We start from the raw sequence: 69,604 nt of genomic DNA, 5'->3' as shown, positions 1-69,604 counted from the left end.
TAAGCGTCTGCCTTCGGCTCGGGTCATGATTCCGGGGTCCTGGGATCGAGCCCCACATCGGGGTCCTGGGATCGAGCCCCACATCGGGCTCCCTGCTCAGCGGGGAGCCTGCTCCTCCCTCTCTCTCTGCTGCTCCCCCTGCTTGTGCTCTATCCCTCTCTCTCTCAAATAAATAATAAAGTTAAAAAAAAAAAAAAAGATTCTCTCTGCCCCTCCCCCCTGCTCTTGCTCTCTCTCTTTCTCTCAAATAAATAAATAAATCTTTTATTTATTTTTTTTTAAAGATTTTATTTATTCATTTGAGACACAAAGATACAGAGAGAGAGAGAGAGCATGAGCAGTGGGAGAGGCAGAGGGAGAGGAAGAAGCAGACTCCCCGCTGAGTCAGGAGCCCGATGTGGGACTCGATCCCAGGACCCTGGGATCATGACCTGAGCCGAAGGCAGACGCTTAACCATCTGAGCCACCCAGGCGCCCCTAAATAAATCTTTTAAAAAGTGGGGGGGCACCTAGGTAGCTCAATTGGTTGAGCACCCAGCTCTTGATTTTGGCTCAGGTCATGATCTCAGAGTCCTGGGATCAAGCCCCACATCTGGCTCCGTGGGGAATCTGCTTGGGATTCTCTCCCTCCCTCTCCCTCTGCCCCTCCCCCCCCGCTTGTGCACGTGTGCGCTCTCTCTCTCTCTCAAATAAATAGACAAATCTTTAAAAAAAAAAAAAAGGAAACATGGGATAACTTAAGATGGGGGAGCAGGGATCAAGGAAGGTTTCCCAGAGTGTAAGGAGAAAATAGTGTTGGGCAAAACGATTCTGGGAAGATGAGCAAGCATCCAGTCATGGTGGTGTTGGTCATGTTAAGGATTTGGGCCTTTATCCTAAGAGCATTGGGAAGCCACTGACAGTTTAAGCATTATTAGATCATTCTGCTTACAAAGTGGAGAATGTTTTGGAACAGGGAGGAAGGGGAGTGTGGAGACCCCAGCAATGAGGATATTGTAGTAATTCATACTGGAGAAGATGGGAGCTTGGACTAAGGTAGCAGTGGAGAAGGTAGACAGAAGTAGATGGATTCAAGAACTATTTGGAAGTAAAATTGCCAGGATTTGGCTGTCAAATGTGGGAGGCAAGGGGCGCCTGGCTGGCTCAGTCAGTAGGGCATGCAGTTCTTGATCTTGGAGTTGTGAGTTCAAGCCCCATGTTGGGTGTAAGAGATTACATAAAAATAAAATCTTTACCAAAAAAAAATGTGGGAGGTGAAGAAAAGGGAATAGTCAAGAATGGTGACCAGGTTTAGTCTTAAGCTATTAGGTGGATAGCCAGGTTTCATCAGCTTAAGTTTAAGATGCCCATTAGATATCCAAGTAGACAGTTGGATATATAGCTCTAAACCTCAAAGGAAGGGTCTGGGTTAGAGATACTGCCATTTGGTAGGTCAGTAGATGTTAAATATTGGTAGTTTCGTATGTTTTAGGTGGTAAAGTCAGGGGAATGAATCAGACCCCCTAGAGAGTTTAAAGAGAGAAGAGCTGAGGGTCTAAAGTAAAGGCTTCTGGAAATTCTGTCCATTAATGTCTAAAAAGGACCTGAATTCTGATTGCAATAATTTTCCCCTTAAATTCTTTTAAGGGATGTGTCTTCCAGGAAATACCTGAAGATACAAAGGAAACAAATGTAGCTGGGAACATTGGCTAGTTTGTTGGAGTAGAGGCGATCATTTGTGTTCACAGTAGCTACAGCAGCCATAATAGAAGGCTGGTTAAAAGATACTCTCCACCTCTTTACCAGACTGACACTCTGAACCCATAAGAGTAAAATAATACTAGTGATGAAAGCTCACATTTGTTGAGCACTTACTATGTGTCAAATGCTTTTACTTAAATCATTATAATAACCTTATGAGGTTGATACTAATATTAACCTCATTTTATAGGTAAGGAACCTGAGTCTCAGAGAAGCCCCACTTTTACAAATGAGGAAACCAAATCTCAGAGAGGTTAAGTAACTGGCCTGTGGTCCTACAGGTAAGAAATGATAGAGCTGGGATTTGAGCCTAGGTGATCTCACTCCGGAGTTGTGAAACTTTAGGATGGCAGATGATTGGAAAAGTGTCAGAACCAGAGGGCTCTTGAAGTTATGTGTACAGCTGCCTTTCTTGTACAGCTAATATTTGGCACGCTAGAAAAAGTACAACCTTTGTGGCCAGCCAAGCCTGAGTTTGCCACTTCCTAACTCTGTGTTCTTAGACATGTGACTGTGCCTTATTTTCCTCACCTATAAAATAATGGTAATGATTCTCACAGGATCGTTGTGAGGGCCAGACAAAATTATTTAGTGTGTATGGCCTATATCAGGTACTTGGTTAATAATGCTGCTTTTTATTATAAGTATTATGGTTATAAGTTATGGTGTAATTGGCTTATAGTTGAGAAAAGTTGAGGATCAGAAAGTGGAAGGGATTTAGCCAAGATCACATGAAGGCAGAGCCAGGAGTCCAGCTCCATATCTTGGCTCCTGACCCATGCTCTCTACTAGACCATGTGGACAAAGACCACTTTGTCACTGGATCAACCATGGTAGTAAGAGAGGGTGTCTGTGGGCCCCAAGGTAGAAAGACATTAATTTTCGTAGCAGGCATTCTCATTATTACTATTATTGCAAGCCCAAGGAGAGTGACAGTTTCCCAGAGATCTCTCAGTGAAAGGCATTCTTAATGAGGCCACTTAGCACAGTTAGAAGGTAGAAAAGACAGTTAGACCAAATGTCACCTCTTTGTTCTGTCAGTCTTTTATTTACTCAACAGACCGCTACTCTGCACCAGGTCCAATGCTGGGGATGCTGCAGGGGATGAGGAGGTTCCCAACCCCAGGAAGTACATAGGCACATAGCGTGTGTCCCCATGAGCAATGAGGCCTCCGGGATTCTCATCAGGGCCAACCACCTAACCTCACCCCACCATCCGTCATCCTCAGAAGGGCATTTACTGTCAAAAGCAGCAGTCCCCGGGTCCCATTTTATTGGATAACTAAGCACCTTGATTTTTATGTGTGTTTCAGCTGGGAAGGGCTACCCCTGCAAGACGTGTAAGATAGTACTGAACTCCATAGAACAGTATCAAGCTCATGTCAGCGGCTTCAAACACAAGAACCAGTGAGTAATCGTCCTTTGAAATTCAAGGGTCTGCAACAAGAACTCAGGTCTTCTAAATAAAAACAAAGCCAAGTATTCCTTTGCTAAAATGGAATCCTGGCAGCCTTTTCTCAGTCAACAAAAGATCAATCAGTTAACAGAAAGAATTGTCTCCTCTTTAAGTTTGTCTCCCGTCAGCTTCTCTGCAGCCTTTGGATCTGCTGGGCTGAAGGTTTTAGTAGAGAAACATAGTTTCCTTGATGGTCTCCTAAAAGTACTTAGGTTTTCTGCCCTTTAACAGTCTGACTAGGGAAGCTTTTTTTGTCCCCACCACCGGGGCAAAGAACCTATTCTTGATTGTCATCAATTTTGTGGCAAGAGCTCCCTCTATGGGTTATTACCAAATATGACCAGGTTTGTTCATTCCTAGACCAAATATTTATTGAACACCCTCTGAGTGGTGGCCAGAGACCCAGGCCCTGCTCTCATGACCTTACATTCTGATGGGAGGAGACAAACAATAAACAAGTAAACAACCAATAATTACAAATTGTGATAAGTGCTTTGAAGGAAAGAGGTAAACAGAATCAGTCATCTGTTCATATAAACCTTGAAAATGACTAACATTCTTTGAGCCCCTATTCTGTTACAGGGCATATGCCAAGTAAATTCTCTCAGGTAGGGCGCCTGGGTGGCTCAGTCGGTTAAGCGTCTGCCTTCGGCTCAGGTCATGATCCCAGGGTCCTGGGATTGAGTCCCACATCGGGCTCCCTGCTCTGTGGGGAGCCTGCTTCTCCCTCTCCTCCCCACTTGTGCTCTCCCTCTCACTATCTCTGTCTCTCTCTCTCTCAAATAAATAAAATCTAAAAAAAAAAAAAAAAAATTATCTCAGGCAATCCTCACAACAGCCCTAAGAAGAAGGAATTATTACAGACAGAGGCAGCCACCATTCCAAGTGATAGTATGAGGCAGAGCCTATAATTCAAACTAAAGCTTGTCTGGCTCACAGCACACTCCTCCAAGGCTTCATGCTTACAAGGAGGTTGTGGCACCATGCGATATGAGGAGGCTAGGGCCTAGCCAGGGGAGGGCTCGCGTGGGTCTGTCCCTTCCTCTCAGAAGGGAACTGGGTAGTGTGGACAGTGTGCCACTACGTAACTTTCTGAGATGGGAATATCCCCATTTTATAGATGAGGAAACTGAGTTTCAGGCAAGCAAGTCTACTAAAATGATTTCTTTGACTTTGGTGGTAGGTTCCGTATTGCTCACAGAGCTGAATGAATTAAAGGTGGTGGAAACACAGAATATTAGAGTCAAAATGTCCTTGGTCCTCTCTGCCTGAAGTTTCCCCTCCCACATTGCAGCAGGTCTTCTTATTTATTTGTATATATATCTTAAATTGGGAGGACTCTTGAGGCTTCTTTTCGATATGAACTTGACACAAGCCCCTGCAATCCAGCGGGTGGGGCTCACTCCCATTTCAGCACACCCTCCTTGCAGCTTGACTGGTGGCAGTTTCAGTAGACCGCCTAGAACCAGCCAGAGCCCTACCCTGGGGCTACCCCGTCTTGAAAATGCTAGAGTTTACCATTTTCTTCCTACACTTTGAGCTATGGGACTTTGGGTGAGTCAGTAAACCTCTCTGAACCCAGTTCCTTTTCTGTGATATTATAGATACAATTTGTTGAACACCTAATTTAATCTCATTTAATTCGCAATAGCAGCTCTGAATTAAAGACACACAAACCCCCCTTTTCCAACCCAAGGAAACCTTACGTCAGGTAGGTTAAGTGACTTGCCCAAGATTGCACAGTTACTTGGAGTTAGACCCAGAATTCAAATCTTTTGATTCCAAAGTGCATTCATTGTGCTCTGCCATTCCAAGTGGAGCTTGACATGAAAGTTAGAGATAATGTATGTGTAGTGCTAGTACCAAAAAGGGGAGCTATTAGAGGTAAGCTTTCATTCATTCAACAAATATTTATTGAGTACCTATTATGTGCCAGGCCCTGTTTGGGGCACTAGGGCTACAGTAGGAACCAAGACCAGTAGTGTTCCCTGATCTTTTGGATCCCTATCTAGTGGTAGAAGCAGATCCTAAACAAATCCATAAACAGGGGCGCCTGGGTGGCTCAGTTGGTTAAGCGACTGCCTTCAGCTCAGGTCATGATCCTGGAGTCCCGGGATCGAGTCCCGCATCAGGCTCCCTGCTCGGCGGGGAGTCTGCTTCTCCCTCTGACCCTCCCCCTCTCATGCTCTCTGTCTCTCATTTTCTCTGTCTCAAAAAAAAAAAAAAAAAAAATCCATAAACAAATAAGACAATATCAGGTGTTGCTAGATGCTCAGAGAGTGGGATGGAGAGTGACAAGAGAGCCACTTTTGACTCAGTGTGCGGGAGAGAATGATCAGTCTGTACTATCCAGGTCATATAGGGTCATATAGGGCCCTGTAGGCAGAATAAATGGCTTGATATAGTGGAGAGACATGGGCTGCCATCCTGAGTCATCCACATTTTCAGAAAGCTTATGGGGCAGGGGGATTTTTTAGAATAACTAGAAACAACAATAAAAAGCTTACTGGGGGCAGGTGACTTAAACTTTCTGAACTCTAGTTTCCTCATATATAAAAGGGGGGTACTATCTCCCCCCCCCTTGGAGAATTGCCATGAGGATGAAATAGGATGCTGGAAGCAAAGCATTGTGCAAGGCATGCAATGGCCCTCAGTAAAGGAGAGCTGCCCTCCTTATTACTCCAAGGCCCGCAGTGGCCCTCAGTAAAGGAGAGCTGCCCTCCTTATTACTCCAAGGCCCTGGAAGAGCTGTACTCTCTTTAGAATCAACTACCTGGAGCATCAGCCCAGCCACCACAAACTGACCCTGTGCATTTATTCCTTCTCAAATTACAGGTCACCAAAAACAGTGGCATCACCCCTGGGCCAGATTCCAGTGCAAAGGCAGACCATTCAGAAAGACTCAGCCACCTTGGAAGACTAGAGATGTTTCTGTCTGGCATCCCAGGTTGAACCAGCCATGAGCCAGCTTCCCGTGACCATGGTCAGCCCTTGGCTCCCTCTTCCTCGTTTCTTATACCTGGAGAACATGTAGGCCTAAGGCAGGAGTGGGCCACAGGTAGCCTCTGATTGGTCCAGGGAAATCCACCCCTGCTTTTCCCCTTTGGAGTGGGCCCTGTAGGTCAGGACAAGGGAAGGGGGTGAATCCTGAGAGGACTTGGGGCCTCACAGGGTAGTAGTTTGGAGGATGGCCTTTCCCCTTCCCCAGCCTCTTTGGGCCATATGTCATGAGCCCCAGGCCTGTCTTTCCTCTGCAGGTCATTTTTGAATCAGTCTCTGCAGCTAAAGAACTGAGCTCTTCCTGGGCTCTAGGCAGCTCCAGTGAAACCTGGCGCTTTCACACCAGACCTTGGCCTAGGTGGGAAAGGGTAGATGGAAATGGCTGCTCCATGGACGCTTTGAGCTAATATGACACTCCCCTTTTCGCCAAAAAGTACAGGCTTTCCCGAGCCTGCGACCAGATGCTGGCCAGTCAGACAGCTTTCTGCCCACTGTGCAGTTTCCTCCTGGAGCAGTGATACAGTCCTGGCAGAGCAGTGCTGTCCTTCCTGCCCCTTCTCCACAGTCCCTGAATGGTGCTAAGGATCTGCAGCCGCTGGGGAAAAGCTAGAGCTGGAGGAGGCCTCAGTACCCTGTGGGGTCATGGAAAGCTCCGGGGGGGGCTTTCCCCTCCTCTGTCGGAGAGGTGCTCTGACCCAGGGGCGTGTGGGCAAGTCTCCACATGCAAAGTCCTTTGATGGTTCTGTGCCATGAAGGCAAACCGCCTCGTGCCAGCCCAGCTCTGAGGTGCGTTGCTGCTCCTGGCTCCCTAGCCCTCTCCTTCTCCTCAGGCAGCAGACCACCTGCCCAGGTGGCTGTGGTGCTAGCCCTCTCCCATCATCCACCAGGAGATTCCTGGGTACCGGGGAACAGGATAGGACCCCTAGGGAAAGAAAAGAGAGCTGGTACAGGTTTCTGCAATGAGGAAAAAGATGTTTCCCAGGCCCCAAGCTTCGATTTCTCCAGCTCTGCTGTGTTTTATAGCCGAGGACTTCACTGGGAGTGGATTTTTCCTTGTAGCTTTCAAGCAGGAATTCCAAGGAGTGTCACCATCATAGGCCCCTCTTCATTGAGTCAGAGAAGCCCCTAGCTGCTCTCATGGCCCCATCCCCCGATTGCCTGTCCCTTTGCCTGTGAAATGCCTTTACGTATTGTGTATGGGTGTGTGTGCGTGTGCTTATGCTCTGTCTCTTGGTCACTGAAGCATCTAAATAAAGAATTTCTCCCATGAGCCAGACTGCAACTTAACAGACCTGGGATTTGGTGCCAGATTGCCGTTGGATCTAATATGTGTGTCATGACCACTTACCCTCACCCCTCTCAGACTCCCAGGGCTCTAAATACTGATCTTAAGAGGTGGCACAGAGATAAACATCTAAATTGCTTGGCAACCTTGTTGAAGCCTTCCCAGGTGCCCTAAACTTAATACCACCTCATCCACTCATCTACTTCCCCCTGTCACTGAGGGCTTTATGGAGGTCTTTAGGGGGGTTAAGCTGAGAATCTACGTTGTTTGAGAGGATCATTCTGGCTGTTCGGTGGAGAAGAGATGCAGGGGAGCAGGACAGGAGACAGACGGGGAAGCCAAAATGGAGGCTGTGTCCAGTATGGCTCTCTCCAGGCTAATCCCTTCAGGGCTGAGACCTAGCCTCTTTCATCTCTACTTCTCTAATGTGGAGTGGTGTGTCATGAAGTGTTTGTTGAATGAATGAATGTATGAATGAATGAGGGTGTATAAGGAAAGATGGCCTTTCCCTACACAGCTCTTACTCGGCACTAGGTTTGTTCCATCAACTTATAGGCCTAGAGATTCTTGCAGGAAGCTTTTCTATGACCCAGAAATGAGCTAGGGAAGGAGTGAGTGTGATGGCCTCAGGAGCCCTTTGTCCAGTGTTTGTCTCAGACAGCCAGATCTGAGAAGGGTACCCAGGCAGCCTCAGCCCCCATTCTTCACTCAGCAAACTGTTCTTGGCACCTGCTGTTGACAAGCTGGGAAGGGCCCTACGCGGCCCCCATGGTGGGTTCCCAGCTCTCAGCATTCAAAGCCCAGGACTGTCCCAGCAGTTTCCCTGGAGTCCTTCTTACCTTATCCAGGGTGTCAGAATCAGCCTCATCTATCAGGCAAGGAAATGAAGGGCAGAAGGGTGGGTGGGCTGCCAGATCATGAGCCCTTGGCGCATAAGACCTCTTAGTCTGGATTCAGGAGTCTCTGCTAGCCGTGTGCCCAGCCCTGTTGGCAAGAGGGCACAGGGATGAACATTTTCTTGCCATTGGGGAGCTCACACACTATAAAGATCATTATGGCAATGGTCAGAGGATCATAAAGGGTGCATTGAGAATGCCCAGATGTGGGCACTAACTCACCAAAGGGTATGAAAAAGCTGGAGAAGTTGGGAAACTTGCATTTGATCTGCATAACAGCCTTTTGAACTAGGTAATGATATTCCATTTTATAAAAAAGACTCAAAGAGGTATAGTATTTTGCCCAAGGTCCTGCCACTAAGAAGCAACAAAATGGAGAGTGGAATCCAGTTCTCTAGATTGCTAGTCTGGAACCCTTTCCAAGCAAGGACCAGAATCCTTCCCACAGGACCCCTGGGCCTGTGCCACGCACCTTCTGGCAGGACTATGGTCTTACAGGGCAAGCAACCATAAAATAGATTGGACAAGGCTCAGTGGTTATTTTATATTCCAAGCCCCCCCATACTTCTCATAATTTTACCCAAGATTTCCAGTGTATTAGACTCCAGTTATAACTGTAATAAACTGAAATCAAAATGATTAGCTAAAAAGGAAAATTTATTGATTAACCAAATGAAAAATTTCGATACAGGGATGGCTAGATCCAGGTTCTGACACAGTGTCTTCAGGAAGAATTTAATCTCACTCCGCTTTCCTCTGTGTGGCCTCTTTCTCAGGCGGACTCTCCAGAAGGTAGCAAGATGGCCACTGGCAGTTCCAGGCTTGTATCCTGATAGATAGGCAACTACAGTACAGAAAAAACATCTTTTCTTACTAGTTCCAAGAAAAAATTCTGGATTGATTCATTAGCCAGCTTGGCCCTGTTCCGATTCCTAAACCAATCACTGCGACTAGGGGAAATGGTGCCCTTATTTGGGGCCTGGGAAAGAAGGAGCTCCACCTGAAACACATTGACTGGAAGAGAAAAGAAGAAAGTGTGGGGCTCCTTCCAGACTAAGGGAGAAGAGTGGATGGGGGCGGGCAAAAATAACTGCTTTAAGCCGTACCCAGAAATTGTCTTTATTTAAATACCACTTTTTCCCTTACTTCTGAGCTACATTTCATAATGTGCTCTAATTTTTCAAGTACAATTTGATAATCCTTACATATGTGTGCACATCTGGGCAGTCACCCTCCAGATCAAGATACAGAACATTGCCAGCTCCCCCGAAGTTTCCCTTGTTCCCCTTCCTAGTTATTATCTCCCAGAAGTAAACACTGTTTTGACCTCTATCACCATAAATTAGTTTTGCTTGCTCTTGAATTTTGTAAAAATGGAATCACATCCTCTTTTGCTTAATATTATGTCTGTGAGATTCATCCATGTTTTTATGTGTGTCAGAAGTTCATTTTTTTCATGCTGTGTAGTAGTAGTCCGTTATATGAATACACCACAGTTTAGCCATTCTGTTGATGGACAATTGGGTTATTTCCATTTTGAACTATTATAAATAAAGCTCTTATGAAAAATTTTGTATGTGTCATTTGGTGTGCCTGTGCACATATAAACCCAGGAGTAGAATTGCTGCATGATAGGATAGGTGTGTGTTTAGCTTGTCTAGATACTACCATATGGTTTTCCACTGTGGTTCTACCAACTTACCAACTTGATAGCACTTGGTATTGTCAGTCTTTCTAATATTGGACATTGTTGTGGCACGTGGGAATTTGAACCCAAGGGTTCATATTGACTTCACATCAGGGGCCCTCTTACTATGAGCATCCCTGGGATCGGATTTGAATTTCCCTAGCCTAGAATGGTCTCTCATGTCAGTGCCCAGGACCCACAATACCCAATCCAACAGGTAAACATCAGAGGGAGCTCATGCCCGTGACTCTGGTGGCTAAGAAAGGTCTCATGGAGGGAGAGGTGTCAGCCCTGAAGAGGCGGTCTAGTGTAGCAGCAAAAACTCAGGCTGGAGTCAGGCAGCCGGGTTCAGGGGTTCAGATCGTAGCTCTGCAGGGCTGTGTGATCTTGGCGAGCTGCCCTGTACCTACTCCTGAAACATTAGTATCTACCTTAGAGGGTTGTTTGGGGAATTAAAAGACTAGATGCATATGAAACAATTACAGTACCTGACATATGATAGATACTATGTAAATGAGGACTATGTAAATGTTCCTTATATTATTGGCCTGAAGTAAGCCCTGGGTCTCCCTGGGGATGTGAGACCAGAAGGACATGGCATCTGGCACAGAGTCCTGTATTAAGTGTCAATGATTTATGAAATGCCAGAAACCTAATTCAATCTGATTGGGGGGCGGGGGGGGACACGCTGGCCAGAGGTGGCTCTTCTCTGGCCTCCAGCTAGAAGTCACCTTTCACTGCTAAGGACCCTCAGCTTAGCCCAGGCATCTCAGGGGCACCTCAGATTCTGCAGCCAATGACATCTGAGGAGAAGACAATGGAATCATGCATGTAAAGCTCTTAACCCAGAGCTGGATGAAAAGCAAGTTGGGATGTAATAACCACTCAGTGCAGACACACAGCTATGTATGTAGCCATATAGCAGCCATGAAGCATGTCATGGAGGACACTGGTCTGGGATTCAGTGTCCCTGGGTGTTGGTCTGAGCCCTGCCACCAACTTCATGTGACCTGAAGCCTTGCTATCTTCTGTCAGGTTGAAGTTGTAAGAAGTCACAGTTTGAGCCCAAGTCCTGAAGAGGTGGTGATGGATGGGCAGTTAGGGGTTCTCCCAAGGAGGTAACAAAGACAGCCCTTCCCTCACAGCAGCCCCTACCAGATGAGCTGTTCCCATCCCTAACCAGACCTTCCTTCTGTTCAGCTGTGTCAGATAGAGTAGGAAAAACAATTTTTCCCTTGGGCCATCTCTCCACCTAAAAACCTCACCTACTCTGCCCTGTGCCAAGCCCACGTTACAGAGAGGGCAGGCATGTCCCTGTTCTGGCACTCCGAGGCTCACCGTCCTCCACAAATCCTGCTTCATCTGTCCAGGGGCTCCAAACTCAGAAGAAACCTTAGACGATTCTGTAAATGCATCAGTGCTACAGCGCAATGACCCTGGTGGCCACTAGGTGGAGAACGTGCCTTTTTTTTTTTTTTTTTTTTTCCTTGCTGGACAAAGCAGATCAGTCCCCAGGGCCTTATTATTTGAAGACTGAAGAGAATAAGATGATTTTTCCTAAGCCCCTGTATTTGATATTTCATTTAGCCCTCAAGAACTTGAAAAGGCTCGATTTTACAGTGGAAACTCAGAGGCAAAATCTTGGAGAGTTTACACAACCAAGAAGTAGACATGGAGGGATCTGACTGCCATGTTTCCAAGTCTTTGTTAGCACACCTGCTATTTCTACTTCCAAAGGCCCCCTTGCTCTTCCCTCAGGACACTTCCTTCCAGAGGACACTGTTTGAAGGCTGTAATTTAGTCACCTGCCTGGGAGGACACCTGATGGCCACCCTACTCATTAGCTTTTCTTATACTCTTTTCCCTTGGGTAATATCTCTCTTCCATTCTTCCACCTGTAGTCCTATAGTCCTGAGAGACTGACCCCACTCCCTGGCAATCAGAATAAGTCTGGGGCTGTTAGTAGCCATCTTTGCCAACACATAAAAACCATCTGCATGAAAATTAAATCATCACAGAGGAAAAGAGCTGAGAGTTGAGAAGTGACTGATTTCTGATGAGCACCTGGATCCAATCAGGCCTGAAACCAGTACTCTCAGGACTTTTTACTTATAAGTCAATACTCTTTTTTCCTGAAGGCAATTTAAGGTGGGTTTCTATCACGACCAGGAGTACTGTCTAATACAAGTTCCAGCTTCCCTGTCAACCCAATGACCCTAAGAGGATCATCAACCCCCAAGGCTGAGTTGGCTGTCCTTCTGTGCTCTCTGATGATGCCCTGTGCCCCCTCTAGCATTGCCCTTATTATACTATGTCAATTCCCTGTCTCCTCTTTTAGACTAGAAACTCCTTGAGGACAATAACTGGGTCTTATCATAGTGGGTCTCTGGTGTCCAGCAGAGGACGGTGATTGCTTTAGAAACTGCTTAGCGATTGAGTCAATTCATGGATAAGGTAAAAGTCAGTGTGGGCTGGTAGGGACTATTGCTAGGATTTCACAGAAAGACTTCTTGAAGGAGCTGAGCTTCCGGTGGTTATCAAGGTCAAAGGACCCAGGTTGGGAGGAGAGTTTAAGTGCAAGGACCTAGAAGAGAGGGGCTGTGGAGTACAGTTGATTGTTTCGGTAATGGCCTCTCATGAGGCCATTTGCTCCCCTGCATCTGTGTGCTTTTGTGACGTGGATTTGTCACTCAGGCCACCGAGATGGGGAACCTGAGCTGGCCTCGAAACTCGCTCTGATCAGAGGATGCAGTGAGGTGACACTGTGCTACTTCCAAGGCTAGAATGTAAACCTTGCAGCTTCCACTCCTGCCACTATAAAAGGAATCCTGGGCTAGACCAAGTGGAGATGGGAGCCCGTGTGGAGAGAGGCCAACAGCCAGCTCCAGGCATGTAAAGGAGGCTATCCTAGACGATCCAGCCCGCACATTCTGCATAAGCAACCTCAGAAGAGACCAGCAGGAAAACTGCCAAGCTGAGCCCACCGAATCCACAGAATTGTTTTATTTATTTATTTTTTAGATTTTATTTATTTGACAGAGACACAGCAAGAGAGGGAACACAAGCAGGGGGAGAGGGAGAGGGAGAAGCAGGCTTCCTGCCGAGCAGGGAGCCCAATGTGGGGCTCAATCCCAGGACCCTGGGACCATGACCTGAGCCTAAGGCAGACGCCTAACCGCTGAGCCACCCAGGCGCCCCCAACACAGAATTGTTTTAAATCACCATGTGCAGGAATGGTTTATTGTGCAGAAAGTCTTCCAGAATCACCAAGTATAGTAACCATACCTTGTTGGGGCCTCCTGGTATCTATTTACCTTTCTTCTTCCTTGAGGAACCCCATGCTCAGCTGATGTGATCTGCGTGGAGATGACCTCCACCCTCCTGGCTTCTGCTAGAACAATTGGGAAAGAGTTGCTAAATGGGAAGGTTTTGAGCCCAGAGCCGTTGATAGCCTTCTTTGTCACCTCTTGGGGAGCACCTGCCAGAGAATGGAGCCATAGGGAAGAAAGCAAAAGAGAGAATGAGTCTTGGTCGGGCTGTTCCTTAAGCCTGATCCACCCCTGGACTTTAAAATTACATAAGCCAATACATTTACTATTTTGCTTAAGCCCATTTGAGTTGGGATATCTGTTACTTGCACCTGAATGAAAATATTGAGAGTCAGGAAGTCTGATAGAAGCTGAGCAGTGTGTGGCTGAGGGCTGTTAGGGTAAGACAGAGGTCCCTAGAGAGTGTGGGAAGAGGAATTTATTTTTCCTCAGCCCCTACTATATGCCAGAACCCTGGAATGAGACACAATTTCATGTCCTAGAAGACCTCATTCAATTGTGATTAAATGCTAAAAAGAAAATGCCAATGTAGCCAGAGCATATAATAGGAGGACTGAGCCTAGGCGTGGGATGGCAGGGGGAGGCAGAGCAGGGAAGGTCTCTCTGAGGAAGTGACACGCAAGCTGAGACTTGAAGGATGAATAGGAATTAGCCCGTGGGTAAGCAGGAAGAGGTGGGGAGAGGATGTTCCAGGTGGAGGGAAAAGCATGTGCCAAGGTCCTGAGGGAAGATGATGCTTATCACCTTGAAACAGGGAGAGTCTGTCACCAGATAAGGAAAGAGACTGGCAGGACCCAGGTCCCTCAGGGTGTATCAAGATTTTCAGCTGAAAGCAAAAGAAACAAACTCCAGCTAGTTTAAGTTCAGCCACCCAGGCGTCCCTGAGCCACCCACGCATCCCTAAATGTTTGTTATTTAAAGCCATTAAGTTTGGGGGTAATTTGTTATGTAGCAGTAGGTAACTAATACAGGTCTTTATTCTAAAACGGGAAGGGGTGCCTGGGTGGCTCAGTCGGTTAAGCGTCTGCCTTCAGCTCAGGTCACAATCCCAGGGTCCTGGGACCGAGCCCTGCATCAGGCTCCCTGCTCATTGGGGAGCCTGCTTCTCCCTCTGCCTGCCACTCCCCCTGCTTGTGCTCTGCCTCTCTGTCTCTCTGTCTCTCTCTCAAATAAATGAATAAAATCTTTAAAAATAAAAAAAATAAAAGCAACAGGAAGCTGTTGAGAGGTTTTAAAGAAATAGGGCAATGACATGATGAATTCGCTGACGTGTAAACAGGTGAATACTATGGCCTGAGAGGCAACAGAGGATAGTGGAGACACAAAGGAGGGAGGAGTCATTTCTACTGGGAGGACATTTATTAGGGGCCTTTTATTTATAAAGAGTTAAAAAAAAAAAAGACAAATTAGCTTAAGAAAAAAAATTTGGCTCACATTAATGAAATGTTCAAAGTAGTAATTTCTGCCTTGAGGCATGGCTAAATCCAGGCATGCTCTGTCTCTTGGCCCTCTTGTTTCCTGTGTTGGCCTCATTCATAAGCAGGCCCTCTCAAGCAGCACTAGGCTTCCATATTCATGCCTCAGTAACCTCTGAGAGTGTTAGTTTCCCATTAGTTCCAATAAAAGACCCAGACTGGCTCTCATTAGCCCTGCTTGGGTCACATGCTCATCCCTGACCCAATAATAATAGCCTGGGGGATGGAATATTCTCATCAGCCAAGTCCTGGGGCACATGCCCACCCAGGAACCAGGGAGAAGTTGGCTCCCCCCAAATCCCAGTGGACTAGGAGTAGGGGAAGGCCAGGACCTCAAAGAAAATGGAAGAGCTGTTTTCAGAGAGAGGAAAAGTGTTCAGATGTCCTGTTCAAGGTGTTCAGGAAGGTTCTCAGAGAAGAGGGAACACTTAAGAGGAGTACAGAAAGCTGAATGGCAGTTGTCTGGTGTGATGGCTGGAGGGAAGGGAAGAGGGGAGGCAGGACCAAGGAAGGACACACCCAGCAGTAAGAACAGCAAGTACAAAGGCACTAAGGCATGTTCAAGAGGGCTAGCTGGGAGCTCAGGGCAGCGGGCACACAGAACAGAGCGGGGACGTGGGGCAGGACAGCGCAGCAGAGACCAGTCTCCAAGGGCCCCAGTGCCAGGCTGAGGAGCCGGGGATGCCAGTGGGAGGGAGGGAGGGAGAGAGTAGTTAAAGCTGAGGAGTGAGTTGGTTAAATCTGTTTTATTTTTTTTAATTTTATTTATTTATTTATTTATTTTAATATTTTATATATTTATTTGAGAGAGAGAGAGACAGAGGTAGCGAGAGAGAGAGCATGAGTGGGGAGGAGAGGGAGAAGCAGGCTCTCTGCTGAGCAGGGAGCCTGAGGTGGGACTCGATTGCAGGACCCCGGGATCACGACCTGCGCCAAAGGCAGACGCTTCACTGACTGCGCCACCCAGGCGCCCCTAAATCGGTGTTTTAAGGAAGTCATTTTGGTGGGGCCCCTGGCTGGCTCAGTCAGTGGAGCATGCAAATCTTGATCTTGGAGGAGTCGTGAGTTTGAGTCCCACATTGGGGGTAGAGTTTACTTAAAAAATAATAATAATGAAGAAGTCCTTTTGGCACTGAAGAGAAGATTGATGATACAGAGACTATGAGGTGCCTGCCTGTTGTTCAGTCACCCCTTCTTTCTAGCAGACCTTCCTGACCTCCATCGCAGTTAGGGGTGGCAGTGTATCACAGTCTCACCAAAGAGATAAAATCAGAGGTTGCTGAATAGAGATTCGACTCTTTGTGGCTTCTTTCTTCCTCCTGCCTGAGCACAAATGTGATGACAGGAGCTGAAGCCACCATCTTGCAACCAGTAGGGGAAAGTGTAGAGAACTAAAGGGACCTCAACCCTGATTTCAGACCCACCCTCACCCATGTCCAGACTTGGGAGACCTGGGACTAATGAGGGATGAATTAACATGTTTCGTTAAAGCCCTTGCCATTTAGGTTTTCTGGTTTTTTTGTGCCCAGACAAAATCCTATATGGTCCAGGTAGGCATGAGGCAAGGTAGAGGCGGGTGAGGGCCCCTCTGAGGCTTCTTTCCTGATGCAGACTACCAGCCCTATAACCTTTCCTGCCCAGCTTCTGCCACCTCACAGCTGTCCTGGCCCCCTCTCTCCTCCAAAAATATATGCATGCCAAGCCCCAGTAGGTGTGAGGTTTGTAGGCCCAAGTCTAGAGAGAGCTGAGTCTGGCAAACCGTGAAAGTCTCCCAAGACATGGGTCCACAGTGTCTGGGACCAGCAGACAAGAGGGCCAGGGGTGCTGCTGAGACTCTGGGAAGTCCCAGGACTATCCCAAAGAGAACCTCAGATTCCTCCTAGCCCATCCCCCTCTGTCTGGCTTCATCTTATCCCAGGCTGCCAACGTTAGCACCAGGCTCCCTGCCTCCACCACGATGGGTGGTAGGTCCTACCTAGACCCATAGCTGCTATTATTAATATTGGCCGCTTTTTCCTGAGCATGGGCTATGTGCCAGGCATTGGCACTGGGCTCCAATACATCATTACACTGAGTCCTCCCAGAAAAGCTATTATTCCCATTTTACAGAAAATGAAACCGAGGCTTAACATTAAGTGACTTGTCAAAGGTCCCAAGTTTTCAGGATTCAAACCTTTATCTGGCTCCAACACCCAACCTTTCACCACTGACTTGCTAGCAGCATCACCTCCGTGTTGACAAGCCCAGCCAGACCTCCCTGGAGTCGTGGGAGAAGCCAGGGTGAAAGGGGTTAGAAAAGGTGAAAAAGTAATAACAATTGTCAATTCTGAGTAGCGAGTATATGATATTACCCTGTGCATTTTTTTATATATATTCTAAATTTTTCTCAAAATAAAAATCATTTTAAAGGAAAGAAGACAAGAAAGCACACGGCTGGCTCAGAGGCCAGGGCTTGGGCCAGGCCTGGGCTGGAATGGGGCCTGGGCAGGGGCTCAGGGCAGTCGTTCCGCACAAGAGCCCCAGTGTTCCCTGGGCCCGGCTGCCATCCAAGAGCAACATGGTCGGCACCAGGCAATGCCTGTCCCCTCCCCCCAACTCTGCTCTCAGGCAGGTGGGGGGCAGGGCCTGGCCTCAGGAGTCCCTCCTGTCCCAGCCTTGCACTTCAGGAACCCAGAGTCTGCAAACCTCTGCCTAGGGCCTGGTACTTCATAGGTGCCCCATCAGTACTAGCCAAATGGGCAGGGAGAGCAGTGCCCAGTGCCTCACCTTTGGGTGAGTCTGCACCTTCCTGGGCTGAAGTTAAGGATGGGGGTAGAAAGCAGGCTGATGCAGTAGCATCAAAAATCCCAACTCTGTGGAGAGTCACCCTGAGCTCTCCCTCTTCGTCCCAGAAGATCAAGGCTCAAGGCTCAGTTCTGTGACTTTATTTTTTTACTATTTTTTAAAGTAAGCTCTATGCCCAACGTGCGGCTTGAACTCATGACCCTGAGATCAAGAGTTACTAAGGCTAAGAGTTACTAAGACTAAGCCAGCCAATCGCCCTTTAGACAAGTCATTCCATCTGCCTGAGCTTCTGTTTCCTTACCTGCAAAATGGAGCTAAGGATTCTAACCACATTTGGTTTGGGGGAGGATCAAAGGATATAATGCATATGTAACACCTAGCTTAGCATGTCACTTGGCAGACAGTGGGAGCTCAGCCAAGGCAAAGAACTTCCTCCCTGCTTCCTGTTCTGCTGAAACCCAGTCCCATCTCTTAACTCATTCACTTCCTCCAACATCCCTGGGGAAAAGGAAGCAGGAGTGTGCCCATTTTCTGGATAGAGAAACTGAGGCAGAGGCAGGCTAAAGGCAGGATCTTAGGATGGCAGGTTCCTGAGCCCCTGCTAGGGGTGTGTGTTTGTGTGTGAAAGAGAGAGAGAGGGAGAGAGTGGAGAGAGGGAGAGAGTGTTTGAAAGGTTTTGAGAGAGAGACTGCGAATGTAACTGGTGGAAGATGGTTACCAAGAGAGTGAGACCATGATGGGGAGACAGGCTTGGATGCCTCTTGCAGACTTCCTCAGCATGTCTCCTTCTGTGCTGTTTACTTACCCATCTCCCCCCACCACAATGTCAGCAGCTCTTTGAAGGGGAGGGGCTGGGTCAGATGACTGCTTTATCCCCACGATTCAGAACGGTGCATACCAAATAATGAACCTTTAATTGACACCTAGCAAATGAATGTGTATATGAATGAATAACGTGAAAGAGCATCAGATGCCACAGAGGGTCAGTGTGAGAGGTCATGAGTGTGGGATGGGAGGTGGACAAGGGATGTGCAGACGTGGGGGGTGGGAGGTATATGGTTGCCAGTCAAGGACTTTGGGCATCTCAGGAGGCAGGGAGTTTGTGCAGCCTGGGCTATGAAAGCCTTTCCTTTGCCTTTGGCTCAGGTAAACCTGAGAAGTGCCTGGAAGTTGAATGAAAGCTGTGTGGGGTCCAGCCCCTGCTGGCAGCTCACCCTACCCCCCAACAACCACATTCACTAAGGGGAGCCAGCAGAGGACCAGAGGTGGGGAGCTGGATCTCTCCAGGAGTCCAGGAGGTCCGGTGAGGCCTCTCTGGGCTGGAGGCTTCCATTTGCTGGGCTCCCCCAGTACCAGGAGCCTCAACTTTTCCAGGTGCTCCAGCAAGGAAGGACCCTGAATAAGGGGAATCAGAACCAGCTGGTTTTAAAAGATAGCCAATTGTTTTCTGATTTATCTTTGGGAGGAGACCATTATTTTGTTTGAGAAGGAAAAAAAATCACTTTATTGGGCTTTTTTAGTTATGCAAAGGAAAAGCCTCTATCCCATAGGGAGTAAGGGTGGAGAGAGCTAGACTCCTCTGCATAACAATAGGAAAGGAAGCTGCCTCCCTTAGGGCAGGGTTTCCACCAGCCAGAGGGGCACCGGGAGATGAGTCTGAGACCCCAGCTTAGGGGTTTCCTTTCTCTTCAAGAAGCCAACCGAAGAGTGGAGGGCTTAGACTTCAGGTGAGGCTCGGGCAGAGGTCAAAGGTGAGCTGCCCTCCTAGTTCGGCCACTGTCTAGTTGCTCAAGGGGAGAGACGCTTGCAAATGAGGCAGACCTGAGCAAGGTGGGGCAGAACTATTTGGGGGTACCTACTGTGTGCCAGGCACTTGGGATACAGTGTTGAAGTCTGTAGGCAGTTCCTGCCTTCTATGTACACAACTGTTTAGTTACAGTTCTGGAATGTTCCATGAAGATGAAGAAATAGCAGGTCCTAAATAATCATAGTTAACATTACCAAGCAAGTGCCATATACCAGGCAGTGTTCTACAGGCTTACACGTGTTTACTCTTTGCAAAAACTTCATGAGGAAGATACTATCTATCATTATACTTACTTTACTGATGAGAAAATGAAAACACAGAGATGGACTACCCTGCCAAGTTTACTCCAAGTGTGATGACGTTGAGATTTGAGTCCTGAAATCTGTGCTTTGAATCACTTCACTTCCTGCTTCTTTCTCCACGCTCACAGGACAGAAGGCATCTAAGAGGAACCTGGCAAGTCCAGAGGGCTTCTCTGAGGAAGTGCGCTGACATTTAAGAATGAGATGGAACCAACCAGACCTAGGGGAAAATCATTCCAGGAAAAGGGAACCGTATGTGGAAAGTCCCAGAGGTAGAGTGGGAGCAAGGAAAGAAATGAAGGATTTGTCTGGAGATGTGGCCAGGGGCCAGTCATGCCAAGAATCATTATGGGAAACTAGTGGAAAGTCTTAAAGCATTCAGATTTGTATTTCTTTCCTTTTCTTTTCTTTCTTTCTTTTTTTGAGATTTTATTTTTAAGGGGCACCTGGGTGGCTCAGTTGGTTAAGTGTCTGACTTGGCTCAGGTCATGATCTCAGGGTTCCTGGATCCAGCCAGACCTTGGGCTCCCTGCTCAGCGAGGAGTCTGCTTGTCCCTCTCCCTCTGCCCCTCCCCCCTCAAATAAATAAAATCTTTTTTAAAAAAAGATTTTATTGGCACCTGGGTGGCTCAGTTGGTTAAGCAACTGCCTTCGGCTCAGGTCATGATCCTGGAGTCCTGGGATGATTCCCACGTCAGGCTCCCTGCTCAGCTGGGGGTCTGCTTCTCCCTCTGACCCTCTTCCCTCTCATGCTCTGTCTCTCATTCTCTCTCTCTCAAATAAATAAAATCTTTAAAAAAAAAAAAAAAGATTTTATTTTTAAGTAATCTCTACACCCAACGTGGGGTTCAAACTCACAAGCCCAAAATCAAGAGTGGCATGCTCCAACAACTGAGCCAGCCAGGCGCCCCCAGATTTGTATTTCAAATATCACTCTAAAGGTTGTGCAGAGAATGGATGGGAGTGGTTGGAGGCAGAAGGGATCTCCTAGCCACTGTGTGATGACAGAAGACAGAGTAGCCAGGTTGGGCCAAGGTCTGTGGAGGCTGGCCGGTCAGGACTGTTGGGTGTTGCTCCCTAAAAGGGGTGAAGAGCACAGGATAACGCAAATAACTAAAACTTGGAAGCCTGGTCTGGGTGCGGCAAAAGAGGCGGAGTCTGATGGGGTGTGTAGCAGGCCGGGGAGGGGCCCCGGGATTGGGCTGACCCAGTGGGACACTCGGCTCTGTCGGGTCTGGGGACTAGTCTCCAGGTGGGCGGGACGCTGTGCTACTCGCTGCGTCGTGGTTTTCTTGATAGATCTGGTCCAGGAGGGGCCGGGCCGGGGGTGGGCGGGGCGCTGGGTTTTCCCTCGCCAAGCCGCTGTCAGGATAGAGCTGGTCCAGGAGGGGCGGGGCCCGAGGTGGGCGTGGCGCTGGGCCTCCCGCGGCCACCCCGCTGTCGCGGGTGCATTCCTGGCTCTCTGGCCCGGGGCGGAGGAGCGCCCCGGCTGAGTCTGCCGTCCCCGCTGGGCGCGGGTGTCGGGACCGGCCGGAGCTGGGAGCAGGGCCGCGGAGGACCCAGGTGAGCCGGGACCCTGTGCCTGGAGCGGGACCACAGAGGCTCGAGGTGAGCCGGGACCCCTTGCTGGCCCAGGCTGCGCTCCCCGCCGCCAGAGGGCGAGCGGCAGCGGGGCTCAGGGAGCTGCCCCCTCCCAGTACTGGGGACCTGGGCGTCCTCTCGGAAGGGGGGTGGAGGAGACGGTAAATCAGTAACTCGCAGCGCACACAGGGCCTTTTGTCCCGCTCCGTCCAAAGAGCACCCTGGCCGTGGAGCTGGTTACTCATTGCCCACCCGGGCGGGGGCGGGCCGGCTGTCTCTGCAGCTCCCCCTCTGGACCTGCCGACTCGCACCTCCCCCCAGGGTGGCAGGGTAAGGGTGGAGGAAGAAGAGCGCGCTGGTCCCTCGGCTGCTGGGCCGTCTGCGCGGCCCGAGTAGAGATGAGGAAGCTGAGGATCCGAGAGATGCGGTCATTTGCCCAGGGTCCCCCAACGCTTGAGTGCGGGAGGTTGGAGGAGAACCCAGGACTGTCTGATGCCAGAGGCAGGCCCTTCAGCCCCTGAGCAAGGCGGTGGGTCGGTCTGTCTGCGGCCGCGTGTGATCCGAGGAAGGGTCCTGAGGTTACAAGGTCGGGGCAGCCTAGGAATGGGAATAAAATCCCCAGGCCTCCGCCCCTCTCTCAACTGGAGCTGTGGACCCAGAGGGCTGCTCTCCCTGCAGAGCAGAGCAGGGTGGGGGGATTCTATGGAGGAGGGCCATGGAAACTGGGGGTGGGTGCAGGGACAGTGGCATCTGAGTCAGGTGGAGAAGAGAAATGGGGACACAGAGGTATGTATGTGCAAGAGAGAAGACATGCCCAGTTTTGAAAGCCAATGGCTTTCCTGCTGAAGAGGTTGAAGGAGCTGACCGTGCAACTAAAGATATTGACAAGGGCAGGGAGGGAGGCCTAGAATGCTGGATGAACTGTGGATTGGATCCTGCTGGACATGGGTAGCCATTAAGGGCTTGAAAGCTGGGGATATGGGGTGGTGACATGGCAGATACTTGTAATTTCTAAAGCCCTGCTGGGGAGTGGAGGCTGGAGAGCCACGGGAGATGTTTGCAAAGGCCCAAGCTAGAGAAGACCATGGCCTGCCTTGGGTCCAAGCAAGAGAGGTGAGATGGACTGGAGAAGGATTGAGGAGGCAGATGGGACTGGAAGTAGAGGAGGGGTGAAGGCAGATGGGAAGAGATGATGCCCCACCTGTGGGGGCAACCCAGGGAACGAACAGTTGGATGGGGGAGGTGATGGTTTTGGTCAGGACAAGCTAAGTGCCCCCTGCCTCAGCCAGAGCTGAAAGGGGGCAGTGGCTGAAGAGAGAGGGTGCAGTGAGCTTCCTGGGCAAGATAGATTCGTAGACACCAGTGCCTCCTGACTTATGAAGCCCCAGGTAATAGCCAGTAGTCCCCTGGGACTACATTGGTCACCTCTTCCCCTGCCCCAGCTGAGGCTGTTTTGAGTGTTCCTTTGGGAGATGGAGACATCCTTATTGGCATATGGATAGGGTGGGTGTGTACATCATACCTGGCAGGAACCGCACCAGAATCAGAGGTAATTGGCCAAAGGCAGACCCAGGGTGAGAGTCACGGGGAGGGAGGGGAAGAACATGCCAACATTCTGTGTTCCCAACCCCTACATATATGGTCTCTTTTATCCTCAAAGCAGCCCTCAGAGGACAGCACCCAGAGAGGGACGGGGACTTGCAAGTGGGTAAGAGTCAGGATTAGAACTTGGCTTTGTTGGACATAGAGCCTGTTGCCTCAAACAGAGTTGTGAGGACACAAAAAGCAGATGTATTCCCAGCATGCCATTCTGGTTCAGAATGAGGAGGAACTTCTGCTCGCTATGGAATGTGCTGCTTTGTTAGGAGTGAGCGCTCTGCCGCTGAAGGTATTCAAAGCTGGCCATGAAAATGTCAGCGATGCTAGACGTGCGGGTCAGCTCAGATAACATCCAGATGCTCAAGTCTGGCCTTGTATTAGATTTCTTTTTTTTTTTTTTTTGGTTCTTCAGCAATAAATTCATTTATTCAGCAAAAAGTAAATTATGTGTGCTGAGAGCAAGCAGAAGATATGTCTCCGTTCTCTGCTTTCCTCCAAGGAAAGAATCCCCAAACTGCCCTTTCTGTGAACTTGTGCCAGGGTCTCAGCAGGACCGGAGGAGAGCAGGAAGCCCGGCCCTGCCCCCCTGCACTGTGAAGAAGCTTTGGGCTCTGGCAACAGCAGAGCCTCTTCCAGTCTCTGCCGTGCTGCTGCGTTGGGGGGGGGGGTTGGACAAGTCCTCTGACCACTTCCGGTCTCAGTTTCTTCATCTGCAAAATAGGGGAATAGCACCACCAAAGATGCATGCCTAGCAGGAGTTCTTCTCCCTCCTTTGCAGGAAGGCAGTCGGTGGTAAGCCCCGCCTGGGGACTTGTGAGCAGCAGGAAGGATATGTGGCTGCTGTTGGCCCTGCTGGGGGTCCTGGTGGGGGTGCCTGGGGCTCCAGCTTTGTCCCTTGAAGCCTCTGAGGAAATGGAGCTAGGTATGGCCTTTAAGGTGGGAGCGGGTGGCAGGGGAGGGCAACCTGGAGGGGGCTACTAGCTGAGCAAAGCTGGAAAGGACCTGGCCCAGTCCCTGAGGAGGTGACAGCAGGGCAGGGCTCAAGCACTGAGACTCAGTGTCTGGCTCCCAGCAAGCGTCCACCTATCTCTATGTCCACAAGAGAGGAATGGCCTTGCAGGGTGAAGGGTCCTGAGCTGGGCTGCAGAGCTGGTGGTGAGCTCCTGGCCGTGTGTGTGTGTGTGTGTGTGTTCTGTGCACCAGGTGTGTGGTTTGGGAGGCCCAGCAGCATGTGTGGTGTATGCAGCGTGAGTGTGCTGTGCCCTGGAGGTGGCACCGATAGCATGGGGGGGGGGTGGCAATGGCATGCCCAGCCCAGCATGTATGCTCTGCACCGTGTGTGTGATGCACACAGAGGCGTGGCGACTGCCTCACACACAGCGTCTGTAGCATGTGATGATGTGTGTATGTTGAGGAGCAGCTGTCCAGCATGTGCCCGGCCTGTGCAGCATGTTCTCCGTACGCAGGGGGCTCCCTCAGCTGGGGCTGTGGGGGGCTCACTGACCTCTGCCCTTGGCCCACAGAGCCCTGCCTGGCCCCCAGCCCAGAGCAGCGAGAGCAGGAGCTGACCGTGGCCCTCGGGCAGCCTATGCGGCTGTGCTGTGGCCGGGCTGAGCGTGGTGGCCACTGGTACAAGGAGGGCAGTCGCCTACCACCTGCTGGCCGGGTACGAGGCTGGAGGGGCCGCTTGGAGATTGCCAGCTTCCTACCGGAGGATGCTGGCAGCTACCTCTGCCTGGCACGAGGCTCCATGCTTATCCTGCGCAATGTTACCTTGGTTGTGGATGGTAAGGGGCCTAGCAGGGGCTAAAGGGTGCCTGGGGAGAGGGACCCTCCCCATCCTAGACCTCAGACATCTCTCTTTATCCCTGACATAGACTCCTTGCCCTCCAGCAATGGTAATGAGGACCCTAAAGCCCACGGGGGCCCCTTGAATGGGCACATTTACCCCCAGCAAGGTCAGTATGAGTCCTCAGGGACTCAGTTCCCTACCTCCCAGCTGGTCACTGAGAAGAAGAGACCTGTGTGGAAACAGGTGGTCATCCTGGGGGCACTGAGTTCTCCTTTCCCCTCCCCTCCAGCACCCTACTGGACACACCCTCAGCGCATGGAGAAGAAACTGCATGCAGTGCCTGCCGGGAACACCGTCAAGTTCCGCTGTCCAGCTGCAGGCAACCCCACGCCCACCATCCGCTGGCTCAAGGATGGACAGGACTTCCATGGGGAGCATCGCATTGGAGGCATTCGGGTGAGTCTCTAGGTTCTAAGACCATCCGCTCCTCCATTTTCACTCCCCCATTGGTCTGCTCAGACCTCGAAGTCATTCCTTCTCTAATGAGGAAGGCAGCCGCGGGCCTTAGAAGGAGCACTAGACGGCAGACTGGGACAGCTCTGATTTGGGTCCCCACTCTGCCACTCTCCCGCCAGTGACTTAATCTCTCAGCCTTAGCTTTCCTTGTAAAGTGGGAAGGCTCACTGACTGGCAGGTAGGGAGTTTTAGCAGCTAATTCTCATGGGAAGACCCTGCAGGGTCAGCTCCAGGTTGCAGTGAGGAAGCTGAGACTCCGAGAGGGCAAAAATTGGCTCACGGTGGTATAGCCAGGAAGAGGCCATGCTAAAACTCAAAGGCTCAAACCAAGGGTTCAGACACTTCTTGGCCTTGGCCTGGCCTCCCCAGGGCCTGGAGAGCTTGAGAAGACCCCTGTGGGCGGGATCTAGCCTATTCATGCCCTGGACCCCTGGGGGGGCACAGGTGGATGGCCACTCACAGATGCTTCCCCTGCCCCCAGCTGCGCCACCAGCACTGGAGCCTGGTGATGGAAAGCGTGGTGCCCTCGGACCGTGGCACATACACTTGCCTCGTGGAGAACTCTATGGGCAGCATCCGCTATAGCTATCTGCTGGATGTGCTGGGTGAGCGCACGGGCAGGCAAGGCGGTCTGGGGGTGGGAGCCCTGACACTGCCCTCAGGTAGCGCCCAGTCTGGCAGGCAAGACGGACTCAATCTTAGATGGCTCAAGCTGCCCTAGGTGTCCCCGCGGGTGGGAAGGAAGCACGGGGGGTAATGTTGGCCTGGAGGAACAGGGGTCAGCTGAGAGAAAAAGTGGGAGAGACATCCAGGCAGAGGGCCCAGGATGAATCAAGGTCCTAGATGTAACGAATACAATGCATTTGTGAAGAGGTGTACGCCTGGGTTGTGGCATTTAAGCGGGGAGCCATGCGTGTGGAGGGTTTTGAATGCTAGACTATGAAGCTGCCCTTGACTCCAAAGGCAATGGGGAGCTATGGAAGGTTTCAGCAGGGTAAGCAGAGGCGGACAAGGTCTGAGTTGCATATCAGGAAGTTCCCTCCCTTGAGCTGAGGCGGGGGGGGGCGGTTTGCTGGAGGCGGGTGACCAGGGTGCTTCTGTGGGTGCCACTGGTCAGGGTTGACCGCCTGGCCCGGCCCCCAGAGCGGTCCCCGCACCGGCCCATCCTGCAGGCGGGGCTCCCGGCCAACACCACAGCTGTGGCCGGCAGCGACGTCGAGCTGCTGTGCAAGGTGTACAGCGACGCCCAGCCCCACATCCAGTGGCTGAAGCACATCGTCATCAACGGCAGCAGTTTCGGGGCCGACGGCTTCCCCTACGTGCAAGTCCTGAAGGTCCAGCCCCCGCCAGCCCCTGAACCCTACTGTCCTCCCATGGGGCATGGAGGTGGGGGGGTGGTCCCCCGCTTTCTTCCTGGCCCTGTTGTGACACCTGAGTATGTCCCCCATCCCCAGACAGCAGACATCAATAGCTCAGAGGTGGAGGTCCTATACCTTCGGAACGTGTCAGCTGAGGATGCGGGCGAGTACACCTGCCTGGCGGGCAATTCCATTGGCCTCTCCTACCAGTCAGCCTGGCTCACGGTGCTGCCAGGTGAGCACTCAAGGGGGCCAGGAGAGGCTGCAGGAATCCCTCTCTGATCCGGCAGCGGGCTATGTCCCTTGGCCTGTGGGGCTTGGGACGTGGCATGCGGATTTGTGTGCCTGATTCCTCGCGTAGCAGTGCTTCTGTGCATGTCCACATGCGACTGCCATGTGACCCTCTGGGTTAGGGGTGTGCAGGGCGGGATATAATTGCAGCTTTCTTGGTGAGTGTCCCGGTGTGTGTTGGGAGCTGTGAGGCCTGAGTTAGAGGATCTAGGGCTGGCCGTCTAACCACTGACCGGTCCGTTTTCTGTCCGTATATGTGTCTGTCTGTGGGCAGAGGAGGACCTCACATGGACAGCAGCGGCGCCGGAGGCCAGGTACACGGACATCATTCTGTACGTGTCAGGCTCTCTGGCGTTGGTTGTCCTGCTGCTGGCCGGGCTGCATCGAGGGCAGGTACTCATCAGCCGGCACCCCAGGCAGCCTGCCACCGTGCAGAAGTTGTCCCGCTTCCCTCTGGCCCGACAGGTACCACGCTGTTCCCCACCCCGTACCGTGTCCCCCTAGCGAAGCTCTTGGCCTGCCTTCCCCAGCCCAGCTCAGCTCTAGCAGGCTGACCGAGTCACCCGCCTTACAGTTCTCCCTGGAGTCGGGTTCTTCGGCCAAGTCAAGCTCCTCCTTGGTGCGGGGTGCCCGTCTCTCCTCCAGTGGCCCTCCCTTGCTCGCTGGCCTTGTGAATCTAGACCTCCCTCTCGACCCACTGTGGGAGTTCCCCCGGGACAGGTATGCTGCATGGAGAGAGGATGGGCATGCAGGCTCCAGGTAGGAAGGACGTTCCCATGGCTGAGGCCTCGGCTTTCTCATTTCCAGGCTGGTGCTCGGGAAGCCGCTGGGTGAGGGCTGCTTTGGGCAGGTGGTGCGGGCAGAGGCCTTCGGCATGGACCCCGCCCGGCCTGACCAAGCCAGCACCGTGGCTGTGAAGATGCTCAAGGGTGAGTGGTGTCCCTGCGGGACGTGCTGTGCCCTTGGGACTAACAGAAGAGACTCATGGTGCTACCAATTGGACACTGGTGGCCAGAAAGGCTGCAGGATCCCACCCTTGGGCCTAGGGCCCAACTCTGCTACCAACCCTCGCAAGCCATTTCAGAGCCGATCTGCTCACCTGTCACCTGGGAGTAAATAATAGTCCCTACCTCCTGGCCTGAGGTTTGTGAAAAGTGCCTGATACATAAAATCTTAACCAGTGGAATGATGATGACTATAAGGATTTGGGGTGACTGGGGCCAGACACCCCCACCTCAGCCCTAGCCCCATGTCAGCCTTGGCCTTGAATAACCTTGTCAGCCTCACAGGCTTCCACCTCATTCCTTCTGAGTACCCCCAAGTCACACCTTCAGCCCCCCCACCCTGGGCCCTTCCCAGATCTGTCCCCCTGTGTCCACCACTCTAGGAGAACAGTCTAAGCACCAGCCCCAAAGTGCATAGGACAGGGCGCCTGGGTGGCTCAGTTGGTTAAGCGACTGCCTTCGGCTCAGGTCACGATCCTGGAGTCCTGGGATCGAGCCCCGCATCGGGCTCCCTGCTCAGTGGGGAGTCTGCTTCTCCCTCTCCCGCTCCCCCCTCTTGTGTGCTCTCTCTTTCTCTCATTCTCTCTCTCAAATAAATAAATAAAATCTAAAAAAAAAAAAAGTGCATAGGACATACCTGGGACCTACCATCGGAGCCTCTCACTGCTGTCCCCCACCCCCTCTACAAGAGCAGCCCAAACCACTGTTCTGCTCCCCCGTCCCCTCCCCTCTGCACAGCTGGGGCCACCTGGTACTTTCTGGGAGGCAGGGATTGAGAAATGTGCATTGTGAGGTCTGGCAGGGAGGGTATGTCATTGGCCCAGGGCCACAGGTCAGCCCCTGGTCCTCAGCCTTCTCAAGAGAATCTGGAGCAGCTTCTTCCCAGCCTTCCCTAGCTGTACCCCACTGGCGGCTCCCTGAATTCTCAGGCCAGAGGCACACCAGGCCCCAGTCCGACCTCAGGGCGCCAGCCTGCTTCCCGGCCCCAGGAGCTCTCACCCCATTCGGGAACTAATGCCAAACCTCCAGATAGAGCTTCTTCCTGTTCAGAGTTCTCCTGTTTCCTGGTCCCACTCACAGAGAGGCCCACCTCTTGTAGACCCTTGATCTTGTTGCTTCCTTGCAACTGTTGTGAGAGGTAGGGCATGATCCATTGTCCCCTTTGATACAAGAGGATCCTGAGGTTCAGAGAAGTTAGAAGACTTTCTTAAAGACCACACAGCCTAGCGGGGATTCAGGTCCAGACCTTTCTGACTCCAGGTCCAGCACTCCATGTCCTGTCCCCGACCCTGCAGCTCCCCCATGTATATACACTGGCTGTCATCCCTGCAGACAATGCCTCCGACAAGGACTTGGCAGACCTGGTCTCTGAGATGGAGGTGATGAAGCTGATTGGCCGACATAAGAACATTATCAATCTGCTGGGTGTCTGTACTCAGGAAGGTGGGTTGGAATGGGGCTAAGGGCAGGGACGGTGGGGTGTGGAGCCACAGCCTCAGCAGCGTCCCTGTCCCCTTCACCTCTACAGGGCCCCTGTATGTGATCGTGGAGTGTGCCGCCAAGGGAAACCTGCGGGAGTTCCTGCGGGCCCGGCGGCCCCCAGGCCCCGACCTCAGCCCTGACGGGCCGAGGAGCAGTGAGGGGCCGCTTTCCTTCCCTGCCCTGGTTTCCTGCGCCTACCAGGTGGCTCGGGGCATGCAGTATCTAGAGTCGAGGAAGGTATGGGCAGTGGGCAGCACTCTGGACCATCCTCATTGCTCCGTCTGTACACTTTCCTGCCCCCAGCATTGAATGTCCTCATCTTGTCCCTCTCTCCCCTTTTCCATTGCCCTGTCTCAATGTCCCCAAGCCCTTCTGTACCCCCCATCCGTACACAGTTGACGCTGCATGTCCCCATTCCTTCCTCTCGCAGGTCCTAACTCACGGGGCAAGGGAAGAGGCCATGTGGGAGGGAGGGTGTGGGTGCTGAAGTTAGCTTCTTAGTCTTCCGTCTCTGAATCTTGACCTCTTCATCTGTGAAACGAGTGGATGATGCCTCCCCCCAGGGTTACTGTGAAGTACAGTGTGCCCAGCATCCAGCCACGTGTCCTGATAAACCTAAATCCCCTGCCCTACCCCCAGTGCATCCACCGGGACCTGGCTGCCCGGAACGTACTGGTGACAGAGGACAATGTGATGAAGATTGCCGACTTTGGGCTGGCCCGTGGTGTCCACCACATTGACTACTACAAGAAAACCAGCAATGTGAGGGAGGCGGGGCAGAGTTGGAAAGGGGGGGTGGGGGGTACCAGGACCTGTGGGACTCTGCGCCAATGACCCTACCTTTCCCATTCAGGGCCGCCTGCCTGTCAAGTGGATGGCACCTGAAGCCTTATTTGACCGAGTCTACACACACCAGAGTGACGTGTGAGTCCTGGAGGCTGGGGGTCTGGAATATCTGCCAGCGATCATTGCCCTACCCCACAAAAAGGGCAAAGCAATTGCCCAAGGTCGCACAACCCTAGGACCTGGGTGGGGCCAGACTCCGTGGTGGATCAGGCCTGCGAGGTCCCCCATCCCAGGCCCAGGAGTAGGGAGCAAAGCTGTGCCCTGCTGAGCCCTGGTCCTGCCTCTAGGTGGTCGTTTGGGATCCTGCTGTGGGAGATCTTCACCCTCGGGGGCTCCCCATACCCCGGCATTCCTGTGGAGGAGCTGTTCTCACTGCTGCGGGAGGGCCATCGGATGGACCGGCCCCCGAACTGCCCCCCAGAGCTGTGAGGCCTCACACCCCTCTCCCCCACTTTACAGTCCTTATCCTCTGCTTTGGCCTTGGCCTTAGGGCCCAGCCTCCTAATTCACTGTCGCCATCCCCTCCTCAGCCCCAAGGGGAGGTCCTAGCCTCGTGTCCGGGCCCTCCCGCTGAGTGGCCCTACCTGCCCCCCATGAAAGCCTGGCCCTGACGCACGGCCTCCGCCCCTGCCAGGTACGGGCTGATGCGGGAGTGCTGGCACGCGGCGCCCTCTCAGAGGCCTACTTTCAAGCAGCTGGTGGAGGCACTGGACAAGGTCCTGCTGGCCGTCTCCGAGGAGGTACGGCTCCCCTCTTGTCCCGTGAGCCCTCTCTGCCCACTCCCCTCGGGCCCTCATCCCAGCTGACCACCCAGACTGACCAGCGCTGTTCCCCATAGTACCTAGACCTCCGCCTGACCTTTGGACCCTACGCCCCTGCTGGTGGGGATGCCAGCAGCATCTGCTCCTCCATCGACTCTGTCTTCTGCCACGACCCCCTGCCCCTGGGGCCCCGCGCCTTCTCCTTCCCTGCGGCGCAGACATGAGCTGGGGCACGAGGTTGGGTAGCCAGGCGGGCCGGCGGCCTTCAGCCTCCCCGGCTTAGCTGCAACCTGGCAGCGCTTGACTTCTGCAACCTCAGGCCCCAACTTCAGGGTACTGTCCCAGACCTCTAGTTCTGCTTTGGGGAGGTCCGTTCTTGTTCCTGGGGTCCCTAGATGAGGCTTTCTGCTCTGGCCTCGGATTCCCAGGCCAGGCTGCAGCCCCAGTCTTAAGGCCCTGTCCTTGCCTTTGCAGTCATGGCTCCAGCGTTCTGATGGCCTGAGTGTTAGGGTTCTGCCTGGCCTCCTGGGCCTTGGCACTCAGTCCTTGATCCAGGGGTTTGGCTGGACCTAGCTGTAGAACTGTCCTAAACCTCCTTGCTTCCTTGTACCAAGGGAGGTCTTGGGCCTCTGAACCCCATTTCCTCTGGTCTCCCCTTTGCCGCTTGTCCCAGCATCTTGGTGGAAAGAACATCGGTCCCTGTGCTCCTAGCTGAGCAGCTGGAAGCCTGCCGAAAACACAGAAGCAAATGCCCTTTTATAAATTATTTTTTGAAATAAACCTCTGTGTTCCTGGTGTCTTCCCTACACTGGGTGGAGGGGAAACAGGGTGGAGGGATCCCCAAGCTGGGAGTTTTGTCTGAGTGATACAAATGGAGGGCTCTGTGCCGGGCCTCGGGCTTGCATCCATCTACAGCTACCCCAGGGCGCCCCCAGGAACCTGTGTGCACCTCCGTCTTGGTCTGTCTTAACAGCACCATCTTGTGTACGTGATGGTCTGAATGAGCGCTAATGGCAGAGGAGTCCACACGGCACCCCTATCCGCTGGGTGGAACTCTTGTACCCTCTGCACATGCGTGTGCATGTGCCTGCCCTGGGACTGTCCCCAAGGGAGCTGGCAGCACCCCTCCCCCATCTGCTCAGCATTAACCAAGCTGACCGTTAACACAGCGTGAAAGCCTGAAACCCAGCTTCGAGGCTGCTGCCCGCTCCCACGCTCTGCTGCTCAGACTGGGGGCTTGTGGGGGCTGTGCCCGCCCCGCCCCACCCTGGCCAGTCTCCCGGGCAGCAGCTGGTTGCCGCCCGGCTAGGCTGCAGCTGTCCCTGCCTGCCTGGTCCTCCGTTGGAGAGGCCGCCATGGCCCCGTTCCCCGCAACACCCTCTGGGGGGAGCAGGGAGATCAGCTTCCCAGGGCTCTGAGCCTGGAACCTTCCCTGGGGGCCATCCAGGCAGTTACCGCTGCTCTCCAGCCCCTGAACCATAGGGTGGAGGTACCTGACCCAGCGCCTGGTGCTCCCTCCTGCCCTGTCCTTTCCTGGGACAGGACAGACCCTTTGTGAGGGCCACCTGGATTGCCCCATGGCCTCCCAGGGGGTGGCAGCTGAAAATACATATAGGGTCAGAAGGGCCTGGATCTAAGAATCTGAGGCTGGGCTGTCCTGGCAGACTGAGCAGCAGCTCATGGCCATGCTTCTCTTCTTGCTCTGGGTCTCTTCGCACCCCCACCTATGCACTCTCCTTCTGACTGAGCCCCCCTCCCAAACCTAGTCTCCCACTGGAGGTCACTGTGCCCAGCCCAGTCAATCACAGGACAGGCAGGTCCCTAAGAATCCATCTGGGGGAGGAAAGGGTTGGGAGGCTAGAGTAGTGTATAAAGACAGGGGGTGACGAATGAGAACTCCCGTTTTTCCACTTGCCCACTGTGAGCCCACAGCTGAGCTAGGCTTGGCCACCCACTACTGTGTCTCGCCACAGCCTCACCAGACAAAGATCAGTCTTCCCAATTTAATGACGGAGAAATGGGATGTGACAGGCCCAAGGTCACAAGGATGGGGGACTAAGGAAGGAGCTGAGTTGACCCCCCACCCAGTTCCCCCAAGTCCAGGTTCCCTGCAGGTCCTGTGCAAATTGGAGACCAGAGTCAGGTCACTCAGAGTGACAGGGGCAGATGGTGCCTGGTAGGTCTCAGGGGCCAGGAGGAGCTCAGCTACCCACCCTGTGCCCCCTCCCTGCCAGCATCCCTGGCAGGCACACGCTTGCCACATTCCTGACGTCCCAAGTCAGAATGAGACAGATGCTGCTAATTCCCTGTGCAAGCTTTCCTGCTCCATCCCCCCTCCCCCAAGCCTCTCTGAAGGGCATGGCAGCATCTGGAGCCTGGTCCCCTCAGTCTGCCAGAGTTCTGAGTGGCCTCCTAGCCAGTGATACTGGCCTTGGGAGCTTGCAGAAAGGCCCTGGGTCACCTCCAGACTCGGCCACTCACTGGCTGTGTGTGTATTAGTCAGGGCTCTGGTGGAGCAACAGATAGATAGCGGCCCCAATCTGGAAAGTGCAAGTCAGGGAACAGGAGGATGCTGGGAGGGAATTGGCACCTGGGAGGGAAGGTCAGGTTGTCCACAGTGTGTGTGTGTTGGGGGGGTGGGGGTCGGGGGAGATGCTATGACTGAAGCTACCCTCTCTGAGCCTGAAACACAGGAATGATGACATGTCTCAGAGAATGGTTGGAAGTGCTCAGTCCACAGTGGCTGTTGTTGCTCAGGGATTAGGAGGGAATGGCCTCCAGGGCCGGGTTGCCATGAGCTCATTCCCTCCTCATGGCAGCCCTTCCTGGAAAGCACTTTTGTTCCTGTTGCCCAGATGAGGATACCGAGGCTCAGAAGAAAGAAGTGACTGGCCCAAGGTTACATGGGGGCAAGTGGGAGACTGGGTGCTCTGGACCAAGTGCTCTGTCCTAGTGCAGAACTCATTCCCACAGCCCTGACTGCCCAGTGTTCGGAGAACCAGGAAAGCTTCTGGGTTTGCATGAAGCAGGAGACATTGGCTGATAGAATGTCCATGTACGGGGTGGATGGACATTCACAACGCCCAAGCACAGAACTCCAGCCCTATGGCCTTCAACCCTGCTACCTCACATGGGCTGCTTCCCCAGGGGAACAGGCTTCTTGGGGGACACTCTTCCCCACTGTCACCTGGCCTAACCCTACTCACCCTGTAGATCTCACTCAAACCTCATTTCTCCAAGAGGCCTCCTCTTCCTGCTGAGCCCCCCTGTTCAGAGGCTAGAGAGGAGATGCTCTCAATAGTCTCTTTCCCCAAAACTGAACACCAGGAAGCAAACACTGCTTTGATAGTTTTTTAATCAGTAGTTCTGAAACTTGAACATATATCAAAATCACCTGGAAAGCTTGGATTGCGAGGCTCCATCCCAGAAGTTTGTATTTAGTAGGTTTGAGGTGAAGCCTGGAAATTTGCATTTCTAACAAAGTTCTCAGGGGATGCAGATGCTGCTGGTCTGGAGCAGCACACTTCAGAAACCATGGTTTTATTTATTACTATTTATTTAATTTTTTTTGTTTAAGATTTTATTTATTTATTTATTTATTTGAGAGAGAGAGAGAGAGAGAGAGAGAGAGAGCGTGCATGTGACCAGGGAGAGGGGCACAGGGGAAAGGAGAGAGAGAGGGAGAATCTCAAGTAGACTCCACCTTGAGCGTGAGCAGGGAGCCTGACGCGGGCTCAATCCCAGGACCCTGGGATCACAACCTGAGCCGAAACCAAGAGTTGGACAACAAACTGACTGAGCCACCCAGGCGCTCCTATTTTACTTATTTATTTTTTTAAGTAGGCTCCACGCCCAGTGTGGAGCCCAACGCAGGGCTTGAACTCACAATCCTGAGATCAAGACCTGAGCTGAGATCAAGAGTGGACGCTTAATTGAGAGAGCCATCCAGGCGCCCCTTTTTAAAAATTTTTTTTAAAGATTTTTATTGGGGCACCTGGGTGTCTCAGTTGGTTGGGCGTCTGCCTTCAGCTCGAGTCGTGATCCTGGGGTCCAGGGATCGAGCCGCACGTTGGGTTCCCTGCTCAGCGGGGAGCCTGCTTCTCCCTCTTCCTCTACCTGCTGCTCCCCCTGCTTATGCTCTCTCTCTTTCTCTCTCACTCTCTATCAAATGGATAGAGTAAAATCTTTTTTTAAATTTTTTTTTAGATTTTTTAAAAATTGTTATTTATTTGACAGAGAGAGAGACAGCTAGAGAGAGAACGCAAGCAGGGGGAGTGGGAGAGGGAGAAGCAGGCTTCCTGTGGAGCAGGGAGCCCGATGAGGGGCTCGATCCCAGGACCCTGGGATCGTGACCTGAGCCGAAGGCAGACGCCTAACATCTGAGCCACCCAGGCGTCCCTAGAGTAAAATCTTAAAAAAATAAAAATAAAGATTTTTATTTTTTTAAGTAATCTCTACATCCAACATGGGCTCGAATTCACAACCCCGAGATCAAGAGTCACATGTTCTACCAACTAAGCCAGCCAGATGCCCCTGGAAAACCTCGGTTTTAAAGAGGCATTCACAGTTTAAACACATTTTTTTTTAAGATTTTATTTATTTATTTGACAGAGAGAGACACAGCGAAAGAGGGAACACAGCAGGGGGAGTGGGAGAGGGAAAAGCAGGCTTCCTGCTGAGCAGCGAGCCTGATGCGGGCTCAATCCCAGGACCCTGGGATCATGACCTGAGCCGAAGGCAGACGCTTAACAACTGAGCCACCCAGGTGCCCCCACAGTTTAAACAATTTAAACCAAAATTCCAATGGCACAAAAGATTTTCAATAAAAAACAACCCCTTGTACCCACTCTCTCTGCTCCCCAGGGGAAACTGCCCCCATTTTTCTAAGTCTTCTTGCATGCTCCCTCCCCTCTTCCTGCTTGTATAGCCCTTGATCTAATTTATCAGTTACTGTTCCTGCCCCCGAAATCCAGGGCCTCGCCTGGCAGAACTAAGGCACAGTATAGTGCTGAAGAAAATAAAGAGACCCATTCCCAGGTACAGACACACTCAGGTGTGCACCTAGGCTGGCCACTGCCCACCCCTTCCCACACTCCGGCTCCCTAACTGGGAGTCTCTCCTCCCACTCCTCCACCTGCTATAGGATTTAGCCTAATCCCAGAGTATGTGTTTGAGGCAGCTGCAGTTCTCTCTGAGGGGAGAGGGCTCGCCTCTGGAGGAAATCTCCTTGTATTCTCTTGCTATAGAAATCTGACCTTTGTCGGCACCTGGGCCCCACGGCTGGGGCTTGTCCCCAAGAAGTGGCTGAGGAGGGGGCGTGAAATTGCCAACAGCTGAACACACCCAGCCTTTCCCCACATCCTCTCCAACCCGGTGGCGGCTCACATTCCATAAGGCCAGCTCCTTCCGGGCCCCCCAGTGCCAGGCTCATGTTCTTGTGTGGGTACTTGGGCCCAGCCTGACAGGGCCCTACTGATCTCACCAACTGGCCCTACATAGTATGGCTGTAGGCTCCTCGCAGCTCTCGAACTCCAGGTCACCCTCGTACCCTTCAGGACTCAGCTCAGTTATCCCCTCCTCCAGAAAGCCCACACTGACCTCACAGCGCAGCCGAGGCATTCTGCCTCTACGTACGACTAGTATGACCCACTTATGTCTCCTTCTGTCCCACTCAGGGCTGGGGTCTCTCAGCCTCCACTTCTGGGAACTCAGGCCCAGTGCAGAGCACGCCACCCTAAGGCTTGTCAAATAACTGAATGACTTGGAATGATGACGATGTGGTTCCCAGCAAGACAGGCCCTTTCCTTCAACAACTGAAGCCCAGAAGAGGTGGGTGGGCTGGCAGGGCTGAGACAGTGTGACCCGTATCAGGAGCACAGCTCTAGAACTTTTTTTTTTTAAAGATTTATTTATTTGAGAGAGAGAGAATGAGAGACAGAGAGCACGAGAGGGAGGAGGGTCAGAGGGAGAAGCAGACTCCCTGCCGAGCAGGGAGCCCGATGCGGGACTCGATCCCGGGACTCCAGGATCATGACCTGAGCCGAAGGCAGTCGCTTAACCAACTGAGCCACCCAGGCGCCCCACAGCTCTAGAACTTTAAAACAAAACGGCTCTTGGATCCTGGAGGACCAAGATTATTATTATTGCTGGGGGACCCACTGCATATGCCGAGGAGAGCTTCACCAACACAGTGGAGCTTCTGCCCCTATGGGTGTGGGCCCCTTCCAAGCAACCCCTGAAGACAGGTTAAAAATAAACGATGGATAGAATGGAATTCCCTAGAGCAGCAGTGTCCAACAAAACTTTCTGCAATGATGGAAATGTTCTAGATCTATGCTGTCCAAGACAGTAGCCACTAGCCAAATGTGGCTCCTGTGACTGAGGAACTGATTATCTTATTTTAGTTCATTTATTATTTTTTTAAAGATCTATCCATTTTGGGGCGCCTGGGTGGCTCAGTCGTTAGGTGTCTGCCTTCAGCTCAGGTCATGGTCCCAGGGTCCTGGGATCGAGCCCCACATGCGGCATCCTGCTCCGCGGGAAGCCTGCTTCTCCCTCTCCCACTCCCCCTGCTTGTGTTCCCTCTCTCGCAGTCTCTCTGTCAAATAAATAAAATCTTAAAAAAAAAAAAAAGGTCTATCCATTTTGAGAGAGAGAGAGAGAACGTGCACACGAGCAGGGGGAGGGGCAGGGAGAGAGGGCGAGAGCCCGATGCAGGGTCCATCCCACGACCCCGAGACCACAACCCGAGCCAAAACCAAGAGTTGCTCACTCAACTGACTGAGCCACCCAGGCGCCCCTATTTTAGTTAATTTAAAGAGCAGTGTCTTGACAGGACAGCTCTAGAGCCTTCACAAAGGGGCTGCTCTAAGCGCACGGATGAGGAATTCTCCCCAGCTTACAGCTGAGAGGAAAATCTGAGGTACAAGCAGTGTGCATAGTGTGTTCACATCCATGTGAAATATGTGCCTGAGGTTGGAGGGATGCATTTGCTCAGGAACAGTGGGCAAGTGGTCACAGTGGCTGCTTCTGGGGAGGGAAACTAGGTGGCAGAGGTGGGCGAGGTAGGATCTTTGTTTCTTTTTATTTTTGTATCTGGTATGTGCATTACTTGTTTACAAAAATTAAAAATAGAAAATTTTCTTGTAAAGAAAAAAATTCCAGAGAAGAAAAGTATCCCCTCTGCGTACATGACAGCTTCCAAGGCTGCCTGGCCCAAACCTCAGGCTGCCCCAGAGCGGGTTTCAGAGCTTCTAGGGCCCAGCACTCTCCTAAACAGCTACACCGTCCTCCTCCCTGCTTCACACACCAGCCCAGGCTGGAATCAAGGCCCACTAGACACAGCCCAAACTGACCCCCCACACTCCCCAAACCCCTCACTTACCCCTCCTCCATCTAGTCTCCAGCCCCAGTAAGCCTCTTTCTCTTTTTGCATCACCAAGTTCACATAAACCTCAGGGCCTTTGCACTTGCAGGTCTGTGCCTGGAACACTAGTCCCCTGGTTCTTCTAGCTGGCTCTCAGAACAAAGGTCACCTCTTAAGAATGGCCTCTCCTGACCACCCTGGCTAAAGTCCTCCCTCTGTTATTCCATATTTTAGCCCTTTTGTTTGTTTTCTTCTGTAATTATCTTATTTGTTCATTCTTTAGTGGTTGCTACCTCATTAGAAGGTGAGCTCTGAGAAGCTAGGGGGTTGTCCTGTCCACAGCCATACCTCAAATGTCTACAATGGGGTGTTTCACATAGTAAGTGCTCCATAGATGTTCATGGAATGAGTACATATTGAATCAATTTCCCAAACTCAAAATTCAAATCCCAGACTGGCAAGCTGATCTCAGAGAGGCCTCCCAAGTCCTTTAGGAGCTGAGACAATGCCCCTGCAATGCATACATAGCCTCCTGAGGGGACCACAGTGATGAGCCCAACAGTATCCACAGAGGAATGGTCAACCCATCCTCTGACCTAGGGCCCAGTCCTGATGTGGGGCTGGAAACCCAGGGAGGCCTCAGGACTGTCACTGCCCTTAAAGGACAGGCTCAGGGGGGTCACCTAGGGGGCACAGTTGGTTGAGCATCCCACTCTTGATTTCAGCTCAGGTCATGATCTCAGGGTCATAAGATTGAGCCCCACATCTGGTTCCTCGCTGGGCATGGAGTTTGCTTAAGATTCTCTCTCCCTTGGGGCGCCTGGGTGGCTCAGTCGGTTAAGCATCTGTCTTAGGCTCGGGTCATGATCCCAGAGTCCTGGGCTCGAGACCCACATCAGGCTCTCTGCTCAGCGGGGAGCCTGCTTCTCCCTCTCCCACTCCCCCTGTTTGTTTTCCCTCTCTCGCTGTCTCTCTCTCTGTCAAATAAATAAAAAAATCTTTAAAAAAAAAAAAAAAACGGGGGGAGGGACTGGGTGGCTCAGTCGGTTGAGTGTCTGCCTTTAGCTCGGGTCATGATCCTGGAGTCCTGGGACCAAGCCCCATGTTGGGTTCCCTGCTCAGTGGAGAGCCTGCTTCTCCCTCTGCCCCTCACCCCACTCATATGCTCTCTCTCTCAAATAAATAAATAAATAAATAAAGATTCTCTCTCTCCCTCTGCCCTCCCCCCCTCACTTGCTCACTCTCACATTCTCTCTCTCAAAAAAAAAAAAAAAAAAGACAATCTCAGGGTGTCTGCTTATAAACCAGCATCCCCCCACACTATGTTGAGGATAGCATGGTAGACAAGGGACCACTAACTAAGAAAGGACTGTCAACCTACAAGAAAAAGACATACCTCAAAATACAAATACAGAGAGCATATGACAAGGTAATTGACTGACAAGGATACACAGAGGTTAACAAGCATGTGAGGATCCTAACACTCAAGAAGAGTCAGTCCAAGAGATGCTCTCATTTTGCACCTATTAGACTGACAAAAGTTAGGAAGCTAGAGAATGCCAGGTGTTGGCAGGAATATGGGGGGCCCTTCTGGACTGGAGGACAGAGCTGTCTGGGAGCTTTCAGCTAATTATATATACACATACCCTACGATCTAGCCATTTTGCCCTGATTGTACACCCCCCACTCTCAATCCTCAAAAATGACTACACGGGAAGGCTGGGGGTAGGATTGTAGACCATCTGGAGTCCATCACTGGGAGATGGATCTGTAACATGTGCGGAGGACCCCATGGACACAGCCACATGGAAGGACCTCAGAAACCTAGTGCTGAAGGGAAAGGGTAAGAAGTGGAATGAGCTCTAATGCATAAAGCAATTCGCGCGAAAAGAAATGACACAGAAAACACACATTATGAAAACACACACAAAATCATTAGCACAACTGCCTAAGGGGCAGGGTGATAAGAGTGGGGAATGAGGATCAAAGGGAATTAAAAACACAGACAAAGGAATGAAGCCCAGGAGCAGCAGCCTCCCCAGTGAGGGTCAGTGATACTTCCAGAGGAGGTGACCTGGGTGCTCAGGTTGAGAAGAATAAAGAGCTAACCAGACAGAAGGTCTGAGTGTGTGTGTGCACCCATTGTTGGCCAGAAGGCGCAGTAAATCAACTAACGTTTATTGAGCACCTACTACAGGCCAGGTGCCATTCTACTCATTGGATATACCCTGTGATGAAGACATGCTCCTGTCCTGAGGTAAAATCTAGAGGTGGAAAGAGACATTAAACCAACTCCCAGGAAAGTGCTGACTAAACACAGACTCCCCAGGCCAATTTTCTGCAGCTCTGAGCATCTACAATGGTAACTGATCCTGACTCCACTCAGAGAAGGGCTCCATGAGGAAGTGGTATTTGTGGTGAAGGAGGGGAGCACTTGGCCTTGGGATTAGCAGGAAGAAAAGCATCCCAGGCTGAGGGAACAGTCTCTGCAAAGGTCTGGAAAGCAGGCAGGAGTGGGGAGAATTTGAGGCATCTTAATCTGGCCACTTGGGCAGAACATACACAGAGTAAGGGAAAACATTGTACGAGATGAGGCCACACTATAGAGAGCCTTGCAGGCTGTGGACTTCATCCCTAGGGGAGCGAAGAGACCAGGAAGCAAGGGATAGCTGATGCAGATGTGGGAGATGGGTGAGGGAACTGTTGCAGAGTCTAGAGACAGAGCTGGGAACTGGGACAGCTCTCCCAAAATACACACATGGTCTCCCAAAGAGACAGAAATAATGAGGCCATAGAGGGACTGTCCACTTCCCCTCTTATTCTCTGACCTGGGACCAGCATTATCCTGGACAGCTGCATTGCAGTCCCCCAGGCTTGGACCAGGGGGTGGCCAGGGGATGGAGAGAAGTGGAAATTGATCTAAGACGTAGAATAAGAGGATTTGCTAATGGGGGCAGGAAGGTGGTCAAGAACTTGCAGATGCAAAAAGGCGAAGAATTGGGGACCAGGTGGAGTCCACGTGAGTGTTTTAGGGGCCTGAAGAAGGGTGGCAAGGAGGTGGGCAGGGCAGATAATGGTGAAAATCTAAGACCAATGTGCTGTGCTTGACTCTGAAAAAAAGCAACAGGGAAACACCACCACCCTAACTCCCCCATCCTCATGCCTTGCATCCCAACCTCCCCCAGCCTCATCCCTTGGCTTTCCTTTCCTCATCCACCTCTTCCGTTCTCTGAGGTCTCTGACTTATAATTGCGCCCTGGGAGGGGTCTCCAGCACAGGGACTAGAGTGGAGGGGGACACACTGGGGTGATGGTGCCACCTGCTGGAAGCGACAAGAAGTGCAGCATCCCACTTCATCCTCATGTAGAGTGGGGATGGGGGGGCCTTGGGATATCCCTATCCACCCAGGGATCCTGGGAAGAGATGTCTTCCCCTGCTGGTGGTGATCAGGTCATTCCTGGAGGACCATTCAGTTCTGGGTGCTGTATTTTTCAGAATAGTGCTGATAAGCCCCTCGCTACCATACCCAGGTGGGCAAAACTACTGTAATTATCCCTGCTCAGAAACCTTCCACTGCCCTCAGAATTGGGTCTAAGCTCTTTTTTTTTTTTAATTTTTTAAAGATTTTATTTATTTATTTGAGAAAAGAGAGCGAGCACGAGTGGGGGGGAGGGGCAGAGGGAGAGGGAGAAGCAGAGGAGGGAGGAGGGAGACTGATATAGGGCTCTATCTCAGGACCCCGAGATCATGATCTGGGCTGAAGGCAGATGCTTAACCAACTGAGCCATCCAGGGGCCCCATTTTTTTTAAGTTTATTTATTTATTTTTTAGTAATCTCTATACCCAACGTGGGGGCTCAAACTCACAACCCTGAGGCCAAGAGATGCATGCTCTTCCTACAGAACCACCCAGGGGCCCCTGGGTCCAGGCTCTTTAACAAAGCATTTGAGGATTTGGCCCTGGCCTTAGGCACACTTCATTCCTATTAGTCTCTCTCTCTCTCTTTCTTTCTTTCTTTCTTTCTTTCTTTCTCTTTCGTTCTTTCTTCTTAAGATTTTATTTATTTATTTGTCAGAGAGAGAGATAGGGAGAGAGCACAAGCAGGTAGAGTGGCAGGCAGAGCAGGCAGAGGGAGAAGCAGGCTCCCCACTGAGCAGAGAGCCCGATGCGGACTCGATCCCAGGACCCTGGGATCATGACCCGAGGCAAAGACAGCTGCCCAACCGACTGAGCCACCCAGGCATCCTTCATTCCTGTTAGTTTCAATACCAACTTCCTCCCTCTGCTCTTCCTCCTTCCCCCACCCCTCTCCGACCCCTGCATCTCCATCCCTTTTCACAGGTTGTTTTCTCTTCCCAGAACACTCTTCTGCTCCCTACTGGTTTTCCAAATTCCTACTCCTCTTTCAGGTCTCAAATCCCCCATCAGCCAGGAGGAGATCTTCCAGCACCTCAACATTAACTAGGCAAAGAGGGGAGGGAAGGAGTGTTTCAGGCAGTGGAAACAGCATCTGCAAAGGCCTACAATGCTTTCAAGGAAATGGCAGGGGGCTAGAGATCAGAGAGAATGACAGAGCTGACAGAGCTGGTAGGGCTGCAGCCACAGACCCCCACATGGCTCACAATCCGGGATGAGGGGTTGATTCCCTGGTGAATGACAAAATTTTCTGCAGCAAAGGACATGATCAGATGTGTGTTTGGAAAGACCCACATGAGGCTGCCAAGAGAGAAAGGCACTGAAGAGGCTAAAGTGGGTGTAGGGAGAATAAGTAGGGGTTGCATAGATGGGAGATGATGGGGGCTTGGACCCTTGAGCCCCTATTTCTTGCTGCCTGGGGCTGTAGCCTCCCAGACGGGACCCCTACTCAGCCCAGTGTGCTCCACACCAACTCGGGCTGCCTGCTGCAGCCCCCTGCCCCCAACTTCTCATCTTCTGGCATTAGGTTTCCAATGCTGCCTGCCCCTCAGAGCCAGAACCAGTGTATTGTGGGAGCTGCCATCCCATTTTATTTTATTATTTGGGGGGAGGGCAGAGGGAGGAGTCAATGAGGAGCGTGACTGGGGGCTTGATCTCACAACCCTGAGATCATGACCTCAGCCGAAATCCAGAGTCAGACACTTAACCGACTGAGCCACCCAGGCGCCCCTGCCATCCCATTTTAGAGCAGGACAGGACAGTGGTCTCAAAGTTGGGAAGTCAGTAGAGAGTGGCAGCGATGAGATTCGAGCCAGAGTCTGTCTGCCTCCTCCAGCACACTAGGTGGGCTAGCAGTTACAGGCAGGGCTCTGTCACCTGATGGCTGGCTTTACCTTTACCTTTCTCTGCCTCAGCATCCTCTCCTACAAAATCGGAATTATCATAGTAAACTGCTCTATGCGGTTTGTGAAGAATATATGGAATAAATGCCCATAAGGGGCCCAGCACAGCACCGGGCATACAGTAGGTGCTCAATAAAAGATTGCTGTTCACAATAATACTGTCCCAGGAACTTAACATGCTCACTGGGGAGGTGTGTTCAGGCTCCTGAATCAGGGGAAAGACAAACAAAGCCTGTGGGGAGGGGGGGGGCGGGGGAGAAGTGGGTGGCTGGGAAGGGAGGAGAAAGCAGAGATAGCATCTCAGGGCAGGTCCAGAGCTAGGTCACCCTGAGTTCCAAGCACAGAGCAGGTGTCAAGGGCACCAGCTCTGCAGGGCCTTAAATGCCACACTGAGAAGCCCCCAAAAGTTTTGGAGTCAGAGCAGCACAGATAGTTCCTAAACCCAGGGGTGAGATGCTTCCTCCTCCACAGGTGACAGCACTGGCTTTGGAGGCCCATGGGAGCCAGGACAGCAGAGGAAGACGCTGGCAGCCGGGGACACATTCTCAGTGCTCAGAGAACTTGTGCTCAGGTAGCCCTTCCCCGGGGCGAGAACGGCCCCTATGAATGTAATTCCCCAGCTAGTCACACGGTGGCAATAGCGTAACACGAAAGTCCTCTTCACCCCCCCTTTCCGCCAAAACCAGAGCCAAGTTCCAATGTCTTCTAGGTTCCTCTAAGAGCTCCTGCTCCCATCACTAGGGCAGTGCTGCCTTTGCTGAGTCTACAGATCAGACTACCGTGGGAGTGAAATATTAGACAGGACAGGAGAACTTTCAGTCTGGCTTTCTCTCTCTGAAGTTTAGCTCGATGATGTGGCTTTTGCACTGGAGGTGAGGCGATGGGACTGTTTCCATCCGGGATAGAGAGGAACCAGGACGAGGGATGAGGCAACTTTGAGCACCTCCTCTGTGCCAGGCACTATGCCGGACATTCATTCCTACATGAAATCACCACACGGGCGCCTGGGGGGCTCAGTCGTTAAGCATCTGCCTTCGACTCAGGTTGTGATCCCAGGGTCCTGGGATCGAGTCCAGCATCGGGCTCCCAGCTCAGCGGGGAGCCTGCTTCTCCCTCTCCCACTCCCCCTGCTTGTGTTCCCTCTCTCGCTGTGTCTCTCTCTGTCAAATAAATAAATAAAATATTCTTTTAAAAAATCACCACACAGTAATGAGGCATCTACTGTGTGCCGGCCACAGGAGACAATTTTTGGCACACAGCAACACATATTTATATATTTATATTATAAATGAGCACGTCGCTTAATAAATATTGACTGAATGACCTACCTTGAGCCCGAGGTACCTAAGACGTGCAGGTAATGAGTTTGGAGCTCTGAGACAAATCTAGAGATCAAGACTCAGGCATTGCTGGCATTTAGGGAATGCCAGTGATCAGTAGTTGAGATCCCTCATGGAGACTGGTAAATGATCAGCGAAGTGGGCTTGTTTGCTGGACAGGGAAATTGGGAGACATTCCCGCAATGTGAATGCATAGACAAAGGCTTGATAGAAGGGGTAACAGACAAAAGTGGGAGTCCCTGGAACCTTGTCAGTTCCAAAAGGTCAACAGTCAAATGCTCCCAGAAGTGCAGCAGCAAAAGTTATGAAATGCCACCAGATTTGGTCAAAGTGGGGCTGTTGGTGACCTGAAGACAGACTGCAGTAAGACGAGGGAGGAGATGAGGAAGGGAGGCCAGAGGCAGTGGAGGGGAGAAGAGGCAGAGTCTGGCTAGAGGGGAATTGAGGTTTTTCTCCTAAGAGAGAGACTACAGTTTGTGGGCTGCCAGGAAGGAGCAAGAAGACCGGAAGGTTGGAGCTCCAGAGGAGCAAGAGGAGCAAGATGAACAAAAGCCGGAGGAATCATGAGGGCGGGATCCAGATCCCAAGAGGAGGGCTGGCACAGTGGACTTCCGTCTCCTTCTGGGGGCGCTGGGGAAAGGCTGGTGACGTGGAGGGTCAGGGGAGTACCTGGCTGGATGTGGGGCACGCCGGACATCACCGGGTATTGGCCGCCTTTTCCAGGTACATCCCAACAAAGACCGCCTTTCCCTATACTCCACACCAGCAGCGAGGATCTGCGGGCCGCCGCTGATTGGTCCGCGGGACCCACCTGACGGAGCCGGCCAATCAGAGGCGCTCTCCTAGGGATGCGGAGTCCCAAACTGCAGTGGGGCCCGGGGGCCCAGAGGGCCACGTGCCTATACGCCCTCCGGCCAGCGCGGAACCTGAGGCTGTGCCCCGCCTCCCCGCACCACGCCCCGTTTCCGCCCGCCCAGAAGGGAAGAACCCAAACCTTTTTACTAAATCCTCCTTCTACTCTCTGGCGCGGTTCTAATGCCTGGCCCACGGGTGCAAAGCGGTGATTTGTTATTTTTAAAGATTTTATTGATTTATTGAATGGGGAGAGTGAGAGAGAGAATCGCAAGCAGACTCTGCCAGCCCGGAACCCTATGCAGGCCTCGCTATCACCACGGGAGACCGTGACCTGAGTGGAAATCAAGAGTCACAGGCGCCTAACCCACTGAGCCACCCAGGCGCCCCCAAAGTGGTGATTTGGAGGAGGACAGAATCAAGTTCAAGTCACTCAATCACCGTGTGACCTAGGACAGGTGTTTGATATTGTTGAGCCTTAGGTTCCTCATCTGTAAAATGGGACTGCTAATACTCACCTAGGTATTTTTGTGAGGATTGTAAAGTGCAGTGCCTGTTATGTGGTGAGCTCCCCAAAACATTGGAGATAGATAGATAGAATTTTATTTTATTTATTTGAGAGAGAGCACAAGTGAGAGGAGAGACAGAGGGAAAGGGAGAAGCAGACTCTCCGATGGGGGGGGCAGGGTGTGCGCCGAAGGAGGGTTCGGGATCCCAAGACCCTGGGATCATGACCTAAGCTGAAGTCAGATGCTTAAATGGCTGAGCCACCCAGGCACCCCGGTTATATTTTTTATGATTGTTTTGTCTTGTTTTGTTTAATTTTTTAAAAATTTTCTTTATTTGAGAGAGAGTATAAGAGGGGAGAGGGTCAGAGGGAAAAGCAGACTCCCCGCTGAGTGGGGAGCCCGCCGCGGATCCCAGGACTCCCGGACCATGACCCCAGCCGAAGGCAGATGCCCAACCGACTGAGTCACCCAGGCGCCCTATTTTTTATGATTGTTGATACTGCTCTCCTCAAGGAACTCGCCATCCTTGTCACACTAAGACCTGTATTAAAGCTTTTTTTTTTTTTTTTTTTTGACAGAGAGAGACACAGTGAGAGAGGGAACAAAGCAGGGGGAGTGGGAAAGGGAGAAGCAGGCTCCCCGCAGAGCAGGAGGCCTGATGTGGGGCTGGATCCCAGGACCCTGGGATCATGACCTGAGCCGAAGGCAGACGCTTAACAACTGAGCCACCCAGGTGCCCCAAGGCTACTTTTTACTCCTATTACATTACTAGAATGTAAACTGCTTGTTAACAAGGATGTGCCAATATGCCTTTTCAGTCTTCTAACCTGACAATCCCTTCATTTGGTCTTACAAGGGTAAATTTAACCTACAGAAACAGTAGTAGTAGAACAGAGTACACAAAATCATGGGATTTATAATGCAGAAAACTTCAGTAGTTAGATGGGGATATTTTATGACACAACAGGGTATACTGGAAGAACATCTTTGAAGGCCAGCTCTGAGAGATTGGGCAGACCTTGATCTCTTTGAGCCTCATTAGAACAATATGATAATCATGACTATAACCATTGCAGAACTCTCCAGGTGCCAGGCACTATTTAAAGCTCATATTAAGGGGCACCTGGGTGGCTCAGTCGTTAAGCGTCTGCCTTCAGCTCAGGTCATGATCCCGGGGTCCTGGGATCAAGCCCCGCATCAGGCTCCCTGCTCTGCGGGAAGCCTGCTTCTCCCTCTCCCACTCCCCCTGCTTGTGTTCCCTCTCATGCTGTGTCTCTCTCTGTCAAATAAATAAAATCTTTAAAAAATAATAATAATAAAGCTCATATTAACTCTCAACAATCCCACTTTACAGGGAGGATACACAGGCACAGAGAGGTTCATAGTTATTAAGTGGCAGAGCTGGGGGTTCAAACCAGGCCTTCTGGGCCACAGTCTGTGTTCATAACTTCAGACCATGATGCCTCTCAGACACCGGCTGGCACACTAGAGACCCACCACACGGAACTATGGAGAAGGCTAGGACTAACAGGGCCAAGCCTTTTGTATCCAGGAACTAAAGGAGGTCAATATGGCTGAAGGGTGGAGAAGGAGGGGAATAAAGTAGACGATGAGCCTGGACTTGCAGGCAAGACCACATCTTGGAAGGAGTCCTAGGCCACAGTGAGGAGCTGGTGTCAGCACATGGGAAGCATGTAACAGGGTGTTCCAAGGGTGTTTCTGACCCCTAATTCTCACAGTCCTGGGAAGTAGAAGGCAGCAGGGGCCTCTGTCACTGTGGCTTAGCTTCAATCCCTGCCAGGCCTGGAGACCCAGGCTCATCGTGGCCCTAAATCCCCCGGCAGCCCCCTGGGCTCCCTCCCTGGGCAGGACTGGAGATGCCACCAACTTGAAGATCCCCAAGTCCTCCTCTCTGATCTTATTTTTTGCTGTAGGCTCATTAATAAACTAATTAGACCTTCTGAAACCAACTGCAACTTCCCATTGACTATCCAAGCCTGTGCTTCCAGTTTTGATTTTGGAGATGCCCTATCATTTAAGGCCTCTGAAGGTCTCCCCAAGGTGCTTATTATCAACTCTAGACCCATAAACTGACTCTCCACATGAGGGGCCCAGGATTTTTTTTGGGAGGTGGGGGACTTTTTGATTGTCAGGCCTCAGGTGGTCTTACCACTGACTTCTCTGGAAACTCCCTGGAATTCTCCTCAGATTTCCTGTGTTTTTCCACTGTGTCTCCCATCCCCACCAAATCAGGCTATGAAGACTGTGTAGTACTGGCATAAGAATAGGTTTAGGGGCGCCTGGGTGGCTCAGTCGTTAAGCGGCTGCCTTCAGCTCAGGTCATGATCCCAGGGTCCTGGGTTCAAGCCCCGCATCGGGCTCCCTGCTCCGCGGGAAGCCTGCTTCTCCCTCTCCCACTCCCCCTGCTTATGTTCCCTGTCTCTCTCTGTCAAATAAATAAATAAAATCTTTTAAATAAAAAAAAAAAAAAAGAATAGGTTTATCAGTCAATGGAACAGATTGACAATTAAAAAATAAATCCATGCTTCTATGGTCAATTGATTTTTCAACAAGGGTGCCAAGACCATTCACTGGGGAAAGACAGACTTCAATAAATGGTGCTGGGACAACGGGATAGCCACATGCAAAAGAATACAGCTAGATCCCTATCTAACATTATAAAGTAACTCAAAATGGATCAAAGTCTTAAATGTAAGAGCTAAAACTATAAAACCCTTAGGAGTTAACATAGGGTAAAATTTCATGAACTGGGATCAGGAAATGGTTTCTTAGATATTACCAGAAACACAGCAACAAAAGAAAAAACAGACAAGTCGGACTGCACAGACATGAAAAACTTCTGTATTTTGAAGGATACCATCAAGAAAGAGAAAAGGCAATCCACAGAATGGGAGAAAATATTTATAAATCTTATATCCAAGGGGCACCTGGGTGGCTCAGTTGGTTAAGCGACTGCCTTCGGCTCAGGTCATGATCCTGGAGTCCCGGGATCGAGTCCCGCATCGGGCTCCCTGCTCAGCAGAGGGTCTGCTTCTCCCTCTGACCCTCCTCCCTCTCATGCTCTCTGTCTCTCATTCTCTCTGTCTCAAATAAATAAATAAAAATCTTAAAAAAAAAAATCTTATATCCAATAAAGGACTTGTATCCAGAATATGTGAAGAACTCTTTTAATTCAACAACAACAACAAAGAACAAATTACCCAATTTTTAAAAATAATTTATTCTTTTATTTGACAGAGGGAGAGAGAGAGAGAACACAAGCAGGGGAGTGGCAGGCAGAGGGAGAGAGAGAAGCAGGCTCACCACCGAGCAGGGAGCCTGATGTGGGGCTGGATCCCAGGACCCTGAGATCATGACCTGAGCCAAAGGCAGATGCTTAACCAGCTGAGCCACCCAGGCGTCCCAGACAAATTACCCAATTTTAAAAATGCACAAATAATCTGATAAACAAAGACATACAAATGGCCAATAAACACACTAAAATGTACTCAATCATCATTAGGGAGATGCATCATTACGGAAATGCAAATGAAAATCACAATGGGATACCATTTTATACCTACTAGGATAACTGTACTCAAAAAAGTGGATGGGCGCCTGGGTGGCTCAGTTGGTTAAGCAACTGCCTTCGGCTCAGGTCATGATCCTGGAGTCCCTGGATCGAGTCCCGCATCGGGCTCCCTGCTCAGCAGGGAGTCTGCTTCTCCCTCTGACCCTCCCCCCTCTCATGTGCTTGCTCTCTCTCATTCTCTCTGTCTCAAATAAATAAATAAATCTTAAAAAAAAAAAAAAGTGGATAATAACAAGTGTTGGTAAAGATGTGATGAAACTGGAACACTTATACATCACTAGTGGGAATGTAAAATGTTGCAGTCGTTTTGGTAACATCTTCAGAAAATTCCTCAGAGTTAAACATGGAGTTACCATCTGGCTCAGCAATTCCACTCCTAGGTATATACCCAAGAGAAATAAAAACATATGTCCACCCAAAAATGTGTACACAAATGTTAAAAGTAACATTGTTCATAATAGCCCCAAAGTGGAAGCAAGCCAAATATCCATGAACTGACGGACATCAATTGATAAATAGATGTGGTCTATCTGTACAGGAGACTATTATTTGGCCATAAAAAGGACTGCAGTATTGATACATGCTACAAGATGAATGAACCTGGAAAACATTATACTCAGTAAAAGACCACGTATTAGGGGCACCAGGCTGGCCTGTCAGTAGAGCATGTGCCTCTTGATCTCTGGGTCGTGAGTTCAAGCCCCACATTGGGCACAGAGATTACATAATAATTTTTAAATAAATAAAAGGCCACATATTATATCATTTCATTTATGTGAGATGTCCAAAATAGGCAAATCCATAGAGACAAAGAGTAGATTAGTGGTTGCCGCAGCCTAGGAGAAGGGAGGGAAGGGGAGTGACTGCTAATGGGCACAGAGTTTCTCCTTAGAGTAATGAAAATGCTCTGGAATTACATAATGGTGATGGTTGCATAACTTTGTAAGTATATTAAAAACCACTGGATTGTATACTTAAAGGTGTGTGTGAATTATACCTCAGTAAAAAGAAAACAGAGAAATAAGGAGTAAAAAAAAAAATCAGATAATTTTGGAGAATAGTAATTGATATAAGTCCCTTCAACAGAAAGATGTGATAGAGTGACCTGGGGTGGAGAGGGGCTCCTCAAGGTGAAGGAGGAGCCAGGAAGCCCTGTCTGAAGAGGGACTCTTGAATTGATTGACAGAATCCTGGGAGACATGGGAGGGTGGTCTTCCAGGCAGAGCAAACAGCAAACACATGCCCTGACCTGGAACAGTTTACACAAGACCAAGTCTCTTCTGTCTTCAGAAAAATCCCTCTCTCTCTGGCCCCTCTCCAACAGTTGCTGCCACTCATGCGTTTTCCAAACATGGTTTTTGCCTAAGGTCTTCACCTTGGGGATGTGAAGATTTTCCAGAGTATTCTGAGCATGGTTGTTTTCCCAATCACAATTTTTGCCTGAAGTCTGTACCTGATGGGTGCAAAAGATTTTCTGGATTGTTCTAACATGGTTGAAGTTAATGGAACAAGTTCTCATACTTACATACCTTTCATATAAAATCCTTGGTCTACCTGAGAAATGCCTCTCTCCATGTTTCCTTTCAGATGGTTTTTATGAGAAAAGCCACATCTCATCCAAATAAATCTCCCTAGCAGAGCTCCTCAGGAGAATGGATGCTGGGAGACCCCTCAGAGCTTCCCAAGGACCTCACTACAAACTCACGGCAAGGCTCTAGCCTGTTTGTCTGTCCTAGGACTAGAACCCAGCAGGGGATGGTTGTCATGGGGATGCATAATAGCATAATGGCTTCCACTGAGAAGGGCAGTCATCTTTTTGGACTGATAGTCAATCAGTTGGCTGAGGGAGTTGATGATGGGACCTGGCTTTGCCATTTTAGAAATATGGAGACTGTTTTCTCTAGATCAATAGAGCTGAATCTATAGGCCCAAGGTTTTGATGAAGAAATAATTTCAAGTGCACATACAGGGCGCCTGGGTGGCTCAGTCAGTTAAGCATCTGCCTTTGGCTCAGGTCATGAGCCCAGTGTCCTAGGATGGAGCCCCACGTCGGGCTCCCTGCTCAGCCAGGAGTCTGCTTCTCCCTCTCCCTCTCCCCCCAACCCCACTCGTGCTCACTCTTTCTCTCTCTCTCTTAAATAAATAAAATCTCAAAAAAAATAAAGTACACATATACACCAAAAATTATATTACTTGTAATATATGACTTAAAAAAAGTCAAATTAGATGTCACCTTTCAACTGTGAGCAGGTTATATACATACTCTCTGGAGATTCTTTAAGGGAGCACTTGATCAAAAATGTGGAAGACGATTTACTTCACTAAGCCCTTACCTCAGAGTCTCATTTCTGTTTTTATCTTACCTGACCCCCTTCTAGTACTTCTGGAATGACACTGGGTGTGAACTCTGTGCCATCTCACCACTTGCCAGAGCAGGGCCTTTCACAAGCCACTCCTTTCACAGCCTCTGTTTTCTTTTCTTTTCTTTCTTTCTTTCTTTTTTTTTAAGATTTTTTATTTGGGCGCCTGGGTGGCTCAGTTGGTTAAGCGACTGCCTTCGGCTCAGGTCATGATCCTGGAGTCCCGGGATCGAGTCCCGCATCGGGCTCCCTGCTCGGCAGGGAGTCTGCTTCTCCCTCGGACCCTCCCCCCTCTCATGTGCTTGCTCTCTCTCATTCTCTCTCTCTCAAATAAATAAATAAAATCTTTAAAAAAAAAAAAAGATTTTTTATTTATTTGAGAGAGTGAGAGAGCAAGCAAAAGTGGGGGGTGCAGAGGGAGAGGGCGAAGCAGACTCCCCGCTGAGCAGGGAGCCCCATGTGGGGCTCGATCCCAGGACCCTGAGATCAGGACCTGAACCAAAGGCAGACGCTTAACCGACTGAGCCACCCAGGCGCCCCTGCCTCTATTTCCATCTGTAAGATAGGATAATATGCTCTGCATGCAGGGAGATAATTAGGGGGTGAATGTAAAATGGTAATCCTTAGCAGGTAGAAGGTGCAACCACTCTGCTGGCCACAGGCTGTATCCCCCCAGTCCACTTTCTCCTCCTCCCCTTGGAATCAGTATGTTCAGAAGTGCCAGGCTGGGGGCTGAGAGTGCAACTTAACAGGCTCTCTTACTCCAGATCCTATAGGCTCTCTCACTTTTTTGAACCCATATCTATCTGACTCCAGCTCCTATAGATTGTCTTACAGTTTCTGAAAGCATTGTCTGGCACAAAGGAATGTGTGTTCCCCAAACATCTGAGAATCCATTTAGGGACGGTTTAAGTTTTACCCATTTGGTCCATAATTCAAACCATAATTCTTTTGTCTAATGGAGACACAAGCTTGGAGAAGAGGGGAGGGGACAGATCAGGCATCAGGAAATGTTTCTCTGGTAATTACTCTGAGCCTCACAGTCCTGGGCTTGGTCATTGGAGATCAGAGAAGCGTACGCCCTGAGCCTGTTGTCCCTGGCTGGGACCATATTTGGAAGCCAATAGTTACTGCAGTGGCTCATGCTGGGGTGGGATCAGGGAAGGGTTCCAGGAGGCAGTCTTCTAAACTGGGCCCCGAAGGTTGAGCAGGAGTTTGCCGGACAGGAGAAAAGGCAAAGGGAGGAGGATGGGCACAGGCTGGATGAAATGTGGTCTGTGCTGGCACAAGGAGTCCACTGGGCAGCCAAGGAAGTGATGAGGGCAAAAGGGCAGGGGTTAGTGGCCAGCACACACAGGGCTTTCAAAGGAGAATGTCTGAGAAAAAGAACACTTGAAGGTGGAAACTTGAGTCCTTGGGGCTGGCCTACAGGGTCAGGTTAGCAGACAGAAACCTGGTATTTGGGGTAGAAAGGAAACACTGCTGGAAAGCTGTATGGCTTCAGATGTGACCAAGCCTTCCTTGATCTTAAGTAGAAGCCTGATCCAGTTCTGAGGAAACCACTGAGTGGGAAGAGAAAGGAATTCTCAAGTCCTAGACCCATAAGAAGGGATGGTTGTGGTGTTCACCAGCAGCATTTGGGATTAATTACCAAACTTGGCTGTTTAGTCAGAAAGCAGTTGATGCCCATGTCCAGGAGGGATGAAAAGCTTGAACTGGGAGATGTGTTAGGAGTTTGGCTCTGACAAAGTCATGCTTCCTCTCTGGAAGATGGAGATAACAACAGTGCCCCACTCAGGACAAATGAGAGGGTGTCTTGGAGAATATCTGGCACAAAGGAGGAGAAGCCACAACTGTTACTGGAACAAGGCAGTTCTAGCATATCCCAGAGGCAAGGCCCTGGCCAAGTTTGTGTTTCTAGGGGAAGTATCAATCTCTTCTGGACACTGCTGGCAGAGTGAGCTTTGTACTGCATAGATGTGATCCAGAATCTGCTCCTTAACTTTCTATGGTTCCCTACTGCCCTCTAGAGAAAGCCTAAATTCTTTTTTTTTTTTTTTTTAAGGTTTTTATTTATTTGACAGAGAGAGAGACAGGAGAGAGGGAACACAAGTAGGGGGAGTGGGAGAGGGAGAAGCAGGCTTCCCGCCGAGCATGGAGCCCGATGCGGGGCTCGATCCCAGGACCCTGGGATCATGACCTGAGCCAAAGGCAGTCGCTTAACCGACTGAGCCACCCAGGCGCCCCGAAAGCCTAAATTCTTTAACTTGAACAATAAGGCCCTGCATGATCAGGCACCCATGGCCTTTCCCATCCTCACCTGAGACCTGTTACTGCTTCCCTGACCGTCCCTGAGAACCCCCCCACCCCGAACTCCCAGCACCTTTAGCTTCTTAGTGCTCAGCTATCTAGCTTGTTTTCACTTATCTGCCTTCCTCACAAGGCTGTGAGTGGAGAACTCAATAAATATCTGCTGAATGAATGAATGAAAGGGGGGGCAGTTCTAAGAAAAAAGGGGTCACTGTACACTGGCCAAATGCCTTGACAAGTATCTATCTCAGCAGCGTAGGAATTATCAGTAACCATAATTCACGGATGAGGAAACTGAGGCTAAGGTAATCTCACTGCCTGACACTTAAGGTAATCTCACTGCCTGACACTTAAATTCCTGAGCATCCACGGGTGAGGCAGGCACTGTGCTGGGCACTCACAGATGGTATCTGTGTGCCAGCTAAGAGCAACAGATACAAGGCCAAGCACACCAGGTGACAGTTAAGGCCCTGAGACCTTGCAGAAGAGCTTAAACTTTTGGACTTCGGTTCTTCACAGGGCTGCTGAAGGGTAAAGGGACTAATGTGTGCCAAGTACCCAGCATGGTGTCCAGTATACAGCATAGACTTCACAAGTATTTGATTCTAATCTTTGTCTTATGGTTGGGAGACACAGGCCCAGAAAAGTTCCCTGAGCTAAGACGAGGAGGGTAGGACAGAGCCCTGTCCCTTCTTCCCTGACTTCAAGAGCCAGTGTCCTTGTGAGAATATGTGGTCCTGTGGGTCCCCTCAACCCAGAACTGACCCACAGGAGGTGCTTGGCCAGAACCTGCTAGATGCGGAGGCCCCAGAGGGGGGCTGTTGTAGTTGAGACCACTGCAGTCAAGTTCTACTTAAGTGGCAGGAAGAGACCCCTGATGTCACCCCAGGGAAGCCCAAGAGGTTTTACCTGGGGTTCCAGCCTCCCCAAGGCCCATCAGTATACCGTTCATCCCAGCTGCCTGTCCCCCTTTGGCCCCTACTTCTTTCTCTTGGGGGCTGGGACGTTGGAAAGAGGGTTTCCTGTAGGGCAGTGATGTCCAGAGGTCAGCTCTGGGAGTAACCATTATCCCAGCACGTCTTCATACCTTAGCACCTTTATTTAACTATCCTTTCTGGAGGCCTGGGGCTTCCTGAGGCAGGCATCTCATCCTTGTTTTCCCAGCACCCAGCGTATTGCCCAGAATGCAGGAAATGGTTGCCGAATGAAGCAATGAATTACATTTCAGGATTCATCAGGTGCTTAGTTAGTCTGTACAGGCCCCTAAAACTTACCTTTACCTTAGAGAAACCTCACGCCACCCTGTGCATTAGAAGCCACAGATGAGGAAACTGAGGCTTGGGGCTATTAAGTGACTGGCTCAAGGCCAAACAGGGGCAGCTCTGAGGCCCTCAGGATGGTCTGTGGGAAAGTAAAAGGTTGAGAGGAGCCTTGATGAATTGGGGCAATTGGCAGGGTGTAATTGTCAGTCAGAAATGCTTAACTCAAATTATTAGGTGTGAAGAAGGGAACAGTCAAAGCTTCCCCACTGAATTGCCCAGAAGGGGTTGGCAGGAGTTTCTCCTTAGCAGAACAAGGGCTGGTCCCTGTAGGGCGGGACCCTGGGGTGTAGACCCAGCTTTTCTCTGGCTGGTCCTAGTGCACAGAACACTGCCAACCTTACTTTGCACTTGGGAACCTTCAGAGTACCTCAGAGGCCCCCTGGGGTCATAGTTGGAGGGGGGGCATTACTCTGGGTCCAGGGGGGGAATCTACCCTTCAAGAAAGTCTGCTTGTTGTCTTGGCAGGGCCTGCATCCCAGCACTTACGGTGTGCTAAGCCGGTGTTTACTTGTGTGCCTCCATGGCTGGTCTGTGGGCCTTGGAGAGTAGGAGGTTAGGGGCATCCTGAGCTCCTAGCCTATCCGGACCAATCTCGGGGTGAAGGACGGGAAAGGCTGAAGGGTGGAGTTTAGGGATCCCCATGCCAATACCGTGTAGGGCAAGGCCAAAAGTGGCCTTTCTCCCAAGTGGGTTCACGGCTAACAGATAGAAGGGCTGCGGGTAAACACTCCACTGGGGCAATAATTATGCACATTTACTAAGCCCAGGGAGGAATGGTGGTCACGTGGCTCTCGAGGGCGGTGCCCTCAGCTTTGAGATGGAGTTAACTCTAATCACAGAAGGCTTTCTGGAGGAGGCGGGATTTTTATGGCGGTAGATCGTGGTTTTCTCTGAACAGCGAGGATGCCCTTAGCATTTTTGGTAACAGCTAGCTGCCGCGGTGAGCTTTTTGCCGGGGTACAGGCCCAGGGGGCGACGGAGTCAGACCGAATTGGGGGAAGGGCCTAGGGGGCCGGAGTCCCGGGGTGAGGCTGGGTTTGGGTTCCTTGACCTGTCCTTGCACCGCCTTTGATGATTGGACGCATCGCGGCCGCTCTAGGCCAGGGCTGTGGGGCCCGGGGCGCTGGGTGCAGGCCTCGAGGTCCAAGGCGCCCTGGGAGCAGACAGCACCCGGCCGAAGATTAGGCGGTTAGACCTTGCTGGGCCAGCCCGGCGGTCCGCCCTCTCAACGCAGTTCCGCCGGGGTCCCGAAGCCCGGCTCGCAGGGGCGAGGCGCGCGCTCCCGGGGGATCAGGGCTGCGGAGCCGGCGGCCTGCGCTGGGCGGCTGTGGCACGAGAGGGCCATCTGCCTGGGTGCGGAGAACTGCAGCGTCCGCGGTGCGAGGCGCGGCCCCTCCGGGCCCCCAGCCCGCGTCCCCTGCCCCGCGCGCACACACCTACTGACGCCCGCCCGCGCCCGCGGCCCGAGTCCCGGTGCCAGGCCCAGACCCAGACTAGGCGCGGGAGGCGGTGCAGGGATTAGTGGACCCCTCCCCCCAGCGCGCCCCTCGCCCCGCCCGAGGCAGCGAGGACCCCTGGGCCCGGGGGTGGTGAGGGAGCTTCGTCCCGGCGGTGCCCGGGCTGGGGACACGGCCTCACAGGGCGGGGGCCGCACGGCGGCAGGCCGAGGTGCGGGCGCGCTGTCAGGCTGCTGCCCGGCTCCGGTGCGGGGGGTGGGCTCAGCGCGGGGGTCGCCTGGCCTCATTCCCCGGCCGAGGGCACGGCCGGGCAAGCAGTGCCCGGGCGGGTAACCCGACCCGACCCGGCTCCCGGTCGCCGCTCACCCCGCAAGGCCGGGCAGGGGGAGGGAGAGAAATGGGGGGGAGGGGGAAGGGAAAGGGTGGTGGGTGAGGGGCTGTGGGGACCGCAGGGCCGAGTCTCCGGCCTGTCTGCGCTGCTCTAGGGCGGCTGCCTGTGTTGCCCGGGACGAGCCAGCCCCCTGCCTCGCGGGCGTCGGGCCTGCGGCAGGAGGGAGCCCTGAGGCTGCACAAGCTTGGCTCGGGGAGGCAGACCCGAGCTGCTGCCTCCATTTTGTTTCCTGCTCAGCTTGGTCTGTGGTGGTGGTGGTGTGGGTTTGGGGTGCGGCCGGGCAGGGGGTTCACCTGCGGCCGCGCCTGCTCGGGGCCTGAGGCCTCGAAGACCCCAGCCCAAGCCCCCAGGTGAGCCCCGCGGTAGGAGGGGGGGTTGCCTTGGCCTCGGGCCGAGCCGAGCGGGCTGAGGGCAGGTGCCCAGTGGATGGGGAGCCGGGCTGTAACCTAAGATGGAGGTCGGGACTGACGCGGGCCCGAGCGGGGCTGGCGGGGCGGTCGGACAGGCCTCAGCCGGGCCAGGTGCCGCCGGGGTTGGGGCTCGAGTTGGGTAGGGTGCAGGAGCCGTGTGCAGCTCGGGGCCGGCGCAGCGCCCCGAGGTAGGTGAGGGGATCTGAGTGCCACCCACGACGCCCGCAGGCCCAGACACTCCGGGGAGGCGCGCGAGGCCCCTGGGGAGCCTGCCTCAGGCCCCGCCCGGGCAGTCGGGCCGGCCCGTAGGCCCGGGCCGCGAGCGGGCGCGCAAGGGGAGGGGAGGGGGCGGCAGCGGCGGCTCCGCTGATTGGGCGGCGCGCTCGCGAGCCCGACTTCACCCGCCCTGAACCCCGAAGAGTGAGGCGAGGGAGCGCGCGCGCGGTGGGGGAAGGGGTGCGCGCGCACTCGGTGCCCCAGCCGCACGCGGGTCGGCGCGAGGCGCTGGGTCGCACGCGCCGCCGCGGGGGCGCGCGCGGTGGGGGTGTGAGGAGGAGGAGGCGGCGGCGGAATAGGCCGGGGCAGGTCGCGCTCGCTGCCTTCTCCCCTGAAGAGAGACGCGGGGGGAGGGGGGTGCGGCGAGCGGCTCCGCTCTCTCCCCAAGGCTCCGCTCGCGCCCCAGTGTAATGAGGGTCACCCCCTCCCCCCAGCCGGCCCGGGAGGGGGCGCGGGGCACGGTAACTAGTGCGCTGGGGCGGGTGGCGGGCAGGCGCGAGGAGGAGGGAGGAGGTGGCCGGGCGGGGAAGATGGTGGTGGCCGTGAGGTGAGGGGCGCGGGGGAGGGCCGGGTGCGGCGCGGTGTTGGTGGCCCGCGGCGTTGTAGCCGCGGGCCCCCTCCCCCTCCATCACTACCAGCCGGGCTCAGGCCTAGCCGGCCCGGCCGCCGCGAACTTCCTCCCGGCGCGGCCCTTGCCCCGCCGGCCTCCCGCGCGCACCACGGCCTCCGCCTCCCCTCAGGTAGCCGGCTGGTGGGCGCGGGGCCGGCTGCCCTCCTGCAGCAAACTTTGCTTGCTGCTTAATATTGATGAGTGCGATCGGCTCGGCCAGGAGGTGCTGCCGCGGCTGCGGGAAGGAGCGCGGCCCGGGCAGGCGGCGGCGGCGTCGGCAGCAGCCATGTTTGTCAAGCTGTAGCAGCTGCTGCTGCCCTGACTCGGCTTCACCGGCTGCCTCCGTTTCTCTCCCCCTGCCGCGTCCCGGCCTCTGGGCCCTGCAGCCGTGGACTGAGCAGTCCTGCAGTCTGGAAGGCGAGGTTCGGGGTGCACCCGCTTCGGCCGACTCGCCTGCGGCCTGGGCACGGCCGCTGCAAGGGCTTCAGCGCCGGCTGGGCGCAGGGTGCAGCGCTATTGTGACCGCTGCGCCCGAGCGAGCCAGGAAGGAGGGGGGGTAACCTTTTTGTGCAGCGTCCGGGAGCCCCCCTCGAGCCCTACAGCCCCCCTCCCTTTTGGAGATCCGGCCGCTGGACACCCCCCACCCCCAGCGGGGGATGGGGAGGACGATTCCTGTTTGAGATTTAGGAATTTCTACTGCCAAAGGGATTTTAATTTTAGTTCAGCCCAACTGTCCACCAGTCTGCAGTGCAGGAAAAAGGGACGGGCTGTTTGCATGTGGCAAGATCTGCCCAGCTCCGGGAAGATGGAGTTTGCGGAGGCTCACCGAGGCCATTTTTCCATCGTCAGCTGGGGAACTTTTTCCGCCCATGGAAGTGCAGCAGAAAGGCATCGAGGCCACTAGGCCTTGAGAATTGGCTGCCATTTTGAAGATAAGAGTCAAATGGCCTATAAACTCCGATTAATTGCTGTTTTTGGATTCCAGGTTGATGCTGGCCCAGGATGGATCAGACCTGTGAAGTATCTAGAAGAAATTGTCTGCTGCCCTTTTCCAATCCAGTGAATTTAGATGCCCCTGAAGACAAGGACAGCCCTTTCGGTAATGGTCAATCCAATTTTTCTGAGCCACTTAATGGGTGTACTATGCAGTTATCGACTGCCAGTGGAACATCCCAAAATGCTTATGGACAAGATTCTCCATCTTGTTACATTCCACTGCGGAGACTACAGGATTTGGCCTCCATGATCAATGTAGAGTATTTAAATGGGTCTGCTGATGGATCAGAATCCTTTCAAGACCCTGAAAAAAGTGATTCAAGAGCTCAGTCGCCAGTTGTTTGCACTTCTTTGAGTCCTGGTGGTCCAACAGCACTTGCTATGAAACAGGAACCCTCTTGTAATAACTCCCCTGAACTCCAGGTAAAAGTAACAAAGACTATCAAGAATGGCTTTCTGCACTTTGAGAATTTTACTTGTGTGGACGATGCAGATGTAGATTCTGAAATGGACCCAGAACAGCCAGTCACAGAGGATGAGAGTATAGAGGAGATCTTTGAGGAAACTCAGACCAATGCCACCTGCAATTATGAGCCTAAATCAGAGAATGGTGTAGACGTGGCCATGGGAAATGAACAAGACAGCACACCAGAGAGTAGACACGGTGCAGTCAAATCGCCATTCTTGCCATTAGCTCCTCAAACTGAAACACAGAAAAATAAGCAAAGAAATGAAGTGGACGGCAGCAATGAAAAAGCAGCCCTTCTCCCAGCCCCCTTTTCACTAGGAGATACAAACGTTACCATAGAAGAGCAATTAAACTCAATAAATTTATCTTTTCAGGATGATCCAGACTCCAGTACCAGTACATTAGGAAACATGCTAGAATTACCTGGAACTTCATCATCATCTACTTCACAGGAATTGCCATTTGTAAGCAGTTTTTGGTACAACTTAAATATATACATAAATGTATATATACAGGCAACTTAAAGAGAAACATAACTAATTGGTTTTTGGTTGCTTATCAGTTCATGGCTGAGAGCCTATTGCTAATGATAGGCTTTTTGGGGAAATTTTACTTTGATTTTTAAATTTATCTCTGTTGTATGAGTTTGGTTCTTTTCAGGTTTTTTCCCAATTAACTTTCCATTGAGGACTGGCTAAGAGTTAGAACTTTAAGGGCATTTGATTGAGTTCAGATTTTATTTTTCAAATGGAGGTATACATTTGTTTAGATTTTTTTTTTCATTTTTAAATGCTTTGGCTTGCTGGTATCATGAGTACAGGTGGACCAATTAATTTCCTGGAGTCCTTTTTTTTTAGTTGATGGGGTGACTCTTGCTTCAGTTTGGAGTGCATTTGGGTACAAATTGAAAGTAGCTAAGATGAGAAGACCTTCTTGGACATCAGTCAAAATTTAAATTAGGCCAGTTTTTCTGAACTACCTGTTGTGAAGGTATAGCATCCTATGCTTTAGATAAATGTCACCATCAGAGTAGGCTCTCGAGCCTTTTCTAGTTTTTAGTTTTAAAGTTTATGTATGTATACATGTGTGGTATGTGTACGTGTATAGAAATAGAAGAAAATCTAATTTGAGTTCTTCAGTAGTGCTGTGTACTGTTGTTAAAGAGTTGTAAATGATGAAGTTCCTTTTTATTCGATCTTTTGCAGAATTTCTTGATCAGTTAGCATAATGATCAGTTGACTTCTTTTAGTCTCTGTTTCATCACCTTTAAAATCAAACTTCTTGGTTGTTAAAAAAATACCCTTCAGCTTTAAATACTTGATTCTAATTTTGTTTCTGTTCAGATGTATTGTTAGGTCATCTGTAGTGTCACCACAGAAGATCTCCCCACCCCATGATGACTCTGAATCTTTAAGGTTTTAATCAGAAAAAATTTTATGTGGTGATCGTTTTGAGTGCATTAAACATTCAAGGCTATCAATAGCCTTGATGTTCTTTAAAGCCACAGAGAATGTGGGTGTGTCGCTTTTGTTTGTTGATTTATATATGAAATATTCTTTAGTACTCCTTGGTTTCTTAACTTGGCAGTTGCAGATTTTAAAAATTTGTTTTGGTGGTTACCTTGAGTCTGTATTGTCCTAAGTATTTTTTAGGGTGGCTAGGCTGTGTTGGCAGCCTCTTGGCAGCTTAGACAAACCCCTTTTCTTGGGTTCACACTGAAGTTATTTTACGTGTATAGTTTTTTGCCTTTGTATTTACATAGAACCCTAGGTCTAACAGTGGAGATAGATAATCCTCTAGAAGCATATATATAGAAATATAAATCTGTTTGTTTCTCATCAAAAGAGATGTCAGTGGAGTATTGGCTCTGTTATAAAGAATTGAAAATATTGGAGCCTATGGACAGTATGTTAGGTATCTAAACTGGGAGTTAGAAAACTTGTATAAATAGAATTTTTTTTTTCTGGCAGAAAGTCTAAATTTGCTTAAAGACTTTATGGGCTTGAAGAGGCAAGTAACCTGTTTATTTTAGGCCTCTGGGTTAAGATTGTGGGTGCAATCTATAGCTTTGATTTTTGCCTTTGATATTTTTTTTTTAAATTTTTTTTTGAAGATTTTTTATTTATTTATTTGACAGAGAGAGACACAGCGAGAGAGGGAACACAAGCGGGGGGAGTGGGAGAAGGAGAAGCAGACTTCCCGTGGAGCAGGGAGCCCGATGCGGGGCTCGATCCCAGGACCCTGGGATCATGACCTGAGCCGAAGGCAGATGCTCAACGACTGAGCCACCCAGGCGCCCCGCCTTTGATATTTTTTAACTGAAGATTTGAAAAAGTTAAATCAGTCTGAGAATGCAAATTCAGTTGAACAATATAGCTTGGGAAAGGTGTAATTAAAAGTAATTCTATATGATCACACACTATTAATACAGACCACAGTTGATACATGAGGTATAGAGCACTTACTCTGCATTAGATTCTATGCTCAGGGCGGGAAATTTTACTTTTTTATGATTTATTTTTTTGAGAGAGAGAGAGCATGAGCGAGCACAAGTGAGCGCACGAGTAGAGGCGCAGAGAGGCGGAGGGAGAGGGAGAGAAATCCCAAGCAGACTCAGCACTGAGCAATGGAGCCCAATGCGCGGCTTGATCTCAGGACCTGAGATATGACCTGAGCCGAAACCAAGAGTTGGTTTCTCAACTGACTGAGCCACCCAGGCTCCTCAGGGCTGGAAATTTTAGAAAATCATTAGCAAATGCTATTTGTCTTTTTGTTCTGTGATATTACGATAGAATCAGATTCTCTTATTATGTGACAGTAAGAGTAGTTCTTAGGATTATATACTCCCTGTCTAGAATTAGAGAAAGACACATGATTCAAGATCATATTGTCTGTTGTCTTGTATATCTAGCTATAAGCAGACTGTTTGCGTCCTGTCATAAATAAGCAGCCTCATCAGTTTATCCTTACGTGCTTTTTTTTTTAAGATTTTATTTATTTATTTGAGAGAGAGAGAGCACAAGTAGGAGGGGAGGGGCAGAGGGAGAAGCAGACTCCCCGCTGACCAGGAACCCTGACGCTGGTCTCTATGCCAGGACCCCAGGATCATGTCCTGAGCCGAAGACAGACACTTAACCACCTGAGCCACTCAGGCTCCTGCCTTATATGCTTTTAAGTTATTTTGTTTGAATGTAATGATGTGAAATGATTGTCATAGTCAGTAGTCCTGACTTGATGCTTTTATATTTAATTGGGTTGGCACCTTCTAATTCTTGCCACTGAACATATATAGTGTACAGTGTTTTATAATATATAGGTGCTTAATAAAATATTGAAGGAAGGTTGGTCTCAGAGCTACAAGTTTAAACAGGCAGTAACTTACAGCTTATTAAGTGCTTTGGTCTGTGTTGTCTCATTGGGTCTTCATAGCCTTGTAGTAAAAAGAGATGTCATAAATGACATAGGTCTTCTTCAAGGCACTTGAGATTATTAGAGACAAGACTAAAACCCTTGAAATCAGAATTATCTCAGTACTCTTGGTTTTCTGTAGGGACTTCTGATTGTCTGACACTCTTGGCTGGGCCTGGTTTACTCATTAGGCTGATTTGTAGCAGTTATTTGTTTTATACTCTTCCCTTACTTACATATTTTATGGAGATTTTATACTATGGTGGTATCCATGAATTTAGGGATTGTCAAAACTTTTAGGATGTAGGTAGCTCAGGCTCGTCTGATGTACATATTATACTCTTTATTTAAAGAAGATCACTGAAAATGAATCCACTTACAATGGGGGCAAAAATTTCATAATAAGGAGAAAAGGGTTTACTTAGGATTTTATTTTATTTATTTTTTTAAAGATTTTATTTATTTGACAGAGAAAGACACAGCAAGAGAGGGAACACAAGCAGGGGCAGTGGGAGAGGGAGAAGCAGGCTTCCTGCAGAGCAGGGAGCCAGACACGGCTCGATCCCAGGACCCTGGGATCATGACTTGAGCTGAAGGCAGACGCCCAGTGACTAAGCCACCCAGGCGCCCCCAGCTTTGCTTTTCATTTTCAGGATTGCTCCTGTCCTATTATTGTCCATTGTCATTTGTTTACTGGTTGTCATTTGTTTACATCTAGGTACTCAACCTAGATCATCCTTTCCTTGCCTATAATCAGAGTGGTTTTTCTTTATTTACATTGATTTTAAGAGACACAGCATCTTGGGGCACCTGGGTGACTCAGCCGGTTAAGCGTCTGCCTTTGGCTCGGGTTGTGGTCCCGGGGTCTTGGGATCGAGCCCCGCATCAGGCTCCCTGATCAGTGGGGAGCCTGCTTCTCCCTCTCCCTCTGCCTGCTGCTCCCCCTGCTTGTATTGCTCTTTCTCTCTCTGTCTAATAAATAAATAAAATCTTTAAAAAAAAAAGAAACAGCATCTTTTCACCAGATTTGTTTGCGGTTTTAATTGTAATTGGCAGTATAATATTAGTTCTTTCATTAGGTAGAGATAGACACTATATTGTCCATAGGAAGATGTTTCAGTGGAGACTTTTTTTATTTTTTACTTTTTAAAAGATTTTATTTATTTGAAAGAGAGTGAGAGCACAAGCAGGGGGCAGAGGGAGAGAGAGAAGTAGGCTCCCTGCTGAGCAGGGAGCCCGAGTCAGGGCTCGATTCCAGGACCCCAGGGATCATGACCTGAGCTGAAGGCAGATGCTTAACCGACTGAGCCACCCAGGCTCCCCTGAAGACTTTTTAAAAAAAGATTTATTTGTTATAGAGAGATCACACACCTGCTGGGGTGGCGGGTGGGGGGAGGGACAGAGGGAGAGAGAGAGAATCTCGAGTACACTCCCCACTGTGCTTGGAGGAGCCATGACTAATGGCTGGATCTCATGACCCTGAGATCATGACCTGAGCTGATACCAAGAGTGGGATGCCTCTGAATGGAGACTTTTTTGCTATTTAAAAATAGATATTTTGGGGGCACCTGGGTGCCTCAGTCAGTTAAGTGTCTGCCTTCGGCTCAGGTCCTGGGATCGAGCCCCGCCGTCGGGCTCCCTGCGCAGGGGAGAGCCTGCTTCTTCCTCTCCTCCCCACTCATGCTTTCTCTCACTATCTCTGTCTCTCTCAAATGAATAAATAAAATCTTTAAAAATATATAAAAATAGGTATTTTGGTGTTTTAACAATCCCATACAATCTTGGGGATTCATAAAATACTAAAAAATCACCCCCGGTACTGAGTTCTGTGCTGTGGATGATTAAGTGGTTAAAGAGTTGAGTGGAGAGATGAGTGAAACCTAGAGTAGTCAAGCTTCAAGGAAGAAGTGGAACTTGAATTGGTCTTGGTTGGGTTTGGCTAGGTTTAGAAAGGTACTTTGGATGTGGAGAATTAAGTGAATGTAGTACTGGGGCGCCTGGGTGGCTCAGTTGGTTAAGCGACTGCCTTCGGCTTGGGTCATGACCCTGGAGTCCCAGGATCGAGTCCTACATCTGGATCCCTGCTCAGCAGGGAGTCTCCTTCTCCCTCTGACCCTCCCCCCTCTCATGCTCTCTCTCTCTCAAATAAATAAATAAAATCTTTAAAAAAAAAATAAATGAACATAGTATTTTCAGGGGGTATTTGTTGGGGATTGGTAGAGTAGCATGGGTGTAGTCAGGTAATAGGGCCTAGAAATCTGGACTGTGGCATTTGGTGTTGAAGGGATTAAGATTGGGAGCCAGCAAGAGATTTTAGCTGAGAAATGATACGATGAAATTTGTGTTTGGGAAACTTAGACTGGGGAAGAATAGAAGCAACATTAGGATGTAGGAGTCTGTTGCAATAGTAATTAAAACTTAGACTTGGGCTGAGTCAGTAGTAGAAAGAAAGGGGGGGATAGTCCAAAAGATTATTTCAGAGGAGGGAATTGGGCAATCCTTCTGGGCTGCCTGGTTTGGAGGCAAAATTGGAGTCTGGATTTGAGGAAAAGAGAGGTGAGTGCAGATGATACCTAAGGCTTTTGTTGGTTCCCGAGATAATGATTCCTCAGGGATTCTCTTCTCTGTTCTCATTGCAGCAATTCTCTACTCTCTCCTTTCCTGTCTCAGAAGAAAATAGATCCTATCTCCATGCCTCTCAGGTTCTACTGTTTGACTCCCTCCTTGGTGGAGGACCTTATGTTACTCATTATTCTTTCCTCTTTTCCTCTGGAGTCTTTATTCTCTACCTTTCTAATATATCGCTGTTTCTGCCTAAAAATGGGATGACATCTTCCTATTCTAAAGGAATCTTTGTGTATCCTATAATTCCTCCAGGGATATTTCCCCTTTATGGTGAATTTCTTTTTTTTTTTTTAAAGATTTAATTTATTTATTTGACAGAGAGACACAGCGAGAGAGGGAACACAAGCAGGGGGAGTGGGAGAGGGAGAAGCAGGCTTCCCGCAGAGCAGGGAGCCCGATGTAGGGCTTGATCCCAGGACCCTGGGATCATGACCTGAGCCGAAGGCAGACGCTTAACGACTGAGCCACCCAGGCGCCCCATGGTGAATTTCTTTAAAGAGTTATCTACTTTGTTTACTTCTCCTTAATGCTCTGTGGATTGGCTTTTTTATATCCTCCTGTCTGCTGCAACTGTTCTTTTATAAGTCACAGATGACACTTCAATACTATGTTAGATTTGCAGCATTTGACTACCACTCTTTTTTTTTTAAAAGATTTTATTTATTTATTTGAGAGAGAGAGAGCACATGAGAGTGGGGAGGGTCAGAGGGAGAAGCAGGCTCCCTGCTCAGCAGGGACTCGATCCCAGGACTCCAGGATCATGACCTGAGCCGAAGGCAGTCGCTTAACCAACTGAGCCACCCAGGCACCCACTCCACTCCTTTTTTTTAAGTTTTTTTATTATTATTTATTTATTTGAGAGAGAGAGATTGAGCATGAGAGAGGGGAGGGTCAGAGGGAGAAGCAGGCTCCCCGCTGAGCAGGGAGCTCGATGCGGGACTCGATCCTGAGACTCCAGGATCATGACCTGAGCCAAAGGCAGCCACTTAACCAACTGAGCCACCCAGGCGCCCCTGACTACCACTCCTTTAAACAGTCCTTTGACTGCTTGCTCTCTTTTCTTCCTCTTTCATTTTGTGCAGTCTCATCCACTTTCATGGATTCACTTTACTGCTACTCTGCTGTGTGAAAATGCTCTTGACCTGACTTTTGATCTTCAAACCAAGAAATTCTAGTCACTAACCCACCTTCTATCAAATCATATTCACTTTTGAACCTATCCCTTATATTGCCAAACATGCATTTTCTTCTGTGTTAATGATGGCATCATCCTCCTGTTCATTTCAAGGGTGGAAACCTTGGAGTAACTTACTCATTTATGTGATCAAACCACATATGAGTGCTTCCTCTGTGCCAGGCACTGATAGTATTAAAAAAAAAAAATAGTCTGTGTTTTTAGGGAACTTTACTGTTTAAGGAAGACAAATGTAAACAATGACAGTAGAGAATACTAAGTGGTCTAATAGCAGAGTAGCAATAAAGTGAATCCATGCAAGTGGATGAGACGGCAGAAAATGAAAGAGGAAGAAAAGAGCAAGCAGTCGAAGGACTGTTTAAAGGAGTGGTAGTCAGGGGCTCCTGGGTGGCTCGGTCAGTTAAGCAGCTGCCTTTGGCTCAGGTCATGATCCTGGAGTCCCGGGATTGAGTCCCTCATTGGGCTCCCTGCTCAGTGGGGAGCCTGCTTCCCCCTCTGACTGTCCCCCCTCTCATGCTCAATCTCTCTCTCATTCTTTCTCTCAAATAAATAAATAATTAAAAAAAAAGGAGTGGTAGTCAAATGCTGCAAATCTAATATAGTATTGAAGTGTCATCTGTGACTTATAAAAGAATAGTTGCAGCAGACGGGAGGATATACAGTACTGTGGCATGTCTGGAGTAATCAGGAAGAACTTCACAGAGGGGTTATGTATAATTGAGCAGATATATGCCAGTAAGTAAGAAGGAATAGCATATGCAAGTGCCAAGAAATTCTTTGATAGAAATCTGGGGAGGAGTGGGCTTGTCAGGAGGCAAAGTATAAAGATAGGCCTTGTATGCCATCCTTAAAGTCAACTTTTTTTAAAGTTTTTTTTTTTTAAGTTTTTTTAAAGATTTATTTATTGGAGAGAGAGAGTGTGTGTGCATGTGTGTGGGGAGGGGCAGAGGGAGAGGGACAAGCAGACTCCCTGCTGAACAGGGAGCCTGACCCGGGGCTTGATCCCAGAACTCTGAGATCATGACCTGAGCTGAAGTCAGGCACTTGACTGACTGAGGCACCTAGGTGCCCCTTTTTTAAAATTAAGTTTAAATTTAAGTGGTCTCTACACCCAACGTGGGACTTGACCTCACGACTGCAAGATCTAGGGTCGATTGCTCTTCCGACTAAGCCTGCCAGGAGCCCATAGAAATCATGCGATTTCTAATTTATACAAATTCTCCAGTCTTTTTCATTCTTCATTTCCATTCTACTACGAGGCTTTTATCACTTGCCTTCATATAGTTTTTCTTTCCAGTCTCTCTTACCCAAAATTACCCCTGACTTCCAAAATGAGAAATAGTAGGTCCCTGGTTAAAGCTTTACCTTCAATGAATGCCTCACTTTTTTCCCTATTTGCCTAACAAATAAAGCCCATACTTAGTGCCTCTTTTGGTAGGACCCTTTCCTGACCTCCTGAAATCTCATATGCTATACCCAAGGTGTTCTGGGTTCAGCCAAACTGCCCTATTAGTGGTGGTTTGCTTCACACTCAGCCCTGGCTCATGCCTTTATCCTCCTGGTCTGATTCATCTTTACATATTAACAGTATGTAACATGGTGCCTTCTTTGTAGTGACTGAGTCAAAGAAAGAGTGGATGGTACAGTGGTACAAGTTGGGAGGGGAGTAAATTTTAGGTAGGAAGGTGATGAGTGGACTGTCAGCTCTCATCCTCCATGTACCAAATTTCAAAACTTCAGAGGTTTTTTTTGTCTTCTTTTTTTTTTTTGCTTTATCTCCTCATGCGCTCAATTTCTAAGGCCTTTG

The 69,604-nt window shown here is 50.7% G+C and overlaps 3 protein-coding genes across 11 annotated transcripts in view; all 3 read left to right on the top strand.

The window, feature by feature from the left end:
* ZNF346 (zinc finger protein 346) overlaps positions 1-16,151 on the top strand; it is a 39,767-nt gene extending 23,616 nt beyond the window's left edge. For 6 of the 7 annotated variants that reach the window (XM_044916819.1, XM_021698734.1, XM_044916817.1 and 3 more), the window contains 2 exons: positions 3,054-3,147; positions 6,032-6,700. In XM_044916819.1, the coding sequence (XP_044772754.1) occupies positions 3,054-3,147; positions 6,032-6,119 (182 nt within the window). In that variant the 3' untranslated portion in view covers positions 6,120-6,700. Of the gene's footprint in view, positions 1-3,053; positions 3,148-6,031; positions 6,701-16,099 lie in introns of those variants that run through there. The other variant, XM_021698738.1, reaches the window with a different exon arrangement.
* A 7,621-nt stretch (positions 16,152-23,772) lies between these two features.
* On the top strand, positions 23,773-31,727 carry FGFR4 (fibroblast growth factor receptor 4). 3 transcript variants are annotated; one of them, XM_021698744.2, is made up of 17 exons: positions 23,773-23,863; positions 24,465-24,728; positions 24,819-24,899; positions 25,023-25,189; positions 25,731-25,854; positions 26,393-26,583; positions 26,704-26,842; positions 27,173-27,212; positions 27,473-27,568; positions 27,706-27,827; positions 29,235-29,345; positions 29,431-29,621; positions 30,024-30,146; positions 30,238-30,308; positions 30,518-30,655; positions 30,865-30,970; positions 31,069-31,727. In XM_021698744.2, the coding sequence occupies exons 1-17, from the start codon at positions 23,773-23,775 to the stop codon at positions 31,213-31,215; spliced, it is 2,202 nt and encodes a 733-aa protein (XP_021554419.1). In that variant the 3' UTR covers positions 31,216-31,727. The 3 variants fall into 3 exon arrangements, with proteins under 3 accessions (XP_021554419.1, XP_021554417.1, XP_044772750.1); XM_021698742.2 differs by having other exon boundaries at positions 27,173-27,363; positions 27,473-27,618; XM_044916815.1 differs by lacking the exon at positions 30,518-30,655 and having other exon boundaries at positions 27,173-27,363; positions 27,473-27,618.
* A 27,047-nt stretch (positions 31,728-58,774) lies between these two features.
* NSD1 (nuclear receptor binding SET domain protein 1) overlaps positions 58,775-69,604 on the top strand; it is a 139,560-nt gene continuing 128,730 nt past the window's right edge. Inside the window, exons 1-2 of the mRNA XM_044917101.1 lie at positions 58,775-58,955; positions 60,090-61,033. Of these exons, the coding sequence (XP_044773036.1) occupies positions 60,107-61,033 (927 nt within the window). The 5' untranslated portion in view covers positions 58,775-58,955; positions 60,090-60,106. The remainder of the gene's footprint in view (positions 58,956-60,089; positions 61,034-69,604) is intronic.

Source organism: Neomonachus schauinslandi, chromosome 7 (assembly GCF_002201575.2).
Source record: "Neomonachus schauinslandi chromosome 7, ASM220157v2, whole genome shotgun sequence".
NCBI classification, from domain to species: domain Eukaryota; kingdom Metazoa; phylum Chordata; class Mammalia; order Carnivora; family Phocidae; genus Neomonachus; species Neomonachus schauinslandi.
The sequence above is the reverse complement of the archived record's forward strand: the minus strand, read 5'-3'. Positions and strand labels throughout refer to the sequence as shown.

What these genes read in the sequence shown, in the direction of transcription:
- FGFR4 (XM_021698742.2), top strand. Translation starts at nt 23,773, where the DNA reads ATGTGGCTGCTGTTGGCCCTGCTGGGGGTCCTGGTGGGGGTGCCTGGG. An exon ending in GCTTCCCTCTGGCCCGACAG is followed by an intron (nt 27,364 to 27,472) that starts GTACCACGCTGT and finishes CCCGCCTTACAG; the next exon opens with TTCTCCCTGGAGTCGGGTTC. An exon ending in GGGTGTCTGTACTCAGGAAG is followed by an intron (nt 29,346 to 29,430) that starts GTGGGTTGGAAT and finishes TCACCTCTACAG; the next exon opens with GGCCCCTGTATGTGATCGTG.